General features: G+C 35.9%; 3 protein-coding genes across 15 annotated transcripts in view; 1 reads left to right on the forward strand and 2 right to left on the reverse strand.

Moving 5' to 3' along the window:
* Positions 1–20,829, reverse strand: part of Rdgb (retinal degeneration B) — a 30,164-nt gene extending 9,335 nt beyond the window's left edge. For 3 of the 10 annotated variants that reach the window (XR_011447457.1, XM_070302942.1, XM_070303016.1), the window contains exons 1-12: positions 20,654–20,829; positions 6,931–7,176; positions 5,978–6,314; positions 5,499–5,638; positions 5,253–5,370; positions 3,566–4,016; positions 2,754–2,917; positions 2,155–2,184; positions 1,441–1,545; positions 1,061–1,246; positions 621–783; positions 126–530 (exon numbers count right to left, since the gene is read on the reverse strand). Coding sequence is in view for 9 of the 10 variants with exons in the window: in XM_070302942.1 (XP_070159043.1) it covers positions 126–530; positions 621–783; positions 1,061–1,246; positions 1,441–1,545; positions 2,155–2,184; positions 2,754–2,917; positions 3,566–4,016; positions 5,253–5,370; positions 5,499–5,638; positions 5,978–6,314; positions 6,931–7,008 (2,177 nt within the window). In the remaining variant the exon portion in view is untranslated. Of the gene's footprint in view, positions 1–125; positions 531–620; positions 784–1,060; positions 1,247–1,440; positions 1,546–2,154; positions 2,185–2,753; positions 2,918–3,565; positions 4,017–5,252; positions 5,371–5,498; positions 5,639–5,977; positions 6,315–6,930; positions 7,177–8,523; positions 8,759–9,173; positions 9,277–13,190; positions 13,280–20,653 lie in introns of those variants that run through there. The other 7 variants (XM_070302950.1, XM_070302989.1, XM_070302958.1 and 4 more) reach the window with 7 other exon arrangements.
* A 1,278-nt stretch (positions 20,830–22,107) lies between these two features.
* Positions 22,108–57,072, forward strand: LOC138937106 (uncharacterized). Of its 4 annotated transcripts, none has more exons than XM_070303055.1 (25): positions 22,108–22,191; positions 36,970–37,102; positions 37,736–37,866; positions 37,991–38,117; positions 38,220–38,345; positions 38,744–38,887; positions 39,431–39,519; positions 40,361–40,565; positions 41,104–41,264; positions 43,358–43,463; positions 45,211–45,333; positions 46,413–46,639; positions 46,727–46,826; positions 46,982–47,316; positions 47,434–47,674; positions 47,805–47,942; positions 48,295–48,480; positions 48,861–49,144; positions 49,277–50,033; positions 50,380–50,714; positions 50,831–50,969; positions 51,079–51,985; positions 52,298–52,695; positions 52,802–53,486; positions 53,713–57,072. In XM_070303055.1, exons 2-25 carry the CDS (start codon positions 36,986–36,988, stop codon positions 53,847–53,849), a joined length of 6,198 nt encoding a protein of 2,065 aa, XP_070159156.1. In that variant the 5' UTR covers positions 22,108–22,191; positions 36,970–36,985; the 3' UTR covers positions 53,850–57,072. The 4 variants fall into 4 exon arrangements, with proteins under 4 accessions (XP_070159156.1, XP_070159149.1, XP_070159139.1 ...); XM_070303048.1 differs by having other exon boundaries at positions 22,111–22,544; XM_070303038.1 differs by lacking the exon at positions 22,108–22,191 and adding an exon at positions 31,435–31,967.
* A 14,034-nt stretch (positions 57,073–71,106) lies between these two features.
* LOC138937680 (protein charybde) overlaps positions 71,107–72,089 on the reverse strand; it is an 8,133-nt gene continuing 7,150 nt past the window's right edge. The window contains exon 4 of the mRNA XM_070304183.1: positions 71,107–72,089. This exon is cut by the window's right edge and continues 4,476 nt beyond it. The gene's annotated coding sequence lies outside the window, so the exon portion shown is untranslated.

The raw sequence follows: 72,089 nt of genomic DNA on the forward strand, positions 1-72,089 counted from the left end.
TTAGAATATTTTGACGTCAAATCGCGAGATATTATTAATTTCCGTTTTGTTTGATTTTTTAAAGCGTTATTCAAAGAAGTATATCAAAGAGGAATTTTGTCGTCGACATAATTATAGTCGCTCACCTCGTGCCGGAAGACCTTCTTCTAGGAGATGGCGCGGATAGATGCTTGGCATCTTCGGCATTACCGCCGTTGTCGTTACCCTGCTGGCCGCTACCACCTTCTAGGATACTGTTCTCGCTACTGTGCCTCGAGTGCTGCGTCGCTCTGCTCAAAGCGTCGTAGGTCAGGATAGAGCCTACCGAATCGCCCACGAAGCAGATCTGCCCGGTGAAGCCTCTACCCTCCTCGCTCTTGATGAAATCGTGATACACTTGATTGGCAGCCATCACTACGCGCGACACCGCGTCCTGATAGTCGGAACTCGAGCTCGCCAGCAAAGGAATCGCGCCGATCGGGATGGTGTCGTGTGTAACTTGCGGCGCATCCATACACGAAGGCGATACGTCAAAGCTGTACGGACTCAGACTGTACAACAAAATTATCATAGTTACATTATTATAATTATGATAACTGGTTCTAATAGAAACGGCATTCAAATGCCGTTCGATATATTACCTTGATAAAATTCCAAGACCCTCGGTACAAATGGAAGGACAGGCGACAAATTTAACGGATACGTGTCCGACCATGCTGGGATAATGCTGCCTCATCACGGATTCGAAAGCTCCGCGAAATGTTGTTATGTCTGACTTTTTCGCGGTTAAATCGACATTCGCGTCTGGAGTACAGAAGCATGTTTTTACACACGTTCAATATATGTACATATATATATAAATTCTATGCCATCAATATCATTTATATAATAAAAAATACATAAAGAATTAAGAATTTGCAAATATATATCTACATTTATAAATTTAAAAAAAAAAAATAATAATTTGCTTAAATTATACAAATTATATTTACATTTTCAATTAAATCTAAATATATAACCAAATCTAAATATAAAATAAATGTTCATCTTTCTATTAAAATAAAACAAGTACATTATTTACCTAAAACACTGCCACCATGCACTACAATAATTAAAACGGTAATTTTGCACGGTTGATGCGTAGGAGAATGCTGAGGGGATGTTGGACACGAGACGTCAATACTGGACGACGTGCGGATCTGCAATCTCTTACTATTTCTCTCGCTGGCGACGCGTTGCAGATACGAAGGCGAAAATATTGTGTCTTCTGCAAAATATAAAAGAAAAATGAAACAAGGCGATACTTCAATCGCCGTGTACATTACAAATACCATATATAAGAACGAATAAGAACAGCTGAAAAAAATCTTTCGCGCAATATTCCACCACTATCTTCGAAAAAAATTCAATAATAATAATCAGAATTATCACAAATGCTACATTTTGTTTTAATATATTAACCTTGCTCGCTTGCCGCAGGCGGTGTCCGTACGGTTGTGTCGTCCCCTTCTGCTAGAAGATCCAAAGAACTCCATTTAGCTAATGAAGAGCTATCTTCAAAGTCCTCTGTATAATCAGAAACGTTAACGCTGCTTATGCAATGCGTCTCTCCGATTAATCGCGAAATAAGACTTTCATAATAAAATATGGATTAATAATATTCAACACAATCTACTCAATGCAATATTTTAAAGAGCATAATGTCTATATTTTAAAAAATAATTTTATAATACGATAATATAAATTATCCAATATAGTAAATTTACGATACAGATCAAACTTTAATCGCGATCAAATTATTCGAATTCTAGATTATATAGAAGTCATATGTTATTCTATTTGGTGCAGTATGTGAAATTCTATCTAATGTATGCAAAAAGAATTGAATCGATTTGTTTTTGGCCGCTAGAATAATTTTTTTACTACGAGCAGAGTCATGCTTCGACATGCCATATGCGCGAATCTCTCGCCAATTCTAACTACATGCTCGATTCTAATTGTTAATCGAAAAATGCAAATTTCATATGTGCGCCAAACAACCCGATTTGTCACATTATGTCTATGTTTCTTGTATTTTAAGATCATTCACTCTGCAGATATATCCTCGATATATGGAGTGACGTCCCTTTCGCAATTTATCTCGCGTTTACTACTTAATCATTCTACGTGTCCTACCTTTGCGTATAACAGGTATAATGAAGCCAGCTGCGGTATGGGAAGCGACATAAAAAATAAAGAGGATAAACACATAAAAACGCAGCACATGCCGTTCCATCTAGCTTCAGTTATCTGTGTTTCTTATCTCGCAGAACACACTTCTTTCATATGAATTATTAACAAGCATCATATCATACACATAAGATTTATTAATATCACATTAATCATTTAAATCATATTTATAAAAGAAATATTTTCAAATGATGAATTATTTGATGAATTTACAATCGATATTTCACTTTATAAGAATTTTCTCAAGATTATTATTTATTTTCCATGTAAAATAATTTTGCATTGTCGATATATCGCGATTCCTGTTATCATAACATCTCTCTCTCTTTTTCGTATCGTTTTAGAATTTGTATCAATGTATTAAGACTCGTTATACAGTTTACGTGGAAAGCAGTATGCCGCGAAATTATTATCTAGCTATCATTCATTTATGATGAATCGTGTGTCAAATGCTTCTCTCTCTCTCTCTCTCTCTCTCTCTCTCTCTCTCTCTCTAGATTATCACAGCATGCTACACGCATGTGCGCATGGAATAATAATTTTACCTTGACAGTCGAAGAACTCGTCGTCGCTACCAGATTCAGATTCCCTGACGATGCTCTCCATCCTCCAGTTCGCGATCTGAATGTCAAAGTTCTTATTGGAGTTCGGTGAATGCAAGTGCACGTTGTTCTTTCTCCATTCCTTCTTCGCATCGCTGCTCACGGTTCTGCAACGTAGCTCGCTCTTAATTAATTTCTGCTTAATTTGTCATTCTAATAATATAAAATCTCCAGTATCATACATAACATCCGCGCGTATGTATTAATGACAAATAATAATCGTCTATGTTACTGTATTATCATTCAAAATACATTCATATTTATTGTTAGTTGCTGCAGTTGAGCTGATTACCTCAAACTATTAATAATAAAAGTATTGTATATTGGTGGATTCTGGCGAGATTATATCTTATCATTTCAAGAGAGCAATGAAAAACCGGCGATTACAAGTGCTTGATATATATAAAATAATCAGTATCATATAAATACAAAAGTTTTAAAATCACAACAAAAGACATAATTAAATTGATTTGCACCAAAATTATTTTTCTCAAAAACTCAATCATTTAACAATCAAAGAAAAGTTTTATTCAAACTTGCTTACTTTTTTCCATATAAATTTATCTCCTTGCTAATTGTACCGCCACACACATACGCTATTAGATTTATCACTGTTTGAAATAATCTAAAACAATTGTCTAAAATTTAAAAGATTCGCTGTTAAATTGACTATTTTAGAAATGAAATGCTGAAACGACCGCGGAAACGACAGCTATAATTTTATAAAACAAATACGCGAGACTAAACAATCTTACTTGATCTCTTTGAGATCGACCGGCGACGGCGAGTCTTCGGGACTGATCTCGTTTTCGGAGCTGGCCGCTGTGTTAATGATGGGAATATCAGACGGTTTCCTAATGGACAACGGACTCTGTGCCTCTTCCTTTTCAATGCTGCCCAGAGTAGCCGCCAATGTCTTGGCGATATCTGAATCCGGCGATGTCATCGAGGCGTTTGCCGTCACCGGAATTGCCGGTTGAATCGTCGTTGTCGTCGTCATCGTCGTTGTCGCCATTGCCATTCTCGTCTCCCGATTCTCGTTCTCCTCGAGCTCATCGTCCGTAGATTCGCCAAGTCCCATCTTGCGCTGCAACGCCAACTGCGTCTGCCGTTCGATCTCCCTGATATCCTCCATCGTCAAACCGTTCCACTCGTCCTGCCAGGCCCAGGCCTGTCTGTGCGCCCGCACCATCGTCTTCCGCAGAGCTGGAACCGACCTTAATACGTCTCACGCACGGACGCACGAATGCGCCGGTTAAAATTAACCCTTTCGATCACGACCTCCTCTGTTGCGGGGAAAAGTTGCCAACGGTAACGTTCGGTGCGCGTAAGCCGAGAGTAATAGCAAATCGATAAATAAATAACTCATCTTAAATTATCCTAATTCGAAAGTAAATCGTCAAATTATTGCAACAAATTTTTTAAATCTTTATTTTTCAAATGTGTTTAGACCAACAAACTGGCAGTCTACATCAGTAAATCTAAATTATCTAACAAATTAAAGCTTCCTGATGACGTCACGATTTAAGAAAATTAGAAATGCGGAAAATCAAGAATAGAATTGTAGCTCTAATAACATTGAATTATTCTTTCGATGAGTGTTTAAGTTATTGTTTATTTGATTTTTAGTTTAAAGTACTCTACATTTAAAAAGATTCTTTAACAGAGTCATGATCGAAAGATTTAATCCTTTAGTTGCCGGACTCTTTGCGTGACAAAATTTAGATCGAGTTAAATTTGCCAAACTTAATGCAACATTATTCATAAAAAAGGGAAAAAATGAATGAATACGTAAATTACAATATATAGAATGTATAAAAAATCGTGCATTTTTTTTAGCAAATTATGACATAACATTATTACTTAAATAATTTTTCACTTTATAATTTTAAATATTCTATTCTATAATTATATAAAACTGAAATCAAGATTCTAATATAATCCTCAAAATTAACTACAAAATAATATTTTTATCACTATATTGCTGCCTCAGTACAAAATAAAATTCTTCTTAATTAATCCATAATTTATGGAAACACAAAATGCACAATTTCTGAAACACATTGTATACGTTGCACGAGACTATACTTAATCCTTAATACAAAAAAAAAAAAAGTACTTATTTTGGCAAAGCTAAAGTTCTCTCAATTCTTTTATTAAAAAGAGAAGAGAACATGCAATATCTTTAAAATAATTTTATTTTTTGGGTGGAAATAATCCTTTCTAAACTGTAGGAGAGAGAGAGAGAGAGAGAGAGAGAGAGAGAGAGAGAGAGAGAGAAAGAAAGAGAGGAAGAGAGAGTGACAGGAAAAAAAAGATTTGACAAACAGATGATCTCTCTTTTATGAGAGATTAATTGTGTTAAAATGTAATTAAATTTTATATTGTCCGGCATCCAAAGGGCGAGAAAGGGCAAAGAGGTGAGCATATTACGGTACTAACCTACGTCGTGTATGAACTTTTCTAATTTCGTTTGCATGCCCCAATAACGGAACTCTACTCGGCATAGCTTGTACGCGCACATTAGTGACTTGCCCGATGGCGTTGGCTGTTGCTTTCCCTAAACGGCGAGAAAATCGCTAATGTATCAACGGTGAGACTACTTAAGCGGAGAAAGGTGTAAACTTTTTGAAAAAGATAAAAGAAAAAGAGAAAGAGAGACAAAAGAGAGAAAGGAGAGATTTATACTTCCACATCGGCCCAATAATCGTCCAGCCACGTATCCTCCAAAGGGCCTCTTCCCGTCTTTTCCGACACGTACAACTTGGGATCCTCTTCCTTCACGTAATCGGCCCCGTAGGGCTGATCCTTGACGATGTCGATCACATCTTATTAGGACGAATAAACGACGGATTCAATCGGGATAAGAATGATAAAATTGATAATCGTCACATATATAACTTTGTTAGAGATGACGTTAAATATTTGTTTGTAATGATCGGAAAATTATTGACACTAAAATTTTAGTATTCCAGTATTCTACCGATAGTAAGAAACGCAAACAATAAATATTATACCGATAAATAAGAAATATAAATAATAATTTATCTTATAATTGTCCAAGAATTTGAAAAATATCATAACGCTCTTTTTTAGGTTCAGCTTTTAGATGTAAAACTTAATTGACGATGTTGATCGATCTAATCTAATCTCCTCTCCTCCTTTACCTACGATCCTGTTTCTGTAATCACTGCCGCTAAGATTGAAGACATTCTCCTGATGGCCATTGTCCGGGAAGTAGTAGGTCTCTATCTCGACGGAGAACTTCTCCACGAATGGACACGTGTAGCGAGTCTTGGTATACGGGTAGGCATTCCATGCTTCTTCCTTGGCGATGAGCGCCGATTTGGGTAGCAGGCTCTTGAACCAGCCCGGCAGGTGACTGCCCACGTGATAGATCTTGTGCGTGTATTGGCCGTCACCGCCTGGACCGTTGCTGTACGGCTCGTTCTCGATTATCTCCACACCGCTGCCGGCACCTTTGCTCTCCTCCCGCGATTTTTTCTGCGTGAATTGTATCATACGGCCAACGGTTACATCGATTACTCAAGGAAATACATCCGCTCATACTCTCGGCCACGAATAAAAATCTTTATCCTTATCTTTATCGACGAGAAAAAAGCAACTCTGCCCTGCACGTTAAGAAAACGCGAATGGAGAAAAAAGTAGAATAGTAGAAACGTACAGAATATACTTGCAGAATGAAAATAATTTTTACGTTATTGAAAAGATGATGTATGAGAGAAAAGTTAAAGAAAAAGGCGCGCATTACGCAACAATGTATCGATACATTTGATGTCTAATTCTGTTCAATGTTTCTTTCTTCTTATCATAAATGACAAAATCAATCGCGTTTCGCACAGAAAAAATTTTTGCAAAAAATTATAAATTGAGGAAAATTAAAAAAAAAAGAAAGAAAGAAAGATTTACGACTTTATATGAGAAGAGAGACCCTATAGCGATTCTTTGTGGTTTATCCGTTTATCAGATCATTATCCGAATGATTTTGCTAGATTTATAAAAAAATGTAAACGTAAATGGACCCCGTAAATTGATTAAATTGTGAATTTTGTTTGAAAACACGAGTCAATGCAAAACTAATATTAATCCTGATAATTACCGCTATCATGTACAGCTGAGCGATTCGATATTCCTCTACCGTAAGAGGTAGCGGTATGCGATACTCCTTGATCAACATTTTATCGGAGCCTGTCCTGTATCACCCGTGCATCTTCGCAAAGTGCATCTTCCCTTCAAGGATACCAGACGCCGAAGTCGCGTTCGACGTCTTCGCGACATCTCGGGAGATTTTTCTCGACGGGAATCGCAAGTGATGTCTCCATTTTATGTCAACAAGTGAAATTTTCTGTAATAATAGAAAGAAAATATCTTTTCAATATAAGCGATTTAAATTCAAAATATTAAAGTTATACACGATTGTATTGTAGATGATAGCCTAATTTGTTGCTCTTTTCAAAATGAACGATATCTTGGTAAAATCTTAACAATAGCGATAACATTCGGAAAAGAGTAAAGAAAAATTGGATAAATAAGGAAAATAAAATATGATATAAGCATAGAAAAAAATAGTTTTTTCTCTCATTATATTTTCATCCAAAAATGTACCATCTAATGCATAATAAGTTGAAAAGTGAAATTATAATATTATTGAAACAATCGTTTTTTCATCTCTTCTCGATCGAATATCTTCGATCGATTTATTTTCTATTTTCAAATTTTTATATTTAATATTTTGTTAACAATACACAATGTGTGTGTGTGTGTGTGTGTGTGTGTGCGTGTATTCTTTCAACTAATAGAAAATTTTATAAGTCAATAATATGATAGAAATGTTTAATACTGAAAACTAAAAAAAAAGAAACATAGTAAAGAGAATTTTTTCATTATTATTCAAATTGTCATTATACAAGTTTTTTTCATCGATAATTTAGATTCTTCAACAGGAATTATTTGGTTACGGAATATTCGTCGTGGCATACAAACCGATTGTCGATTGTATCATAAACTATTGCTTATGCTCTTCCGCGCGATCTGCTATATCTCATCCTTCTCGATGCTTGCCATGCCGGAAATATTCCGGTGTTTATGTCATAATTAAAAGTAGCCGTTAATAGCTCGAAAAATAAATCATGATTGAAGAATAAAAGATTCTCCGACAAGCAATTGCAATTGATAAACAATATCCGTTTATCGAGATAAGTCTCTAGCTACAAACGAAACAATAACGAATGATACGTATGTAGCGTCGAAGGATAAAAAGTATTATTATTATTATTATGCGTAAAAGAGAGGAAACCGACATTTATATATTATCTACAATCATACAGATTTAACAAAATTGCAATATTTTTAACATTTTCTTATTTCCACCGCGAGAGATTGTTATATGTAAAAATATCATTCCGTAATAATTATCGACATTATCAGCTTCCGGATTGAAACAAGAACGTTACAAGCTCGGATGTTTATTTATAATCAGCCTCGAGAGAATCTAAACTTTACGTCGCGCCACACGAGGAAATCGACGACTGACGATTGTAAAATCTGCGCGAAATTCCACGAGATCGCTCTTATTCCGGACAGCGACTTACTCGGCAATTTTAATCGCCGCGTTCTAAATTTCGTGCACACCCAACATTCTTATTCACGTATAGTGTCAGAAACGGTACGAATGATAAAACATCGAACATACCATTCAACATGCTGCGTAGTTTCCGGAAGAAATATTTTCAAGTCTCTCGCGATGAACCCTTTCTTCGTATCCCAAATTATACGCGATACATATTTGCTTCTCAGAATATCCGCGAGAATATAATAGTATCTCACTCGCGAAAACTGTCGATCACTCTCACCGAACCAATAATTAATCCTTCAATCGATACCTTCAAGTTCGCTTCGTTCGTTGCTTCTCGCGCAGGGCGAGATCTCTAAAGTAAATAATCTCTCCTTAAACATCTCCAGAATCGATGACACGGTACAATAATATAGCTTTCGTCAATCAAATTCTCTGCTTCTTTCGTCAAAGAAAATTTGCTTCCACATTCGCAATAAATGGGCAATAGAAATAAATGCGCGATATTTATTACAATTCTTTTTCTCAAAACTGAGAAAAACGGATCTCTCTCTCTCTCTCTCTCTCAATAACGATATAACAAAAAAAATATACATACTCTATAGAATCCTTCAACTTCTTTTTTCACATAGCAAATTTATCTCGACTCGATAACGTAAAGAAAAATATCGCGTGTCACTTTCTCGAAAAAGAAATTTATTTAAATTTAATTTATAAATTATCGAATATGTAGGGAAAAGAAGACGAAAATAAGATCGAATGATACATACGAGCGATGTGACAACGGAGACGGCAGGAGCGCGAATTAAAGAGTATTAGCGGCACGACGACGGGACGGGATGAGAAATGACATTTCGAGGAATAGACACGCACCTAAATACGAACACAGCGACAGCGACGGCGAGTACACAAGTACAGCGACGCGCCGCCGCAAACTGACCTGATGCTGATGGGTGAGGGGGTGAGGGTGACATTCGCAGGCGCGAATCGCAACGCGCGATTCGTCGATCCTCGAACCCGCGAAATTGCCGCCGGCCAATCCGAGGAGCTCGTAGTATCCTCGCCCCCGCGACGAGCTCACACGGACAGGGCCGTAAATTACACGGCGCCGATCAACGAACGCGTGTCATTTTACGAGCGTGAGCTACGTGCGCCTTGTACGACACCTAATTTACGTACGTGATAGAAATTTGCATATTTTATTGGCATATATAGTTAAGTAAAGGGAAAAATTCTTCAGTTCTGTTAATCGCATTAAGATTTAAAGTGTCGCGTAATTGGATAAAATTTAAATACAAATATACGTATACGCAAGTTTTTTGTATCCTTTGGTAAAAGAAATATACGAATATACATATAAATCTCATATGAAAGGCGATTACATGATAGATACAGAACCAATTTTCTCCTTTTCCAAAGAATCCTCAACAATTCTTTACGATGACACAATTGCATTAAAAGGAATAACTGTAGGATTTACGTTAAAAAGTAAGTAGGTATAAAAACACGATCACATGTACATAAATACATATACGGATTTCGTACTCAAAATGCTGAAGAGGGTGAATCGTGAGGAGATTTGAACTTTTGGACGCGACAGTGCGCGAGATATTTCCGTTCGGACCTCTACGCCGTGCGCCGTGTATCGGAGATATATAGACGCGAGATCGCCAGATATGGGGAAGGGGGGATGTGGGGGGGGGGGGATCGCGTTCCTAGATGATAGAGATGCGATACAGGAGATTAGTTGTTAGATAATGGAAATGTGACGCCCTGGGGTGGTTTAACTCGCCACTGCCCGGACGCGGTCGCGGTCGCCTTCTCGGTTACCTCTTCTCCTACTCTATTGATCGTTCCCGAACAACCAAGGCGCGAGACCAGCTGCGTCCCACGTCCCACTCGCGATCTTCTCCCTCCAGTTAGCTAGCTAATAACCTCTCCTTCCCTCTGCCCCGCGAGAAAGAAGACGAGATCGAAAACGGTGCGCGCGATCTCCAACCTTACCCTTCCGGGAAAACGTCTGCTCGTCTTTTCGCCGCTCTTGTTCCGAAATATCTCCGAAGGAGATATTATATATATATATATATATACAGGGTCCCATAATTCGCGAATCACCCGTCATGTGCAGGTAGAGCAGATGAAACCGCGACGAAAAGTTCTTTACCATTCTTTTCTATAACACTTAATAAAAGAATTATCGTCGAATAAAGTTTGGCCAATCACCGAGCGCACGTCGGTAAGCCCGATTAAAGATCGGCGCTGATTGGCCAAACTTTATTCGATAATAACTCTTTTATTAAGTGTTATAGAAAAAAATGGTAAAGGACTTTTCGTCTCAGTTTCATCTGCTCTACCTGCACATGACGAGTGATCCGCGAATTATGGGACACCCTGTATATGTATATTTTTCGAAATCAAAAATCGAGAAACCATCGTTGCCCAATGATATTTATTGGTTTATAGAAAATAATAATCTATAAAATATCCAGAAAAATAAATGATGCTTCCATACAAGAATTTTTTTTTATTTTAAAACTTTTATGTAGCAGAGCTTCTCAAGCAACGAAAAATATTTTTTATAATAATTTCCAGCAATCTCAAATTACACGTTGAAAATCGCATCAACTACGACTCGAGAGACTCGCTTATATATGCATATTTAATATTTTACATATAATCTTTCTATTTTTTTCTCTCGTGGATGACGAAGGTTGATAAAAAATTAAAACGGCTACCGGCTATGTCGCCGTATTCGCAGTCACCGTGTTTGTCTCGCCCCTATTTCCATTTGTCATCGGCAGAATCATGCAGGATCACTTCGGCTAATTGCCCACTTTCTTATAGGGCGTTTCGTTCGGATCCTCGACTTCATAACCATGCGGTGGCACTGGATTTTTCACAGGATTATGGAAAAGCGAGTGATTGCCATCGCCCCAAGGAAATGGCTGTTAAAAGAAAAAAAAAGAAAAGAAAAAAAGAACAAAAATAAATTCGCATTTCTAACACACTACACATTCGCGGATCGAATATTTTAGGATAAAATAATATTTTGTCCAAAATCGATTTAACATCTATCGCGTAAAGCTTCCGGATAAGCCAAACATTAATAATTTTACATTAATTTTATCTGATTTTCCGAAAGAATAAATTAATTTTTCTCTCAGATTGATAAATTATAATTTTTAAAACGTTACACACTAAAAAGTCACAACGGTAGACACACGTGCGCGTGCCACGTGCGATAGATAATTAATAGAGGTAAAAAAAAAATAGATCTGCGTTTACATATTTAGAAGCAATAGATCGTATAAAACTTGTTTCTCCGTCGTTTTCTCATTTGAAAATTTCGCGAAATATCTAATATGCATGTAAGAAACGTAAAATTTAAAATATTATATACGAGCGAATTAGAATAAGGTCAATGAAATCGTGGGTCTTCATTAATCGATAACAGAGACGAGACTGGGAATAGGTTTAGCTGTTGAAAATGCGTAATAAACAAGTACAATATATAAACGCGAATGAACGAATGAAAAACTCGCGTCGAAAAAAATGCGAGAATTTAAGCTTCTTGCAAAATCTAAATTTTTATCCATTTCACATCAGCAAACATTAAGCAAACGAGAAGTAATAAATCACTTATCTCATATATCTCATATATACGATTCGTATAATATAATTTTTAGGAGTAACCTATGAAAAAAAGATGACCTAAACAAAACAAGTAATTTGATAAATGTATAAAAATATCTATCGTATCATTGGCAAACGCTACGGTATATTTATACGAGATCTCGCATATGTTTGCAACAGACAAATAACGGTATAAGCAGACTTTTCTCAAGTCCCGTTTTCACCGACAATGTTGATAAATGGTGTTGAAGAAAAACCTTAGTTCGACGATACATGTATGGGAGATTCAGAAATGGCTCTCTTGGCTGCTTCGCTTTCTCTTTCTGTCGTGCATAAGTAATGACCGACATGATCACGACCAGAGGTAACGCGACCAAGAGGGACATCATTCGCCAAAAAACGAGCTTGCGTGGATCTGTGATTCACAATTGGTATTGTTTATTGCATATTCATTAACGTCGCAATTTGCGCAAATCGCGCGATAAATTTTCCTCCTCTTGTCACATTTCTTTCGACAATAAATTGAATTCGTATTACCCATTACATTCTACAATATTACATTATTGATGATTTACACGAGATAACGAAATGTAAAGAATGCGCTAGAACAAATTTAATTTAGTTTCAAATTATTGCGTTACTAATAATTAGCTGCGTTAACTGTATTCCAAATTTTAAAAAAGTTTACATGAAATTGTAGGAGTATGAAGAAAATAAATTAAAAATAGAGTGATTAATTACATATTTTTTTCATTTAAAGTTTAATAACATTTTGCAATATTCGCGCGTCAATATATATTCAATTTATATGTTTCGAAAAAAAATATAATATTATTTCATTTTCCGTATTATATATACGTGTAATGAATAATTTACAATAATCTGCGATAAATTTAACAAGAGATTTTCTCCTTTCTTTCTCTATATCTGTAACTCTGCCTTCTTACCATATACTTTTTCGCGTTTATTTTCCATTTCGATATTAATTCATCGTTCGCAATTACTAATCTCGCTGCAACTAAATCTCGGCGCTGCGCGGCGTACCGCCAGATTCACGATTTCAAGAATATACAAATTTATCGCAAAAGTTTGAAATATGCAGAAGAGTTGAAAATATTTCGAGTATGTGAAAAAATTCGCAATAAAAAAATTACCGGCTCTGTCCTGGTCGCACATCGGTGGCTTGGGACAAAGAAATGGCGGATCCGATCTGGATGAAGGACACGGCGGACAAAGATCATCATTCTCGCCCATCGTCGAAGAAGAGCACGTCTCTCGTACGGTTCGCGATTCACAGTCCTTCGATTTTTCGTACGCGCCGAACTTTCGAAAAACTGTCAAACGCCACAAATCGGATAATCGCTTGATACGAGCGAACGACATCGTGTCCTGTTTCGTTTATCGGATGATATGTCGTTAGATATTCCTTTGAAGTCGTTTTCTCAAAGCAATTTCGAAAAATTTTAAGACACTAATAACTATAGGAAACTCGTCGTTGTCTGAAGTCAACGCCACAATTTTTGCGATAATCGATTGATGATACTTGCAATAATTTATACAGAAAACAGAAGAATGAATAACGAATTTTTCTGAAAAGTCCAGATACGATAATAGGTCTGCTTTTTTTTTATAGCTCAACTGGCTGCACTAGTTTAGAGCTTATCTTTCTCCTTCCAATGTAGAAAGAAAAAGATAAACTCTAAACTAGTCCAGCCAGTTCAGCTATAAAAACATACCTAATATATGATATGCCGATAAATAAACGTTAAATAAAGTTAAGCTTCCTTTATTTAGTATATTTTTCGTCTTCAAAATTTTCATTTTCTATATTACTCGATACGTAAGATAATAAATTAAATTTTTTTCCAAATTTTGTCGCAAATTATAGAGCATCTAAATGAGCAAGCTTTAATCTCGAATATCCTAGAATTGGAAGAATTTGTTTAAAATATATATATAACAATTTTATCACAAGGATACAGAGTCTAACTTGGAGATTTGCCGTACACTTAGGTTTGCCAAACATCCTCCAATGGGGAGGACAGTCCTCTAACTTGGTGAAATTTTTTCTGTCCTCCGGAGAACGCTATTTATCCTCCAATTTCGGCAAATGTTTTTCCCATTTTTTTTTTTCGTCAAGTGGTGCTATTTGAGAAGATACTACAGACCTCTCTGCTTCCTTCCTAGACGATATATATAATAGATATAATTTAAAATATATTAATTATATATATATATCATAAATATATAATTAGGACTGCAACATTTATTCATTTTCATCTATCTGTCCATTCCATGTTCTCTCTCTCTCTCTCTCTCTCCTCTCTTTTTTTTTTGTAAATTTGCTTCGTGTCCTCCATTCGGAATTTTCAAATGTGGCAACCCTACGTACATTATAATATTCGAGTGATAGTTGATACAATTGTACATAACTTTTCCGTCACAAAATTCTAAAAACAATGTGTCAATACGTTTCACTCAGTCGGCGCGGATCTAATTGTAAGAAAACGTCGAAGAGAACGCGGGTTCGTTTAGGTTTAGATTTAGATTTTCCGGTGAGATGAGATTAATGGCAGAGTACACTTAAGCGCGAAGAGACGACGCGCTTACGAACGAGTGCATCGCGTGATAACAGAGAAACATCGTTGAATCCGCGCTTTATCGACACGCCACTATGTCTATGTCTATGTCTGTCCATGTCTATGTCTATGTCTAATAAACAGTCGATTCCGTCACCTGCATATCCTGCAACTCTCGCCAAAGATATTTCTCTCTTGTGACCCATTCCTCTCAGATCGACTATTTTCTTGGAAACTTACTCGTGAAAATTTCCTTCCTCGAAAACTAATTTTTACCTGGATAACATTACATAATAACAATAACAATACGATTTATTATATATTATTCACTCGAGTCGAACCTAACTTGAGACAGACATGGAACGTATAACGTAATGTGTATGTAATTATGTTTCTGGAGACGATTTTTCTTTAGCGGAAATGTCAAGGTATCCATCATTTCTGAATTATTAATAATTGAGAAAGAAAGAAAGGAAATTTTTGCACAAACTTTATAGAATCATAAGATTAACAAAATTATATTTTCTATTAAATTCAGATGAAATTTACTTTCACCTAAACTTTCATTAAAAAAAAAATTAATTTAAAACTTGGTTCCAAAGATATATATATTAGACAAAAAATTAGGAACTTGCAACAAATATCTGAATTTTTTTCGCTAAAAAAAAACTAACTCTAAATTGAGAATTTGGTATTAAAATGATATTTGGCGGGTTTTTTTTTTTTTTTACATTTTATATATTATAATCAAATATAATATAATATAATAAAAAGAGACTTTATATTCTGGAAAAGATCAAAGAGGATAATTGGAAATATATAATATTTAATCCTAGTCGAAATATCCAGCGCCGCGCGTCAAGAGGCACACACTGTTTTGCTTTTAGAATTAAATGTTTCCACAGTGATTAACGAGAGAAAATAAGATTGTTCGCGAGTCGACGACAAAAAAGCCGCGTCTTTAATTTTCAAACGACATCTTTAATCGTATTACGTCTCTTTTGAAGATGTTGCGAATATCGGTTTCTTTGTTTCGTCGACCAAACCGGGATAGGAATTTCGGAATTCGATAGAACAACGCGCCGATAACGCTTGGCTGCTTCAACGTTTCATCTTTCATGAGACATGAAGAAAAAATGTACTTGTATATATGTGATCGGATATGTATTCCGGGCTACGTATTAATGCAATAATTGCGCGCGAAAATATCAAAAGGGTTCTCTGAACGCATCGATAACGGGACGGATTAAGATTATTATTATTAACTCCGACAGCATGGAAAAAAAGTTTCTTTTTCCGGATAAAGTAAGAAAATGCCCGCTCTCTTGACTTATGTATATTTGCACGATTCCATATTTTCAGTCTCTCCAATGCATTTGTTAGTATCGACTATACATATATGTATATCATATATACGGATATACGGATTTACGATCAATGTTTGACTGAACTTTATCGTAAACATGATTTTTGAATGGAAATTTTTATCATGGATTATGCATTTCTGCTTTATGTAGATAGAAATATTCGCCTTGTCATTGTTTATCCATTTCATTGATAAATATGCGTGAATATAGACGCATCCTTTCCCTCTCTCCACCCCACTCCCAGCAAATCAATTCTTAGAGCATACGATCGATCTTGACAATTTTGTGTTTCAACATTTTCTAAATAGATATAAAGTTCTTCAAATTTGTTTTGATTTCTCGCGCCGATGATAGAGAATTATCGTCCGCGAGCGAGGAAAAACAACGCCGTTGAATTCGCACGGGATTACTTCCAGGGATACGACGATGTGACTTGCGCGGTAACCTTTGACATTTCGAAAGGGCGGGTCGAAGTCTCCTTTCCACCCTCTGAGGGTAAACACCCATCCCCCTGTGACCCGACATCCGGCCGAAATGTGCACGGCGCATAAAAGATCCATGTTGTAATTTGCAAGTTGATAAATGAGTTTCGATCTCGTCTTCGTAAAAACTTTATGCGCGAGACTTTGTTAATCCTGCCTCTATTTCCTTCCTTCTGATTCTATTTCAAACTCGAGTGTAACACAATCCTCGGGCATCTTTGTCGTAGCAACGGACATTTGTGCTATCCGAAATAAAGGAATAAAAAATTAACAAAGCGCAGAATGAATGTTTAAAGTGTACGTTACGATCTCGTATAGCGCACGAAAAAAAAAAAAATATATATATATATAGAAAATTTTAAACAAAACTAAAATATACAAGTTAAAAATGTACTTTTCCTTTTCAAATTTTTTTTCCGAATATACAATAGAGAGTTTGAGAATTGGTAAATAGAACGACATTTTTACTTTTATTGCAAACTGAAGGCATTTTTCCACTAAACGTTAATTATTTTTTTATAATTTTAAAAATGTTATTGTTAAATGTCGTGAAACAAGAATGTTGCAAATTAAAATTCTATTAATATAGAATTCATTTAGTTTAAAATCACTTAGGATTTTGCTATTTATTTACATTATACATTCCTAAAGTTCGATTTGTGGTTTTTACTTTTGTCAGTTAATGAATAAATATATTGCAGTTAAAGTATTATCCATATCTTAATATTCATGTTAAAAAAAGATCGAATATTTTTTGCAAGAAAAGCGTGGCACTACAAATGTATGTGCGGAATGTACGCGCAGATATTACATCCTGTAACATCTCCTAGACCTAGAAACTAGAATAAATTGGCTAAATTGAAAACTATTGACAGAATCATAGATTAGTACAATCAACAATGCGCGGAATCAAGAGCCCGTGAAAATCGTATGATTCTTCAAGATAATGGATTCTGAGAATTTTCGCGAGAATGAGAAGCTCTTAGCTTTAAATGTAAAAGAAAAATTCAGACTATAGATTTAAATAATTACAGTACCGAAAAAAAAAAAAATCTGAAAATTGCAAAGAGTGTCTCAAGGATAAAAAAGTCTTTTGGAATAAAATAAAGATCTGGAATAGAAATAAAGATCTGCAAAATCAAGAATTTACGAGTCCGTAAGAGAATTTGCGAGAACGCAAGATTCATTATCAATCCTAAATCCGTGACATTTTATCACATATACATTAACCTTCGTCGCATTCAACCGTCAAGTTTTCGCTTCAGAGGCAAACGAAGACCGTTATTAACAAATAAACCCCGTTTCAATCGTCTTGCGTCGATCTCTAATTATCACCGACTGTAATTAGTAGCGGATATGTGCGGTTCACCTCCCGCCAGCCTAATTGCGTCACTATCATACGAGACTTTGCGATCGCTAGATATATACTCCCGTACCGATCATAATGCACAAAACCGTAACTATAATAGCTTGCTCCAATACATAATTAGATAAGCTGTATAAATAAAGCTATTAAATTAGCGCTTTTTTGTTGGCATTAAAACTCTCTTGACTAAAGATTTATGTGCGCAATCTTCTCTTCTGACATAAAATCTTGCATGACAATCGTATCTTTATTTATATTTTTCTCTTGATAAAAAACATAGCATACAATATTGTACGAGCCTATAGACCTTATAGTCCGTTTGGCATAACTTTCTGCTGCCATCTGTATTGCGCGCGCAGCGGTTGTCTCGTTGCTTGCCAACTCGACAACAGCGCCTTCATTTGCTAATCACTTGGCAACTTATGTTTATTTGTGTTGCGATGCAACCTTAAGCGGGGAGCACACATTTTTGCATAAGCGCGTAATCATAAGCATAAGGAAATTGATTGGTCAATTTCGTTATGCATAAGGAAATGGACCAATCAATTTCCTTATGCTTGTGATTATGCGCTTATGCAAAAGTGTGTGCTCCCCGCTATAGGTTGTTAAGGGTTCGAGATACGGAAGAACGAGTTGAGAGCTATGTAAAGTTTAATTTATGAAAATTCCTTTTTTCAATCGCTTATATCCCGGAAATAATTGCTGCTTCGATATTTTCGCCGAAGAAAAATTATCTCCAAATTGGCCAGAGAATCTGCTATTAAAAGAACGTCCGGTGATTTTGAGACATATCATGTATACAAATATAGAGATAAGAAAATAAATGCCATTATTCTCCTTACTCTGAAATAGGAAATCTCACATGTTTTCGCTAAGGAGTTTTTATCCGGTCGAAAATTGGGACGAGCCTATATACAAACTTGATCGATTTTCCAAATGTTTCAAATCACTCATGACGTCTCTTAAAGAGAGATGGCAAGAGAGAATTGAAGTTCGCCGTTGTTCAACCGACGTGATGTCAACAATATGTCAACATAATGATGTTCTCTACATTCGCCGACGTCAGTAACAGCGAAACAATAATGAGAGATATACGAGTGCGGTTATACATACATTGATATGAATACCACAGCAACGTGACATTTCCCACAAAAAGGAATATAATAATCGTAATCATAATCGTAATCGTAAATGTCAAAAAAAATGTCAAAAAAAATGTGTTCGTTCCGTCGAGAAAAGCGAAAAGCGAGAAACGTATGGTTGTATGTGATTCAACAGTGAACTATTTATTTTTAAAATAATAGCAGAGTAGATTAAATGTTCGATCAAAGTAATACTCTTCGACTAAATCGTTCAAATTTTATATTTTTTTAAATAAAATAGAAATTGCAACTAATAATCAAAAATAACAACAAATCCGTATTTGTAATAAAATTGTACAAATTGCATTTAACAAATGTCTTTATTAGAGAATAATTAATTTTTGTTGATAAAAATAAAAATATCGTATACGTGTATTATACAATATTCTTTAATAGGAAAATTGTTCAAATATAGACAAAATGATATAAGATACTATTTAATTACAATATCGAAAGCATTTGAATAACTTGTATAAATATATAAAATAACGCATAATTATATGCTAATTGCGTAAAACAAAATATTTTTAAAATAATTATTTTTAAAGATTGTTTATATAATCCACAAAATCTACTTTTGTTTCGATTTTTTTTATTCAGAAATTTCTAAATTTTACGGATTTGTTAAAAAAAGCAAAATTGTCAAACAAATAGTTTATGGATTCGAGAATTTAAATCCATATCATCTCTTAATATTAAAACTATTATTATTATAGGATAATTAAAAGACCAGAGATCCATATCCTCAAGAATATGCAAATACGCAATTCAGCAGATCCTATAAAATTCATAAAGTCAAATCAGTGAATCGATGAATATATGGAATCCGACTATCCATCCATGTACTAATCATCTAAAATATACGCAAAAACACTGTACAATAAATTATAATCTCTAAGGTACGCATATCAATTTTAATCTCATCAACGTTGTCTTCTCGTGTAAATAACGTATTATAATTGTTTTTTATTTAAATATGTTTTATAAAATGTCAGTAAAATCTACTCTCCCGTTTATCCGAAATTCTATTTGATCGAATATATAAAATAGCAAATATCAAACACAGACATATGCAAAAGTAAATTTTCAAACAATTGCAAAGATTTTTGTTAAATCTGCTGATTTGCAAAATACAGTATCAATTTAAGCATATCTTTCATTAAATTTGTATTTAAGATCTCAAACATTTCAAAATCTCTCCTTAATCAAATATAAATAGAATATAGAATATATCAAATAGAATATAATTTTAACTATAAAAAATTATTTTATCTTATTAATCCCCTTAGTTTATCAATAATATTATGAAAAGCCGTTTTTTTTTTCTTTTAGATTTATATTATATTATTATATATCACACGTCGCTGTGACAGAGAAAAAAAAATATATATATATATATCTAAAAAATAAAAATTATAACGTAATTATGTCAAGTTGTTCCATTAGTATAAAAAAAGTATCCTTTTTGACACGTTCTTTATACTTGTTCCTCCCCTTTCGTACATCATTGCCCGTTGTTCGTCATCGTCGAACATATCGAATCAAGACGGAGAAAACGAGCTATCAAATTGCTCGATTCGCGCCATTTCTTTCGTAATATCCGATTGACAATTTTGCGTCGCTCGCAACAGGAAAACACGCAGTAGATTTGTCAAAAGACGCCGATTAATCGCCGACTTACCGATTCACCAATTAGACTTTCCAAGTGACTCCGGCAATCCTTGGGAATCGCACTAGCACTCGCAGATTTACACGTTCGCACGATCGCACGCGACGACGTGATCGTTCATCCACAGGGTGTTTCCCGACATCTTTACGCGACGACTCCTCGGCGACAATGATGTCAGATGCCAGGCCAGACCAGAACACCACGAACGGCAAAACGAGGTCCCAGGTCCCGGCCCCGGCTTGGACTTTGGACTTATTGTTAGTCAAGACGAGAGACGAGCCGGAACGTCATCTCGATTGATAAGGCAACTCCTGCGGCGCATGCGCCGTTATGATTAGAATCGCATTGCCGTATCTAGCGCCTTTCCCTACGATTCGCACTTAGGAAGACGTCTCCGGGATATTCGGATTTCTTTTAATTCTCCGTTTGTAATAGCAGTTTGTAATTCCCAACGATCTTAAGATCCTTATTTTTGGATCTTTACAAATTTTACATCTTTATGAATTTTATAATTCTTGTATGTATTTTTCAAAATTATATATATATATATATATATATATATATCTTTTTATATACACACAATTTTGCGCGTGTGTATGTATATATTTGCTAGCAATGCGATAAATTGCTAATTTCTCGTCAAATTTGGAAATAAATTGGATATCATTGTTTCTTTGCAATTTTTTGCGGTATTCAGCTACGGATAATTTAATAAAATCGCTCCTCAAACTGAGATTTTGTAATATAAAGATGTAGAATTACATTACAATATACGTGCGCGTAACGCCGCGTTTTCATATCACGATTCGCGAACAACTTTTGGACCAATGATGATTCACCGCGTGCGCAGATCGCTCGGAAAGTCAATTGTTTTATTTAAAAGTCGCTATGACAAATCTTCGATCCAAAAGCGGAGAAATATAAAACGTTTGAAATATACAAATTATAAATATTCTTTCGGAGAGCGAGCATCTCGGAATAATTCGTAATAATTATTATTTCGTTGTATTTTACTCGTAAGAGCATATCACAAATCTTTTTTTTTCATTTCTTTATATTTGAATCATCCACGATTCGATGGACTTTTGAAAGATTTTGCGAAAAAAAAATTTCATTTATATCGTTATTTGTAAGTTAAAAATCATCAATTTTGCGGCATTTTTATCGAGAATCGAATTTAAATCCTTGATTGACTAAGAATGGTAATTATATATGTTGCTAATAAGCAACGAGTTTATGTATAAGAAGGCGAAAAATTATAACGGAAAAAGATGGACGCCAGTTGAGAACGCTTTTGCATTACTCTAGTTACGTCCATGATCGTCCGCGGTCTCGTAACGCACAATATATCGTACATGACGTTGGTAGTCGTGTCGTCATCGGTTGTCAGTAAAAATCCGCTAGTGGCGCCAGTGTGGCGCCAGTGTGGCGCCAGTTACGACAGAGTTAGCCGGGAGAGCGCGCGTCACGTTCATCGGTGATACAACGAGCCGGTACGAGATACGAGGGATCTTGGATTCGAAGCAGCGAAAAAAAGCCACCGGAAGAAGGTAGCGAACGTCTCTCGGAGAGAACGCGATTTGGCGATTTCTTCTTGGCTGCTTTTTGGCCCGCGAAAATCAAAGTGCGGCGCGGCGTGCGAAGGTAAAACGGAACACGGAGCACGGAACACGGAGCACGGAGCACGGAGCACGGAGCACGGAGCACGGAGGCACGGAGGCACGGAGCACGCGACAGCACGCGGCAGCACGCTCATAATCGATTCTCGACGACGTGACGCGGGTAAATCCAGGGCCCGGGACGTTCTTATTCTTGTAACGCGAGCGAATCGCGACACTTTACTCCCCTAACCCAAAACACGGAAAGATAAACAACCGGCCAAGAGATCGCGAAAACGAGAGAGGTAAGATATTTGGAAGGAAGGAGGGCTGCGGGTTTCCCTCGAGATTTTTTTTTTTCGGATTATTTCTCGCAAATATTATGGACAATATTATGACGGAAACAAGTTTTGTCGCATCCTTAGGCTCGTAATAGGGTACGCAAAATTGATTTATGATAATTTAATATCACACTCGAGACGGAAATCGGCAAAATAATCTATTCGAAATGCGGAAGACGAAAGATTCAAAATATAAGCCTCGAAGATTAGGTTTTTAAATCGATTTCTATGGATATGACGGAAAAACTCAAGTCTCTATCAATAATGAGTTTTTCGTTACAATGGACAGGCTCATCCGACCATTTCGTCACGCAGCATTATGACGCAGGCAGCGTCGTAAGGTTTGACATTTACCTTTGATATATGAATGTAATTTCCGACTTGTCCTTTCGATCGATTTTTACCGTCATTAAATATTAATACCATTTTTCAAGAGACTAGATTGGCGTAAAATGTCATTTGTGAATTTTCAATGGCAACGGAGAAAAGAGTAATCGTGTTAATTTCAAAAATTAAAAAACTGATATAGATCGGAGAGTGATTTCCCCATTTTGTAAATTGTACAATGCTTTCAACGTAAAACTTGCGGAATGAAAATTAAAAAATCGCAATTGTATATCTTTTACGCAATTTGTCTTCATTATCGGCAATCGATACAAGTCGGTTTAAAATATTTAATTATATCGTACACTTAAGCGGCGTCTACAATAAGATTTTACGCCCTAAGCCTTAAGAAATTGAGTATTCTTCTCATACTTGACTGTGATTGGTCAATTTCTTAAGGCTTAGGGCTTAAAATCTTTATTGTAGACGTCGCATAACAATGAGAAGGAAACGCGTGCATCGGGAAGAACATAATTTATCTCTATGTTACATAAAAGATTTGTAAGACCAACAACCGGGCGAATTATTGATTTTCGCTCAAAGAATAAATACTCATTCAAAGAGAATGAACGAAACTGAGTGCAGCTGACAATGAATGCAAGTTGCATCAATGTCAACGATAAGTTACGATTGTTAGAGGAGTAAAGGGAGGGGATTATCGAATCCTCTCGCAGGTCGTATCCCTGCCAGCTTATCCGCGCGCGTGTTAGAGATAAAAATTATTCGAATAGAAAAAAATTCAACCAGCTAGTTTTTACTATTTTGGATTTATCGGACAGTAACTGAAGTTTTACGACTGGTTAAAAAAATTCTGTTTAGATAAATCGCAAACATTTAGATGGCTAGCTACTATAATCAGTAGACGAATAATTTTACTTTATAATAAATGATGCGCTGTTAAAAAAGGATTTTCTGAAAGATTACCTAGAAATTAGTCAGGCCAGTAAACGAATCGATAAACGATAACTAGTTTGTGCCTAGCCCGAATTATTCTGGTTATTATTTTCGGGCCAATAACTAATCGAGAATTAGAAAAGACAAATCGTAAATCGGTAAATGTGGTATAACACGTGGTCTCTACGCTCATGCAAAACTCATTTATATTACTAATCAGAATGAATTAACCGATATATGTACGGCATGATTAAATACTAATCAGGATTTAATCGAGTTAATAAAAAGTTTGACAATTTTTAGTAGCTTGACAATAATTTTGTTCGATTTAATTTTTTTATTTTTCATCCTTACGTTTATTTTATAATTATTATAATTTCTAATGATAATAATTAATTAAACGTTAAATATAAAATTCAGAAAAGGAAGTTGAATAAAATTATTGTCGAGCAATTTTTTTACAGTCAAATGTTTACTCATTCAGCTGATACTCTCTAATTAATTTTTAAGTTAATCGATAATCGATCCCTCTATTATATATTTGTGCTCTTTCCACATGCGTATTTATCGCCAACGAGAAGTCAAGTTTTCTCTCGATTGGACACGGGCCAGTTCATCGGCCGACACACTCGCTTTATTCCGCAATATCGATTCATGCATTCCGCGCGATATCGTTCGCTCTCCTTTAAGTCTTACCGACCCGGTAGACCGGAATGGCACGAACCAGCCGTATGTCTGGTCGTATGAAAATTTTATTAATAGCGGTATGTGCATTTTAATAAGATTATATATGTACTTCTCGGCGCGTGTATCTAGTCGCGAGCCTAGAAACATTCCGTGAAAAAAAAAAAAAAAAAAAGCGAAATATACGAAAATAATCAAGTTGCCGATTTTAAAGGAGTGTTTGACGTTTTTAACGAAATATTTATATTCTCTCATAGAAAGTATAATAGAAATGTTTTTTGACTTTTAAGTTTATAAAAATCTGCATAACTCTTTTCGAACGCGTTTCATATACATTTCGACGCAATGTCGTCACGAATCGCGATTCGGTTCACGATCCTTCGCCTCTGTCTTTTCTTCTTTCCAACAGCTTCGTTTTACACGATAGTTAATTAATACGGCGCATTAAGAAAATTCTTTAGACGCGTTTTATAATTTCGCGCAATAGCATAATTAGGTAAAAAGATACCGATAATTATATCAAAGAATGCTGGTAGATAAAAAAAAAAAAGTAGACGCAACTGCGGAGCGAGACTGTCGACGGCGTTATCGATCATCTCGCAGAAATGTTTTGCTACGAAAGCGCGATAATCATTCGTAAACCTTTAATACAATGCGAATACAGAGAGCTTATCGTGCTATATAACCGTCATCCGAAACTACCTATCCTATTTCTGATGTCCGATGTATCAAAAGTGGAATGCTTAGCGGGTGATATTATTATATCGCGCCCGATATAACTTATTTATAAATAAATAATAAAAGATTCTGATCGTTGCCACTTTCAATTACATTTTTGACATTAAGTCATTTTAATGGCAGAGTAGAAACTGTGTGGTTAAATAATCTACACTCTTTTTCCGCTATCTAATATTTTTCCTCTTTATACATTATTAATATATCATCTATTGTGTGTAATCACACCACATACAATTTTTTAAATACGTTATATATACACGTTATATGTACCTTTTTTTTTTTTTTTTTTTTGGTGCAATTACTTTCCTTCTTATGGAGCGAAATATATATATATGTATCTTATTGTTAGTATTTTATTATATTTAACCCTTCAGGGGAAGTGACTGATATTTGTATAAAAATTAATTTAATTTTTTTCGATTATCCTAAAATTTATTCTATCGTATACGTCCGATAAAGTGCCGTCATCAAAAGAAAGCGAATCATTTTCGATGAGACGGCGATACTTGGAAGGAGAGAGACAAGAGGAAAGGAGATTGGCGGAATTTGTTATCGAACGCGCCAAGTTTATACATCTCTCGTGCGAATCATGCGCTCGCCGTATGTTTCTGTCGCCGATAACGGAAATACGCGAATCGCGACGCGATCTTAACTCGCGCGCGATAACGCGTGGAATCTTTCCTCTCCCAGAATCCGTCGATTGATATTCGAGACGCCGCCGACCTTGACGATAATGACTCCCTCGCTTCGCTTCTCAGACGCCGCACGAGATAACTCGAATAATATTTTCAAATACGATTGATGGGAGCGCGCGGAAGTTGACTCTCCCCTCGCACTTCCCGATACTCTCTATCTCCTCTATCTCCGTTATATCATTTACGTTTTACGTGTGTATTACGTATGTACATATCATTACGAAGAAATGATTAAAATGCGCTCCGTTTTCGTTTTCCCCGGTCCACGTCCTCGTCTTTAGTAAAGTGAAGAGCAAAGAGCTTCGTCGCTCCGAAATAAAGAAAGCTCCGGCCAAATGCCGAATTGCGTAAATCTCGTTACCATACGCATTACTTTGTATGGCACAATCCATCTTGCGACAAAATGACACGCAACTTTTCTGTAATTAAAGATGCGTGACATTGATGCGTCAAATGCAATTTCGTTCATTCATTCTAGGATTCTATCCGCGACAACGAGTCAATTATCCGAAGCTATCGCGCGGGGGACATTGATTTCGTAAAGCCAAAGGGACTTTACGACCCTTTTCTTTTTCGTACATACAACATAACGGAGTAATAAAATTTCTATATCAGCGCGATATAATCTTTCTCGTCTAAAAGTCTAAATTTTGAGCGTCCATGATAAATTTCAGTATTTTCTCCTTGTACGAGTCCCCGCAACATCAATTTCATTTTTTTTTATTCGTTTAATTATTTTTTATGCAGAAACATCGATAAATTGACAGCGATAAATTCCCGTTTCTCTAAACAAACTTAAATTTTCCACTATCGAGAAATACAATAATAAAATTTCCGCGAAACAATTTATATTCAAAACGCTCAAAATTATTTTCCCACATTATTTTTTACGTTAGAATGTACTACGTATAAAGGTGCTATTAATTAATTGAAATTAAAAATAAGTGATATTAAAATTATCACAAGTGATGGAAGAGATTAAAAGTGAAAATAATAGAATGGCCAAATGCAACTGAAATTCATATAATCATTTAGTCTTATTGGATTTCATAATTCTTTAATGACAATATTAGAACAAAGTATCAAATGTCATTGATCATGATTTCGAATATTTTGATCTTTTTATTGCGAATCGGATCTATTATTAATCTGGATCTTGTCGATATATTAGGTGTACAACTTTGCTTCCGCCGTTCTTTTTCCGAAATTCGAGGCTTTATTGTAAAAAACTGGTTACACATTTATGATTCAAAGTATTGTCCATCGCTGGCCACTACTTTCTCCCTCTTTTTGACTTTGACTCGAGTCTTCATTAAGTAATGCCTCCAATTCTGCATCTTCGAAAACCTTCTCTCTTCCACCGCTATGCCGGTCTTCGACGTGAAAATCACCGTTCTTGAAGCGTTGAAACCACTCACGACACGTTCTTTCACTAATAGCGGCTTCACCATAGGTATTTGAGAGCATTCGATGAGCCTCAGCCGCAGATTTCTTCATATTGAAGCAGAAAATTAAAACCTTCCGCAAATGACGAGAATTTGGCTCGTAAACTAACATTTTCAATCGAGAATAACTTTATGATGCAGACACAAATCGACTAATGTTTCTATGGGGTTACGTTGACAGATGCCCAAGTTTATTTCATGACGTCTATGATCTATTTATTTCGACCACTACTTATCGCTAAAGCCATCTATAGGAAAACGGCGGAAGCAAAGTTGTACACCTAATACACGATAAGTTCGTTAAAAATACGTAGTCGATAGACATTCCATGTACATTTGTACGTACATCTGAGATGGCTATGTTTTCCTTGCCCGTCATATTTCTATGCAAAGTAGTCGACATCATTTTATACGACGACTTGTCCTTATTTCGAATAGAATTCATAGCACATGCCGCATTTTTTTCAGGCACGCGCTATCTTTCTCTGCCTCTGCAATTTTCCTTTCGTCGTATGCGCGCAGTAATTCTAAATATAGAGTAATCGCGCATTTTTTCTAACTGTATTCGTTATCGATGCGCTTACACATCTTACGCATTTGCACAATCTTACTTACATAGTCGTTCGATAACTTATTTTTTCTTTTTTTTTTTTTCTATCGCAAACGTTAACGTGTCAATTACGCAGTAAAATCTAACGATCCGTCGCTTTCTTCTTCTCTCTCTCTCTCTCTCTATCTCTTTCGTTTCGTTTCGTTTCTCTTCGCTTCTTCATCCTCGTCTTCGTTAATCACATTATCGATCGTGCAAAGTTCGCGTATCACGTCTTGCGTCAAACGAAGCATGACGAAGCTGATTGCATTCTTCACATAGCTTGCGACGATATCCGATAGAAATAGGACACTCGATATCTTTGAGAAATAAAAATTACTTTTTCAAATATATCAATGTTTAGAAAAAAAACCGGATTGTGTACAATGATTATCAGTTTAACAAAAAAAAAAAAAAAAAAAAAAAAAAAATACTCTGTTTACCGAGAGAATTGAGCGAATCAAAAGTAGGTGAAGTAGAAAATGAAAGACAAAGTAAATTTCTTTATCATGAGATATTATCGAGAAATTATCGCTATTATTGAAAATCGTAGACAAATTATCACAAGTATATTTAGGACACACGTTGTACACGCATACATATTCTGTATATGTATAGACTTGCATCGATTCGTGACAGGCCGCGAGATTTACTTCGAATATACGAGCTCTGAGATATATAATTCTTTCATGACAGATAGTTTTTCTTGATAGCCGCGTTATATTATTAAACATCAGGTTTAATCATTTTCATTCTGACGAGTGTTGCGGGATAAATGCGAACGGCGTCCGATTTAATTAATCAATCACCGAATAATAACAAATCGATGTAACGTGTAATGCCTATTAATTATTACCGTCAACACTATTATATACTTTCTTTACACTTGAATACAAATACATTTCTTGCGGCTTTTTAAAATATTTCTGATAGGCTCGGAATTAATTATTAGCCTTCGTTCGCGCATTTACTTGGATAATTTTTTTTATATACTTAATAATAGGTGCATAATTTGATGTTATGGACGATATCTTCTTTAATTGAAAATAAAATAACTTTTTTCGAATGTCGTAATATTTTTCGAGTTTTTGAAAATTTCAGCATCAAATATCTTGATATGTAAACGCACAAGCATAGCTATAATTCAACTCAAATCTGTCCAAGTGAAATCAGTTGACAAATATTTATCATTTCTTGAAATTTACATTGCATAATTTGCATCATCAATCTCTTCTTTAATTAACAACGGCATAAAATTTACCATTTTACCATTTTACCAGACAGAGAGAGAGAGAGAGAGAGAGAGAGAGAGAGAGAGAGTAAATAAAAACAAAATTTCCCTTTCACACGGATTAGATGTTTCTTTTATCGCAATTATCGCAAAATGGATTGTATGCGATAATGTGAAAAATTCAGATTCACGATACGCGAGATCAGCGCCATTCGTTGAACGAGTGCAAAGAGATTGTCCAGAAAGTGTGATATTTCGCAATACGTGCAATTTTTATTGACAGAATGGAAAAGCGCAAAAACGACATACAGTTACGACAACGATAATATGGTATGGAGGGAGGGGGAGGGGCAACTTTGACAGTTGTCGATGCAATTCCAACCAAGCAGCGAGATACGCGATACTAAATGCCAGACACAAATAAACTTCAATATGGATTTATTATACACCCTATAGCGCTGTAAATTAGGATACAAACGAAAGCCTTGAAATAATTCTTAAGGAATAAACGCGTCGTATTCATCGATAAGACTGTTTCGAGATCTCGAGAAGAGAATTCACGCATTCTTTGATTCTGGTAAACGTAACGCGCTTGTGTCAGATGCCGATTATCAAAGTTATCGAACATGGTTTCTTATTTCTTTCACCTTCATTATCCGCGTATATCGGCATCTATACTATGTTCGTTGGAATATATCGATCGAACGCTCATGATGATCACGATATATTCAAAACATTACATAATACTCTCGATACATTATTGACATACATGGATTATCTAATTTTCCTATGACCTAAATTGATTAATTATAACGAACTGTAAATAAGGCATTGTATAATACAAGTTGCGAAATATTAAGTCATTGTTCGAAAACTGTGTATGCGTATTACGAATATTACAATTGAATTATTCGCATCCTAATAAAAAGAACGTAGTAGATCATTTAAATTAAAATGGTGTTTTTCGTATTTTCGTATTTACATAATCGCTATAGAATTATCAAGAATGACAGAGACTACAGCGTTGTGTTAAAAACGTAGAGGACATTCGCACACGATAAGTTTAATTCTGTTTAAAGATGCCATGTGTCGTGCTCCATTCGTGCGATGAACAAAACAATTAGCTTGAAAATAAAACGAAACCTTGAAACGACGTATCTGTAACGAAAAAAAACTTGACATGGAATTCTCGGAACGGTACGAAATAAAATTCTTAAAAATTAATCTCATTTCGGATATAACGTGGATATTCATTTCGAAGCAACTACAATAGAAAGGAGCGTAATTAATACGAACAATATGTTGAAAATTTTATTAGAGTGCGTTTAAAAATTATGCGTTCCAGATGAGATCAAATTCTTCAAATATTCGAAAGAGAGAGAGAGAGAGAGAGAGAGAGAATCCTTCCGAATCGTTTCAAGACATCTGGCGTTTCGCGACGCGTTTGCTCCAAAATTGATTCGCTTCGAATTTCGAAGCGAAACACGCTGGAAAGGTATAAAAATTCGGGATGAAGAAATAAATTCAATTAGCTTCGATTAACGCGATTAGGACTATCCGCCGCGAGTATTATAACGATTAGTCATACGTCGTTAGAAGAATCGTATCTGTAATGAATCGCTCGAAATTGTGCGCAATTTACAGCTAAATACTTTCAAGAATAATAAGGTCGTTTTGGAAAAAAATACAAGAGGGAGAGTAAAACGAGTCTCTCCGTGCGAGATTCGTTTGCGCTTCGCAAAAAGGCGTAAAAAACGTGCTTCGTTCGCGATTCGTATCGCGATCGCGGACACGGGCCTCGTGCTCTTCGATTCTCATGCGTCAAGAGTCGAGACGCGTCGGAATCGGAACATTCGGTACGCGGTGCGATGCGCGATACGGGTTATGGATGAGGGGTGTAGGCTGAGAGAGGCAAAGCGCCGCATCGACGACATCACGATCCCCCCCTCATCGTCAACACGAAGAGAGAGAAGGGAGAAAATAGGAGTGGAAGAGGTGAGGCGGCGGCGGCGCGCGACGCGCGACGCTCGTCGATGCCGTCGATGGTGGAACGAGGGACGTCGCGCGGAGAGGAAAGGAAAGAGAGAGAGAGAGAGAGAGAGAGAGAGAAACGCGTCTGGAAGGAGTAAGAGGAACGGTGAGAGGCGCGGAGGCGGAGGAGCTTTTAGGTTTTTAGCCGACATCCGAGTGTCGCCGTCTCAGTAGCCTCAGGTCTCAGTTCCTGTCCAACTCGCGCTCCCTATACGTCCGCGCGCGCGCGCGTTGGGTTTCTCCTCTTACTCTCTTACTCCACTCTACCGAATACCGAATCGAGATTATATCCGAGAGAGAATAGAGAGTCGCAGGATTCGGAGCACCTCCTTCTCCCGCTACCGGTCTTTCTCGGACAGGATCGATCGACGAAATGTGTATCGAATGAAATGAATTAAATTTATTCTCCGTTTAAGATCAAAAACTGTCACGGCGCATCGCGGGATATCGCGGGGATATCTGTGTATATCGTGTGAGAAACATTTTGCACGCAACTCGCTTCTTATTACGAGTGTAAACTCGAGTGGAAAGAAAACGCATCGATAAAAAGCTGCGATTGATCGATAATTGGCTAAATTGACGACGCGTATTTCATCAGCGTGCGAGAAACGCTCTTCTTTCCTAGCAGTGCTAATCGGCGATAAGGAGGACACGTGCAGTTTTCCGAACCATCTATCGATACGTTTCATTTTTACGGTAAGGACGAGCTTACACGCCACGTCGACTAATCGACTAATCGCAATAAATCGTCAAAGTTCGATAAAACATACATCGAGCTTTTCTTTCGAAGAAGTCGAATTGGGGGAAGAGAGGTAGAACATCTTCTTTCCGCGAAGAATTCATTTATAATCGGAATATATATATAATATATGATTGTTTTTAAATTTTCAAGGGCATCCCATTTACTACACAAATGACATCTTTGAAATAGGAAAAACATGCCTCTATTTTGAAGAGATTTATCAAAGGTTAAGGTAAAAATATCGATAACATAATTCGAGATATGGAAATGTCGTTTAAATTTCTCTTTTCGTGAAAATACTAACCGTGAAATAATATATAATCTTTGTATTTGTCCTTTCGAGCAAAATTTGTGTCAAAAATTTACAATATAAATGCAACTTTTTCTAAGATACGCAACGCCTAAGTTACGAATCAAGAATAAGTATATTCTTATCGTAAGTTACTTTTTTTCAATCGTTCAAAATAATATTCGATGGTTGAAAAAAATTTTTTTTATTCAAAATTTTTTCCAGCACCTCAGACACGAAGAATTTCGAAATTTTTATTTACCCACTGAGGACATTTTTGACGGAAAATATACCCATGATAAGAATTCAAAAAAAAAAAAGAACATTGATTCTCAAACGCATAATTACATAATTTCGAATTCGTATACGATAAATCGGGCTGATGGATATATATATATATATATATTTTTCAGACACCCTGTATACACAGACGCGCTGCTCGCCGAGTATTCAATGCTCTCATAAGTATAATCCAGTATAAATCCAGTCCTCGTGTATAACGCTCTTCCCCACACGCGTAGACTTTTTTTTCTCTTCTTTACTTCTTCCCCTCTCTTTTACGTCGACGTCGCTTCGGGACGAGAAACGAGTCTCGGAACAAAAACGAACGGGTTAAAGTACGAGGGATATGTTAACGTATGCATTCTTATGCATTTCACGTTTTTACTACCGTGACAGAATATACGAGAGCGAATCGTTTTTTTTTTTTTTTTTTTTTTTTTTAATTGCAAACTCTGAGATGATCGATACAATAAGTAAATATTTCTTTTGCAGAAAGCAATTGTTAGACATAATCAAAAAGAACCGTTTTCATTGATAACAAGCTCTTATTGAAGAAACACACAAGAAATACAAATAGTGTTTCTCTTCCTTTCCGGGAAAAAAAAAAAAATGTATGCACATTTTAAATAATATAATTTCAAAGTAAAAAGAATTGCATTACGGGATGTTTAAAACTTGCTCCGATTCGTACAACTGCAATTATGATAATTCGAAGATGCGATACGAAATATTAGGTGTACAACTTTGCTTCCGCCGTTTTCCTATAGATGGCTTTAGCGGTAAGGAGTGACCGAAATAAATAGATCATAGACGTCATGCAATAAACTTGGGCATCTGTCAACGTAACCCCATAGAAACATTAGTCGATTTGTGTCTGCATCATAAAGTTATTCTCGATTGAAAATGTCAGTTTACGAGCCAAATTCTCGTCATTTGCGGGAGGTTTTAATTTTCTGCTTCAATATGAAGAAATCTGCGGCTGGGGCTTATCGAATGCTCTCAAATACTTATGGTGAAGCCGCTATTAGTGAAAAAACGTGTCGTGAGTGGTTTCAACGCTTCAAGAACGGTGATTTTCACGTCGAAGACCGGCATAGCGGTGGAAGAGAGAAGGTTTTCGAAGATGCAGAATTGGAGGCATTACTTAACGAAGACTCGAGTCAAAGTCAAAAAGAATTGGCACGATCGTTGGGAGTGACTCAACAAGCAATTTCAAAACGAATCATAAATGTATAACCAGTTTTTACAATAAAGCCTCGAATTTCGGGAAAAAAACGGCGGAAGCAAAGTTGTACACCTAATACTTTTCGATTAAGTCTTTAGATTTGTCAAGAAATTTATGACCGATGCGAAGCGGACTATTTTCGTTGCTACAATATACGCGATATTTCTACGGAGCGAATAAATGCAATGCAAAAGCGAATGTATTTTTCTCGCGCGCGTGTGCGCGGTGAATACCCTATTCTAATTTCCTATGACGTAATTTCCAATGATAACAACACGCGAATATGCGAAAGTATGTTTCCTCCGGTCGCGAAATGGCCGGAATAGCTCGAGGATAATTTTGGAACATCGCACCATCATGGATTCCTTATCTTGACTAGCTCGCACGTAAACTAGAGGAAACGCTTTCAGCCCTCTAAGATCCACCACGAATCTATATTTTATAAATGCAATTATGTATTAGTTGTACTAATAGCTAATCGATTACAGTCAGAATATCGTAATTAAACGAAATGGATATTTAACACGCGCAGAACCTTCTATGGTAATTTATCAGAGGTGATATATATATATAATGATGTAATAATCCTAATTTTCATCCGTTAATATCGCGCATCACAATGTTATATCACGTGTTTGGCATACATTTATACAAACATCGTGAGATAAAGAGAAAATCAACACTTTGATTATCTTACTATTACATATCTCTTAATCCCGGAAAGAGATAATGTGATAATAATATTTTTTGTTTATACACCTGATACGAGCGTGTCGAGAGAAAGTGATATATATACGAAAGTGTATGTACAATATTTTCTCCAACTTGATCTACTTTTATCTTTTTATTATAAAGTAAAATCCGAAAAATAAATATTTAATATTATACTGCCTGCCTATGTCTAATTATCGATTTCCAAAAAAAAAGGGTAGGTTTGGCAGCTTTCCAAGCTCTCTAGCCCCTCCTTCTCGTTTTAAAGCGCCTAATACACATCCTCCGGTATCGATCCTTGGGAAACGTTCAGCATCCATCCTTCCAACGAGACCTCCCACGTATCGAAGCTTTCACACGACACACCCTATATGTATATCGTATCGATCGTTCGCTTCCTCCTATCGCGCACATCGCACGTGCTGGGCATCGCTCGCAACTCGCAACAGAGATGGTCAACCTTTACGAGAATTTGGCGATTTTTTCGGCCGCGGATTCGGCGGATTCACCGGCACGTGAATTCCTTAACGTCCGATCTCGTTCCAACGTTTGGCATTGAACGCGGCTTTCCTCGTTGAAAGCCTCGCAAAACACGCGAATCGCACGCGCTTATTTACTTATTTATTTATGATATTTGTATTTGTGCACTATCGAAAGTACCACCATTAATCGTACTCTTTTACTTTTCCAGTTATCGTTGAGAGCTGACGGTGAAGAATAAATTAAATAAAATACTTATACCTATTTATTGTAATGGCGACAAGTAAAGTCGAAATACTAATCTCGAATCGAAAATTATTTCTAGCAACTTTTCACTGCCGGAAGCATGATTTTGAAGACTTAAAAGAGAGATATGATTATGTTTTATTTTTAAAAAAATATCGTTTTAAATGATATATGGTATCTCGTCGTTGAAATTATCTCCATTTCTTTTTGCGTATTAATTTCAATTACTGACGACAGATTTAAACCGTTTATTATATCTCTTAATCGAGAGAGAGAGAGATAAGGTCTTAAGACATACGATAAGATCGCGTATGTCATAATATTTTGCCAGAATGAAAAATTTGAAGGTCAGTAAAATTAAATAGATACTTCTTCGGATTATAATAAATGAAATCGGAGAATTCTTTCCTAAATGAAAAATCGCGCAACGTAAATTTCTAGATACTGATTATTAAATTCTGATAATTTTTCCATTTTCACGTGACGACGCGAAAGAAAAATTTGAAAAAAAAATTAGAAAAAAAGAGCAGACATATTTACGTGAAAAACTGAATTCTGTTAATAATTATACATATATAGAATGTTGCAAAACCATCGAATGTCCTGTTATATAATAGCAGATCCATAGCAAAAGATGTCGAATCCCCGAGTTAACGATAAAAGAGATGCGCTTTTTACGAATTAAACTTTGTAGGGAGTTGAAAATTAATTTCCATTAACTTAATTAGTCGGTTAATTTCAGAAGGAATCTGCTCTTAAAGGGATGGTAATTTTCAGACACTCTATATGTTGTTATACTTTTTTTTAAGTTTTCCGTATTACACGAGGCATAGGAATATAAATAGATATCTATTCGAAATTTCGTGGAAGAAGAAATGTTCTTACATGAGGAATGTTATCGAGAAGCGGTTGACCACCCCTGTCCTCTCTGTTACATGCTCGATACATCGGACAAGCACGTGAACGCGTCGCAACATCGATTTCTTTAAAGCGTATTCTTCGTTTTGTTCGCACACATCGATCATTATTGCGATTCGTCACGACGACGACGACGACGACGACGACGACGACGACGAGAAAGTCACGCATTTGTTACGCTTACGTAACGCCGACAATACAATATCCTGGCGTTACCTTGACGGCTCTTCCCCTCCCCTCACCCCCAAATCATCCTTCACAATCTTGGCCCCCTAAAGACTATTAAGCCCGTATCAGACTACGCATTAAAAATGAAAGATTGAAGATTAAAGATTGGAATTTGACTAATCAAAACAAAAAGGATTAAAATTTCTTTGTTCTGATTGGTCAAATTTCAATCTTGAATCTTGAATCTCAATAATCTTCGAGTGCGTATCTTTTCACATGCGGCGTATATTTGTCCAACGATCAAATGTCATATCGAATCTGAACTAATCGTCCAGATTGCATCGTTCAAATATCGAATTTAAGAGTGCGCGCGTACTATATTAAATAAATAACTTTAACTATACTCTTTTATTTGTTCATACGTTTAATTACATCACTACAGTCGCAAATAATAAAACAATATACGTAAATATACTCGATTTCATCGAGAATTAATTCTGCGACGTCCGATACAACAAGCATACATTAATGAAATAGATGGCGAAAACTCTCTCTATTTTTACGATTCGTAAGTTAAGGAATATTTGTAAATCGTGATAAACAGTATCATGAGGATCCTTCTCTTCTCGTCTTTCAGATTACAATCGATTACGATGACCTCCGAGCCGTGGACCTTGCCTCCGAAGCAAGGTCTTTACGATCCTGGCCTCGAACGAGAGGCTTGCGGCGTTGGTTTTATCGTCGCCATTGATGGAAAACGGTCGCATAAGGTGAATTGATTTCGTTGAATTTCGTATAATTTAACTTTAAGTATAAAATTTGAAAAAAAAAGAAACAAACATCTTTTATATCTATCGACTATCTTCCAGTTGATCTTTACAACACCGTTATACAGACGCGCGCGCGCGTTCGTATATTGATATCGTCGTATTATCGTTTTATTAGATACATGTAGAAAGCTCTCGAATAAGCAATAAAGATGAGCTAATCGTATAGAAAACGTAACGATAATATATAATGTAGCAGTGAAATTATTAGACAAATATATCGAAGAATTCGTAATTATACAAACAATGGAAAGTTAAAACAAATTAGATTTCATACATTTATATTGTCTCTTTCAAAGAGATTTCTACTGTCAAAATTAAATTGTAAAATTGAAAACGCTAATTAAAACACGGAGAAAAGATTAGAAAAATCGGAAATGTAAATTTGAATGGGATATATTTATTTATAAAAGAGAAAGAGAAAAGAGAGAAAGATGAACGACTCGTTGATGCACGAATTACGTAATCTTTCGTTCACTCGTACGAAGATAAGGAAACTGTCGGACCGCTTCGCTCGCGCTCTGGATTTATTTATTTATTTATTTATTTATGTCGTTATCTGTGTGCGAATTTCAGATTATACGAGACGCTCAGACACTGTCGGCGCGTATGAATCACAGGGGAGCGTGTGCTTGCGATAACGACACTGGTGACGGGGCTGGTGTACTTTGCGCAATCCCGCACGATTACTATGCCAATGAAATTCGGTAAGAGAATTCCACATCGACATGCCGAAAAATTTCTAAATCCTTGATTCTGCAGAAATTTTTATAGTAATTAGGTATGCGAATTAGGTACATTAATATAATTCTATTTTTTCATGTTTTGCAGTGAACAGCAAAATATCATACTGCCCGAGTTCGGACGATACGCGACCGGTATTTTATTCCTCGATAAGAACACGCACAAGGAAGCAGAAACGGCGTTCGAGAAACTGGCCGAGGAGTGCAATTTGCGAGTACGCCTGTGTTACTTATTAATCCGTTTTAATATTCTAGTTACCGCGTTCTTTGCACGCTCTGTTCCTGGCATATTCTCGAGATTGTGTGATTTGTAATAGGTGCTGTGCTGGCGCAATGTTCCCACCGATAGGATCCAGATTGGTCAAGTGGCGAAGAAGTGCGAACCGTACATGCGTCAAGTATTCGTTACTGGCGATCAGGATACGGAAACGCTTAAACGGCAGGTAATTTGCTTTTTTCATTCTAATACTAATAATAATGATAATGATAAACATCATCGTCATTTTCATCGTTTTCATTATTGTTATTGTTATTATTATTATTATTACATTTTATATGTCGATTGTTAGTCGATTAATATTTTCGTATATCGTTTTCCATGTCTATTTTAAAAAAGTCCTCTTGTAATGCTTAATTAATTACAACTAATAAATCTAAAATTGCGTACATCAAGCTTCGTAAGCCAAATAATTTGTGGCGTTAAATGACTTTGCCAATTTATAAGAATAGAACTCGGATTCGTCGCGAAACAGTCGCCTTTTTTCAAGGTGAAAACGAACGCTCGTTTATAATCGATTCCTAGTTATTAAATTTTTACGTTTCGATCGTATCCGTTCCTCAGATATTCGTGCTAAGGAAGAGATCGTCGCATACAATACCGCGACCAGGATTGCGATACTACATTTGCTCATTGTCGCTAAAAACGGTCGTCTACAAAGGACAGCTGACCGCTGATCAGTTATGGTTGTATTTCACGGACTTTAAGGTAGAGCGCACGTTCTTTCATACATTATTTTCTTTGCTCCGGGGAAGGCACGGTTCCGATAAGCTTGAAGATTCGATTTAACAAATTTTTTTTTTCGCCATTTTTTTGCAACAAAACACAAAAAGTTTTACAGCGCAATAGCTTTTCGTTTTTTGAAATTACGGTATTATTATTTATATAGAAAATAAGCAGCTTGGTAGAAAAAGAAAAAAAAACATTAATCATTTGAGTTAAATTACAAAATTGAAAATAAATTGCGGAAAATTCAATAATCTAATTATTTTGATAAAAAAATTTAATTACAATAAAATTACTTTTAAATAACATACGGAGATCTTTGTCGAAAAGAAATAGTCGTGGTAAATTTTTTGTTTTTACCATCGATCTTAGCGTTCAAAATATCTTCCAAGAAATATTCTCATATCGTATCGCCAAAGTTATCGAAATCTTTCCCGGGAGAGCGTCACTCTTGTCTAAAGATATTATGTAAAATGTACGTATTATCAAAAGTAACGCAATGTCATAAATTTCTCTTCATATCAGTCTCCCAAGTTCGAGACTTATCTGGCGCTGGTGCATACACGATTCTCCACGAATACATTTCCGAGCTGGGAAAGGGCGCATCCTCTACGGTAAGTTACGTAACAGTCTGATTAAAAAAAAAAAAAAACGCTGCATAACAGCCGATAAAAAAAAACGCGGATAATATAATAGATTATTATTGTTTATCTTTTATTTCTCAGTCTCCATAATTATATAGAGTGTGCCATAATTAGTGGTGAATAAAGAGTTCGAGAGAAGACATATATGTATATGTTTATAACAAATTACTCGCATTTAAAAAAGCGTGACTATATTATTAGGTTTTCAAAATTTTAAGTCAATTTTTGTCAAAAATAAAGCTATATAAAAAATTTCTTCACATTTTTTTTTTTTTTTTTGCCCCCGTATCTTTACCTTTCCGATTGTATCATTAATTACGAAACAGTATAGTTTTCATAATTTATTTCAATATTACATTTCTTCTCTTAAGAAAAAACAGTTAAATTCCTATATATTAATCTGAATACAAGAAGGAAATGTTACTGAAATTTTTTTCGATTTTTTTTCCACATACCTGTGTGTTTTCTACGAAAATAAATTATTTTTTTACAAAGAATATTCCTAAATGACCATCGATAAAGACTACGTTCTTATCGAACGCGTTGGTATGACGTCAACTTTTTTAACTATTCCACTTCGTAATTTTCCTCCATTCGATTTTTCAGCTTCTAATATTTTCCTAATAGTATACAGAGGATCTATAACTCGCGGCGGTTTTATCAAATTTTGCGGACAATGTACTTTTCCATCGCGCCGTTCCATTATTGCGACAAATAACATTCTATCGTAGGTTGTAATCACACTTTCGCAGGATGTTTCGAAACCGCAAACGAACGAGTACCGATATAACAGGCGAATTTTTCTCCATAGATTGCTGGCTCATAACGGCGAAATTAACACTCTGCGCGGCAACGTGAATTTTATGAAGGCGCGAGAAGGCGTGATGAGCAGCCAGATATACGGCGATCAGCTGAAGTTGCTCTATCCGGTCGTTGAGCCAAATCTATCCGATTCTGGATCGGCGGATTGTGTGCTCGAATTCTTAGTAATGGCGGGACAACGTTCGTTGCCTGAGGTAAATATCTATCATTTTAAAAACACATCAAAGAAAAACATGGTCCATGCAGAAATATAATAAAATATTACGATATATAGAAAAAAAAAAAAAAAATAGAAAGATATCTCTCGGATATTCTAAATTTTGTAAATTCTTGATTATATATATCACAGAAATTTGATCTCCCTAATTTTAGATTCTTGATCGTTCTTGGATCGTTCATTTCGAAGATTATTCGCATGAATTGTTGATTCCGTGCAAACTTATAAGTTCGACGGATTTTCCTCGATATCATAATTTTTTCTCAATGATCCTTGATTTCGCATATTCTATCCTTTTTTGAATTCTATGAATTCTTGATAATCCCTTTGGAAATTAGAAGAAAAAAGAAAAACTTGTTATCCAAGATTTAGAACGCTACGGATCTTTAGATACGTATTCGTGTTTAAATGCCCATCACCGTTAAGTCTTTCCGGGTTATCGTGAATCTCACGCGTTACGAAAAGCTTCTCGGTCCACGAATAAACGCTCTGAAATCGTCGTTATTTGAATCCAGGCTGTCATGACGATGGTACCGGAGGCATGGCAGAACGACGTAACAATGGCCACCGAGAAGCGCGACTTCTACCACTGGGCGGCGTGCGTCATGGAACCTTGGGACGGTCCGGCACTGCTAACCTTCACCGACGGCCGCTATGTCGGCGCTATCTTGGACAGGTAGAAATTTGCCATCTCTCATTACCTATCGTTTACTACACTCGTTTCTACGTAGGCTCCACGGTTCCCTCTCGTTCGTGCTGTCTGGTAATTTCTTTTGCCACGTTATCCATATAGATCCTGCGATTCCTCGGATCACACAAATGATCCGCGATTGCGCAGACTCTTGGATCTTTGGTTCCATCGGACACTTTAACACTTTGAATCCAACCGCGGTGATGTGACCATGCCGTATTTTATTTTATTTTTTATTAATACAATAGAATGTGTTAAGTTTAAAATTACATAATATATAACAATTGGTTTATTGGTCAAAAGATATCTGATTCCGATATTTGCGTGCTGCGATAAATACGAAAAAGATGTAAATGTGTATGTTAATTCGTTGTTGCATAAAGTTCCCGATTAAAAAGAATTTGCATAAATTTGCTGCAAGCTGCACTGAGGTAAGCGAGTGAATTTTTTGCACTGAAATAATTTCATGCAAAGGCGAAGTAACATTACAAACAACATCGCTTGAAAAAAATGTGTATATATAAACATACATCGTGAATATATTTCTAAACATTTAATAGGAAAATATAAAGAATATATTGAAATATTTATATATATCGTTACAGAATTTACAAAGAAAAAATAGAATCTTTAACCATAAAATATTAAGATACATATTGATGATTAAGAATAAACATTAATTACATTACATTATATCAGAAATATTAAGTCTTTGTAATTGTGTGTGTGTATTTTTTTTTTATTTATTTTAGCGATATAAACTGCTATGAATGCACTTTTCTTTGTCATATGTATTTGTCATCAGAAAGCTCTTTGAAGTATATACATATATCGCTCGATAAAAATAAATACGGAGATGCGCAAAGAATTGAATTGAAACGGTATTCAAAGTGTTGAAAGGATCCTATTGAAAGAGAGAAACGAGCCGAACGAAGGGACTCTGCGGTGTCGTTTGTTAGGGGAGCCGCGAAGAAAGAATGCTAGGCCACGTGGGCTTATATTGCCTACACTTTGCAAGATGCATTCAGCAGGATTAACGGTGCTCACGAAATATATGAGAACGGTGCACACACGTGTGTAGAGACTCGGTTATACTCCAGGTAAACATGGATTTCCAAGACGGAGGGAAGTCGCGCAATCGAGCGCTCGAAATAAAAATGTGTTTCTTGCATAAATGAAATTCTTTATTTCATACAAAGTAAAGTTGTGAATAAAACGTACGCGATAAAAATATTCTTCGGAAGAAACAAATATTTCTTTCCAAATATGTTTTTGTTGAAGTTATTTTGAAGTATTTTTTTATTTAATCGAGGGATCACTTTAATTTTACAATCGATACAATTGGAAAAAAAAAAATTATCGACAAGAACAACCGTGAGAATTAACGAAAATTAACATAAGAGTTGATAATAGAACGTTATCTAAGCATATTCCGAGAGTATAGTTCCTAGAATATTTTAAGATTCAAGACGCAGACTTTTTTTGAAAAATTTAAAAGAGTGATTTTTAAAAGTTTATTTTCTCAGTTAATTATATATATATAATTAACTGAGAAAATTATATATATATATATCGAACTCAAAGTTTATTGACGTTTTTGTAATTAAACAATCTCTTTAGCTTATCTTGTAATATACATACCTATCTCCTAATCATTGAACTGATCATTTGAACCATTTGTAATAAAAATAAACTTGTAGAGATAAAGCAAATAGGACGAGATTAAGATAATTTACGCGCGACTTCCTTCTTGTCCCGTCTCTGTACAGCGAGAGAATCGATCCGTTTACGATTTGTTAAGTGTCCATCGTTGTCTCCCAACGTGCTGTTAACCCAGGTAAATAGGGCCTAGGTCAAGAGACTGAAAGAGAAAGAGAGAAAGAAAAAAAACAGAGATGAGAGAGAGAGAGAGAGAGAGAAAGAGTGAAAGAGAAAGTATACGCGAGTAAGCCAGCAGGAAGGCAGGCAAGCGAACGAACAAACAGCAATGCGTAGTTCACTCATGTCAGCTGATACCTAGCGCGCGGCACAGAGGTGGTGTGAAATACAAAAGACCTTTTTGAATTTTTGTTTGGCAGAAACGGCCTGCGCCCGTCGCGCTTCTACGTCACTAAGGATAACATGATGGTGATGGCGTCCGAAGTGGGCGTCTATGATACTCCGCCCAGCAATGTAGTCCTGAAGGTAAACGAAGGAAAATAAGCGCATCCCAAGCACATCGGCCGATCTTACCGAGAGGGGGGAGGAGAGCGCCTCTCTCTTTGTCTGAGGCGGAGACAGCTGACTCGCAGTGTTAAATAATTTATATACCGACGAGTCTCAGTCATCCCCCTCATACGCTCAATCTTTTTTCCCCCCGCCCCTATTCTCTCATCTCTCCGCGCCTTTTCTCTACATTTCACCCCGATATAGAACGATCTCGGCCGGTGGAAGAACGATCAGGGAGGCGCCGTACCCGGGGAAGTCGGACCTCTCTCTCTGTAGCCTTCAAGGATCCCCCAAGGAAACGAGGATAAAAGGATCTGCCGCTCGTGTACAAGAGCAATGCTTGCGCGTCTTTAATCACGCGATAAGCCGTTTTGTATTTTTGATCGACGCTTGAGAATTTTGTTACACGAGAATGACTCTCCACTATGATGCCGCGACGACATCGTTGATCGGCGAGTGTGACGGTCACATGTCGTTCGAGTTTTATTCTCGCGTCAGCGAAGCTCTCAAGCGCGCATCTCTAGCTTCCGATAACACGCCTTCTCGCCATCATTCTTCGACAGTTCGCATTTCGTCTTGTCGACCGATTATTATTGTGTCGCGAAACAAATTCGCTTTGATCTCCCGCTGATTTCTCATTAGAGGAAGAAGAGAGGAGGCGAGACACGCGGTAGAGCTTTCCTTATCGGAAAATTCTCGGCGGAAAGCTGCCAATCCGTGAGACGAGATCGGGAGCACGTAGCTTGTTGATTCCACGGAATAATGGTTTTGCAGATATTTATTGCTTGATAGGTTGCATGCTTACGCAAATTTTTAGTTCCAGAGGTCTTTGGTTATATAGAGATCGTTGATCATGTACGTCTCTTTGGTTATATACTCGGTTTACGATCCTCGGCTAGGTTGGTCTTGAATCTATGGCGTCTTCGTTCTCTGGGATACAAGCGTGCCATCGTGCGATTTATTAAATCATCTTATTTTTCATCTATGCTATGTCTAACCAATATATACGTTATTCATTACATCTTGTGTGGAATCTCTGTCTGGAAGCAACAAGCGTATCGTTTCCGTTCCTCGTAATAAGAATATATATTTCTCTCTATTATTAATATATTAAATCGTTACCATATGAAATAACCGTTCGATACAATGAAATAATAAGTCTATCCGATAAAAAGAGTTCTACCAGAATTTCGCGAACAAGTATAAAATATTTTGTCTTAATATCAATTTTGCGCGAATTCGTTACATTTAATATCGAATATTGCCGAAACAATGTAATGTACTGGCATTCTGCCTTTATGCGATGATGGTGATGATGATCGACCAATGCTCAGCTACTGGTTCATCACCATCGACTTCATCCACGATTCAAAATCTTTTCCCTTTTTGTTCGAACGCGAAAATTTCATATTTCAAAATTAAAGACGTATTTTAGGGGTATACCTAAAGAATCGATAAAAGGGCAGACTGTCATCATCGTTTGATCCGCAATACCTACTTCGCTGTACCGTTAATATTATACATATGTTTAATAGAGCTAATCACATATATCGTATTTTATTTATTTTTTGATCATGTATCATGTATAATGTATAATTTGTCATCTAGGGACTAGGTTTGTATAGAGCTGTAGGACCGTCATCCAGTGCTGTCATATGAATGTCGATCATCGACGTGTTAAATCCGTTCTATGGCGATTATCGGTGTACTCTTTTATTTGCAGAGCCGCTTGAAGCCCGGTCGAATGCTTCTCGTCGATACCGAAGAGAAGAGGATCATACAGGATGTCGAGCTAAAGCTGCAAATCGCTCGAAGCAGGCCTCATTCCAAGTGGCTCAAAGAACAGGTAGCTAAACGCGCGCTTTTCGCTTTTCGCTTTTCGTGACGTAATTATTCGCGATCACGATCGGATTCTCACATTACATATATCGTGATTATGAATATTGGTCTATTCCGAAAACGAAACGGCAAAAACTTCGAGCTCTCGATATTAAAAAAAAAAAAAAAATGTAAAAATTGTAAAAATTCTTATCAGTCTTACAGTTTTGTAAAAACTTTTTTTTCGTTATACCGTTATTTTTTGCGTTTTTGCGTTATTTTCATGTAACGCGGACACACTCCGTATACATATGTATAATTGGTATTTTTATACATAAGTGTACAACTTACGTACCTGCATGATTATCATATAATTATATTCGTCAGCGCGAAAAAAAAATAAATAGATTTTTTTGCTTTTTTCCATAAAAATCAATTGACTAATCCTTCTAATTAATCTCAATTAATAAAATCCCAAATAAAGATCCATAAGATAAAGAAAATATTTAATTGGCAATTGATCTTAACAATTAAAATCGCGTTAAAATTTATACCAAGATTATCCTTGTAAGAAAAAAGTGTTCTAATACAAAATTAACTTTTTTTCTCGTATCGCTGCACGTATGCCGTTACCATCGTATATGCAGAGGGTGAGTCGTTCATACCAATTTGAATGTGTTATTTTTATTTTAATGCATAATTATATAGATAGACGTAGTAGTATAATCGAACAATATAATAAATTGTTATACGTATACTAGGTAAGTAGCAATATATTGTAGTAAAAGGAATTATGAATAAATAGCACAGCTTTGATACACGGGAAAATCTTGGGCGATTCTTTTTCGCATGGAAAAATCAGTTTATCGCATTTGTCGACTAATCGTGTCCTTTTATTTTTATTTTGTCAACTAATTTACTAATCAATGAATTACTAATCAAATCTCTGATGCGTGATATATGGTTGAAAATTTTTCTATCATACAACTCAAAACATCTCTTTTTTTAATTACAGTGCCAAATCTATTCTTGAATCTTCGCGGAAAAAATATTTTTAACTTCGATTAAGTTAGATAGTCTTAATAGATGTCTTTTTTGTTAACGCAGATCACTATGGATGAATTGCGTGCCGCGCATGCTACTAATGACAATACGGGAGACGTAATCGGAAATGATCTATCCGCCGAGACGAATGTCGCGAAGAAAAATGTTCTCAACGGAGTAAATGAGGTCTCGGCGGTGAATAAAGTCTGGAGCGGCGATAAACGACTCTCTCTTTACGGTTACACTCTGGAGACCATCAACCTGCTGCTTTTACCCATGATGCAAACCAAGTACGCATATATTCTTTCGACGATATTATCGTCTTTTTCAATACGACGATAATGCTATTCCAACTATTTTAAAACGATCACTTTCAGGAAAGAGGCACTAGGATCCATGGGCAACGACGCTCCCCTGGCATGTTTGTCGGAATTCCAACCATTATTGTACGAATATTTCAAGCAATTATTTGCGCAGGTACGCGATAAAAATTTGATTCTCCATAACTCGACATATAGAGTAAAATTAAAGAAAATGATTTAAAAATATTTTACTAAGTACGATCAAATATATATCTAACGCATGTGCGTATATTAACGCATCCCACACAATTATGATTATTTCATTATCAGGTAACAAACCCACCGATCGATCCGTTTCGCGAAAAAATCGTAATGTCGATGTTGTGCCCGATCGGGCCCGAAAGCAACATTCTGGAAACGAGCGAGTTGCAAGTACATCGCTTGTTCCTGCCCCAACCGATACTGTCCCTGAGCGATCTCGAGGTTCTCAAGCGCACGACGCATCGCGGCTGGCGAACAAGAGTGATCGATATTACTTATCCCATTGAAGACGGTCCCGGCGGCTTGTTGAAGACGTTGAATCGTATTAATAATGAGGCTAACGCGGCTGCCAGAGATGGTTATCAGCTCCTCGTGTTGTCCGATCGACAAGGTGGTCCATCAAGGTGAGGAGCTCACGGAACCTATGGAACGAAATATTGAGTTTTATTAAAATTAAAAATAATCTTGTAAGAAAGGGGAAAATCTACAATTTTCAAATCATTACATATTGTTGACTTTAGAGTTCCGGTAAGCAGTCTGCTAGCTCTTGGTGCCGTTCATCATCATTTAATCGAAGAGAGACAACGAATGAAGGTCGGTCTTATTCCGGAAACCGCGGAGGCTCGAGAGATTCATCACATCTGCGTGCTACTTGGTTACGGAGCGGATGCCATATGTCCTTACCTAGTATTCGAAATGGCGAAAAACCTGAGGGCGGATCGCGTTTTCGACGAGACCTTCACCGATGATGTTATCTTTAAGGTAAAGACTTCCTTATGGAACGAAAATATTTGTTGGATGAACATGACGTAGCGCTAATTGTAAAAATTATTCTTTTATCTATATGTATATGAATAAAAAAAAGATAAAAATAATCGCTTAAATATCGTAGAATTATGCGGAGGCTATGGAACGAGGAATCGCGAAAGTGATGGCCAAGATGGGAATATCAACTCTGCAATCTTATAAAGGAGCCCAGATATTCGAGGCAGTTGGACTAGCCGATGAAGTTATCGACAAATGCTTCAAGGTACCTTCCTTCCTTTTCGTATTTCAGAGACTAAAATTAAAGATAAATTAAATTCTTATATCTGTATATCATTCTTTTATTATGAAAAAAAAAAAAACTTTGAATAAATGTAAAATATTTCCCGAATCTAGAATACAAAAGATAAACTCTCATCTAGATTTTAAAAAAAGAAAGTCATTTTCTTCAAATCTTTGGAGGGATGCAAATGATTAGTAATTGGATCCAATTAATGAACGTTTAATGATTCAAGTTTCTTAATGATACATCTCAGCCGACAATATTATTTATCTCATTATGTAATAAGCAGTAATAAATGATACTCTTATGTTAATTGCGAACTCCAATTTTTTAGGGCACTCAATCTCGTATCGGTGGCGTGACATTCGATATTCTGGGCAAGGAGGCGTTCGAGAGACATCGATTAACGTACTGGGAGAAACCCATGGATCTGCTGGTGATTCGTAATCCTGGAATTTATCATTGGCGATCTGGTGGTGAGAAGCATATCAATGATCCCGCCAGCATCGCTAGTTTACAGGTAACGAATTTTGAAAACCTATCGTAAATGTGTTTTTGCTAAAACATCGACGACTTACATCTATTATAAAAAGAACGTAGCTAAAAAGTCATTATCTAAAAAAAAAAATACAATTGTATATACAAGATTAAAACAAGAAAAACTTTTACGAAACAAATCCATTAATCATACAATACACCTTGAAAAAGCAAAAGTTGTTTACGCTATGAATATCTGTAAAATATTTATGTTATTAATATAAAAGTATTTTAACATGTTGGGATAATTATAACGATTTTGCTTCACAATTTTTCAATTTTCCTATAATGTTATATTTTCATTAAAAACTCTCTCTCTAACGTAAGGAATATTCTTTTGTACCATCATCTTTTCTTCGTCAGGAATATGTCGTCTCGAAGAGTAACTCGGCTTATGAGAATTATCGCAAAACCACGATGGACGTGGTGAAAGCTTGCACTCTGCGCGGCCAGCTCGAATTGAAGAAGTCGCGTGATCCGATTCCGATCACGGACGTGGAATCCGCGTCGGAGATTGTGAAGCGTTTTGCAACCGGTGCGATGAGCTTCGGCAGCATCTCCATGGAAGCTCATACCACTCTGGCGATCGCTATGAACCGCATCGGCGGCAAATCGAACACTGGCGAGGGCGGTGAAAACGCAGATAGGTATAAAAAAGAATAGAGGAAAGAAGATAAAGAAAAATCTAATTGATGAAAAATTTTAAATTTCTGTTATTAATTATTGTCATTAACGACACAAAAATTTCCAACTAATTTCCATTAACTAATATCCAACAGGTATCTAAATCAAGATCCAGAGTTTAGCAAGCGATCGTCCATTAAGCAGGTAGCGAGCGGCCGTTTCGGCGTGACCGCCAGCTACTTGGCGAATGCGGACGATCTGCAGATTAAGATGGCGCAGGGTGCCAAACCCGGCGAAGGCGGTGAGCTACCTGGTTACAAAGTCACCGCGGAGATTGCCGCCACTAGACACTCGGTACCCGGAGTAGGTCTGATCTCGCCGCCGCCGCATCACGACATCTACTCGATCGAGGATCTGGCTGAGCTAATCTACGACCTCAAATGCGCCAATCCGAACGCCCGCATCTCCGTCAAGCTCGTTTCCGAAGTCGGAGTTGGCGTAGTCGCCGCTGGCGTCGCCAAAGGCAAGGCTGAACATGTGGTGATATCTGGCCATGACGGCGGCACCGGCGCCAGCAGCTGGACCGGCATCAAGTCCGCCGGATTACCCTGGGAGCTAGGCATCGCCGAGACGCATCAAGTGCTCACCCTGAACAATTTGAGATCGCGTATAATCGTCCAGGCGGACGGTCAGTTGCGCACCGGTTTTGACATTGTGGTGGCTGCGCTGCTTGGCGCGGACGAGTTTGGCTTTAGCACTGCCCCGTTGATCGCTATGGGCTGCACCATGATGAGAAAGTGCCACTTGAACACCTGCCCGGTGGGAATCGCTACACAGGATCCGATACTAAGGAAAAAATTCGAGGGCAAGCCGGAACATATCATCAATTTCTTCTTCGCGCTCGCTGAAGAGGCATGATACTTTTATTTTTTATCATCTTGTTTATATCGTTTAGTCTGCTTCGTTTATCCGTTTATCTCTCGTCTTTTCTGATATTATGTTTATATATTTTAATTTGCATTTTTAAATCTCTTTTTGTTTCCGAAATTATAATTAAATATACTATACTGAAATGTTAATCAAATAAGTTTCTTACATTATAAAATTGCAGCAATAAAATATTAAACGTAATGTATGTATGTATGTATGTATGTATGCATGTATGTATATTTTAATTTATAAATATATAAATAAGTATTATTTCAACATATCGTGATTTATTTCTACTTAATCTCTTTAATCGTTGATATTTTCACAGGTACGTTCGCACATGGCCAATTTGGGCATCCGCAAATTCCAAGATCTGATTGGACGAACGGATCTCCTCAAGATACGCGATGATATTACCATGGAGAAAGCCAAGACCTTGAATCTCAGCAATATTCTGCGAAACGCGCTGGACTTGAGACCCGGCGTGAATATTAGGGGCGGCACTTTGAAACAGGACTTTCAACTGGAGAACAGACTCGATAATAAACTGATCCAACTGGCTGAACCCGTTTTGAATGGAGAACAGACTCGAGTCGACATCGAGATGAACATTAACAACGAGTGCAGGGCGTTCGGATCGACGTTGAGTTATCATGTGGCCAAGTAAGTTTCTTAATAATTTTTCTTTGCAAAATTTATTTAGCACTTTTTATCATTGACAAATCACATTTTACGATCCTATTATTCTTGCTCTTTCTTATCTTGCAATTACTTTACAGACGATTCGGAGAAGCTGGATTACCCGAACATAGTATCAACATCAAAATGCAAGGCTCTGCGGGCCAGAGTTTCTGCGCTTTCATGGCCAAGGGTATACACGTTACCCTTGAAGGTGATGCCAACGATTACGTCGGCAAGGTAAACATCGCGCGCGCGAACTTCTTCAATTTTCAAATTTATGAAAAACTCTATATAATAATGTAGTTTGATCCCATACATATATTCATCGTATTATATTTACTCGCAGGGTCTCTGCGGAGGTGAAATTGTCATATATCCACCGAAGGAATCCGAGTTCAACTCGGAAGCGAACGTGATCGTCGGGAATGTTTGTCTTTACGGTGCCACTTCTGGAAAGGCTTACTTCCGTGGCATCGCCGCTGAGAGATTCAGCGTACGTAATAGCGGGGCAATCGTCGTGGTGGAGGGTGTGGGCGATCATGGTTGCGAGTACATGACCGGCGGTTGCGCCCTGATTTTGGGTCTTACCGGTAGGAACTTTGCCGCCGGAATGTCCGGCGGAATCGCGTACGTTTTGGACGTGGATGGCTCCTTCAAGAGCAAGTGCAATCCTGAAATGGTAGAATTACTACCGCTCAACAAGCCTGAGGAAATCACTTACGTGAAGCAATTACTGGAAGAATTCATCGAAAAGACCGACTCGTTGATCGCGCAGGATTTGCTTGCCACATGGCCGGAACCGACCACGAGATTCGTCAAAGTTTTCCCGTACGAATATCAACGAGCCCTCAAACAGTTGGAGGAGGCCAAGCAACAAACGCCTAATGTGATTAACGGTGATGCGCAAGTGACAAATCATAAGATCAAAGACATAGAGGATGCGATAGAGGATGCGGAGATGGCACAGCGCAAGCTTGATAAGATCAAGGGCTTTATGAAGTATTCTAGGCAAAAGGTCATGTACAGACCAGCGGAGAGGCGCATAGAGGACTGGAACGAGATCTACAACTTCCAGGGCGTCAGGAAGACTCTGCGAGTGCAAGCGGCGAGATGCATGGAGTGCGGCGTTCCGTTCTGCCAAAGCAGTCACGGCTGTCCATTAGGCAACATTATTCCGAAGTGGAACGATCTCGTATTCCATCAAAACTGGAAGGAGGCCCTCAATCAACTATTGCAGACTAATAATTTTCCTGGTGAGATGATTTTACGAGAATTTTCTCGCTAAACGCAAATCTTGCCAGTTTTGTGAAGATAGATTCTTTTTTTTTTTTAAACATTCTATAAGGAATTTTGTCTATTCTTTACACGAACATGAGAACTTGATATATTCTTCCTTCATCATAAATATCAATTTTTTATTAAATTTATCATTATTTAACAAGATTTTTTTATTTACATATTTTTTAAACCTGATTCTCTCTTTTTCTTATATTCTATTCTCATTTATTACTTTAATTAATTCATTATATAGATAACTGTGTTTAACTGCTGATAAAATAATCTAGAGTTCACCGGAAGAGTCTGCCCTGCACCTTGCGAGGGCGCGTGCGTTCTAGGGATCTCCGAACCACCCGTGACAATCAAGAATATCGAGTGCGCAATAATCGATCACGCGTTCGAGCAGGGCTGGATCGTTCCTCATCTGCCAACCAGAAAAACCGGACGGAAAGTCGCAGTGGTGGGTTCCGGTCCCGCAGGATTAGCCGCCGCTCATCAACTAAACAAGGCGGGTCACACAGTGACCGTATTCGAGAGAAATGATAGAATCGGCGGTTTGCTACAATATGGCATACCGACAATGAAGCTTTCCAAAGAGGTCGTTCAAAGAAGAGTCTCTCTCCTAGCCGCGGAGGGAATTATTTTCAGGACGAACGTTGACGTTGGCAAAGATGTTACAACGCATGTGAGCAAACGCATATGATGACATTTTTTTTTCCCCACAGCATTATGCATATTATATAATACACACTCGACAAATAAATTTTTAATAATGATTTTACGTTTTGCAGACTCTTCAAGAGCAATACGACGTGGTATTGTTAACTACAGGAGCGACATGGCCGCGGGATTTGCCGATTCCCGGCCGGCAGCTGGAGGGAATTCATTTTGCCGTGAGTTTCTTAGAACATTGGCAGAAGAAACAGATGGGTAACGCGATGCCACTCGACATGCGGCTGATGGCCAAAGATAAGGATGTCGTCATCATAGGTGGCGGCGACACCGGATGCGATTGCATAGCAACCTCGCTGCGTCAGGGCGCAAAGACGATCACGACCTTCGAGATTCTGCCCGAGCCGCCAGCTCAGAGGGGCAATGATAATCCGTGGCCCCAGTTCCCGCGTGTATTTAAGGTTGATTACGGTCATGAGGAAGTATCCCTAAAATTCGGCCGAGATCCGCGTAGATATAGCACGTTAAGCAAGGAATTTTTGAATGACGGAAAGGGCCACGTATGCGGCATCAGGACGGTGTCTGTCGAGTGGCGAAAGGACGAGAACGGCCGATGGAAGATGGACGAGGTGTCGAATTCGGAGAAGGTATACAAGTGCGATCTGGTATTGCTCGCTATGGGCTTCCTCGGTCCCGAAAAATATATCGCCACGGAACTGAACGCCCAATTGGACGAAAGGGGAAATTATAAAACTCCGGCTGGGAAATATCGTACTAGTTTACCCGGAATATACGCGGCAGGCGGTTAGTAAAAAATATTTGCATACGTGCTAGATATATAATTTTGTATAAAATTATAAATTACACAATAGAGGAGAAGGAGAAAAAAAATTATGTGCACCAAAAGAATTCTTATAAAAATCATTATTAATTATGACTGATAAATATTAATTTTCATAATAGTTGTAAAAATTGAAGTTTTGGTAAAAAAAAATTTTTTTTTTTTCGTTATAAATATTTTTTTAAATAGATTGCAGACGTGGACAGTCCCTCGTGGTATGGGCAATCACGGAAGGGCGATTGGCCGCGAAGGAAATCGATTTGGCCTTGATGGGAGAAACTGGTCTTCCTGGAAGCGGAGGTGTTATAACCGGCGTTAGCGCTTAAGGATCTTCGCGACAGATATTGGTCTTCCAGTTAGAAAACGAATCCAGATCCACCGTGTGTATGTACCACGAGGAAAGGATCGTATCGACTATTAGGAGGCAGGAGGAGAGTCTTTGGAGATCTAAGGATGCAAGATCCAAGATCTAAAGATTCGAAAATTCCAAGAATCCAAGAAGATACGAATCTAGAATTATAGAGTTCAGAAATCTAGGAATCCGAGAGATGTAAATCAGAAATAAAAATCCAAACTTTTAATAATCCAATAATCTATAGCTCCTAGCATGCGGAGATCAAAGAAATTTCTCTTAGAACAAATAATTATAAATTTTTAAGAGATTTTTAAATATTCCAAAAAAATTTTTCTCTCTTTTAAGAGATCGGGGAACTCTTGTATTCAATTTTCCGACATCTAAAGATCTATAGATTTTAGGATTCAAAAGTCTGACAACGAAAATATTAGAGAAGCTGAAAGAAAAAAAGTTCCAGGGGTTCCAAAAATATAAAAATTGAAGAATTCAACGAGTTAAAGATTCTAACACACACTTGCAGATGCAAGAAACATAATATCTAAGTTCAAGAATTCAAAAACTTTTAGTAAGAATCGAAAATCAAGAATCAAGAAGATTATGGAGATTGAAAAATCCTATAATTAAAAAAAAACTCACCTGTTTGGCATAACGAATATTGATCCAACATTGATCAAATGGAAAATTATATATGTAAGAGATTTTAGATGGCTAAAATTTAATAAATCATAATATTTGCAGATTCGGAAATCCAAAAGGTCTGTAATATTTGAGGGCACATCAAACTGAAAATTCAAACGACTAAAAAGATTCCTCGAAACATTCGAAGATCCAAGAATCGAAAGATTCTAAAACCTCAATCTGAGAATGTGATAATTAAATGAGAAACGAGAAATAAAGTAAGATAATTTTGTGGCACGAATCTCTTCGTACCGGTAGCGGGAAGTAAATGTAATTCCTTCATAACGTAGTGAAATCATCTAATGTAAGCGTCTCGTTCGTTCAATTAAAATTAATCACATAGGAAAAAAAAATAGAACTTCAAATACGGCGAAAGATATCGAAAAGAGTTGTAGCAGGATTTACGTAAATACACGCGCGAATCTATATTAGAAGGTATACTTTGTCAATTGAACGATTCTATTTAACACACACAATTGCGAGTCTCTATTAAAAGTAAAAATAAAGATAGAAATCTATTTCATTAAATATTATTTATAAAGTACACCTATACGCAATTTTTTAATGTTTTAATTCTTTAAATATTTTTAGCTTTCTAAAGTAAATATCGAAAAAAAAGCAGGTAATATTCTCAATTAATCTAGTATGCATATTTAATTATAATTATTTAAAAATTCACAATTGTAAATTTATTCTTTTATGCAACGAGAAACGATTGTAATTATGAATTAATGAAGCTTAATACGTAAATACAAAAAAAAGTATTCGTATACAATATCGCTATTTTTTATTTTCTACATTATTATTAGTAAATTTTTATAGGGGATATAAGAACAGAAAGAATCCATATAAATATATATAAAGCATTATTCAATAAAAACATTTACGCATCACTATTTTTGTTTTTGTGAATCTCGTTTTATCTCAGTTATACATAATAATACATGTACTTATCAATTAATACTAATTAAACTGTTGTATCGATGCATTATTTATAAATTAATAATTTTGGCTGGCTACAAACAATGTATTTGCAACATTTATTATTTAGCAACATAGAAAAACTATTTCTTATGATTAAAAAAAATATATAATTCTTTTTCAGCACATTTTATCATACCATTATCATCGACTATCAACGAATGTTTTATAGAAAAAAATCTGAAAGTTTATATATTTCATCAACTATTTACTTTAAACAAAAAGAGTTTTATTAAAAATTTGTATGTTTTTGATTTATTATTTAAAGATAAAAGAGATATAAAAGGTTGAAGAAATTTATATATATTTTTTTTCTCTTAATATAGGATGCAAAGTTGATTGCTATATAGAAAATTATGGTATACGAATACTTTTATTAATATGCCTATTTTTCATTCGTTGTTAATATACATATAACGTGTATTAATATTTTTGGCGTTTGGCTTCGAACTTGGATATTCGCTTAGGTTGCCTAGCATATCATGAATCCACTCGTATTATCGATGAAAAAAGTTTACACAAGTTATCAAAAAAGATGATAGAATAGCGTAAATAATAAGACAATGTAGCACATGTATTATATATATATATATATATATATATATATATATATATATATATATATATATATATATGTCATTCACTGTAATTCTACTGATGATTCTATCAATTAATTCACTGCTGAGCTGCTTATAAGTAGAGAGGAAACGATCGTTTAATCCGTTAACCGGTTTAAGTTTTAAGCATCTTAATAAATCGATTGCTCCTTAACTGAATAAATTATAGAATATCTAAAGTATACTTGCGACCGTAAGATATATTTGTGTACGTATTAAAGACAGATACAGTAAATATGCAGAAAACGAATAAAAAAGGAAATTAAAAAAGAGAAATTAATTTTGTAAAATAAAAATTAAATATGATCTATATAAATGTAAACAATGCTATTATAATTTATCATTTTATTATATAATTAGGTAACGAACAATCTAAACTTTTAATTAAACATTACATCGGGTTATGAGGTCAGTTTTAATTTAAAATAGTTATTACAAAAATAATATTCAGAATAATATTCAAAATAATAAACAGTGAATTCATATTTAGACTTCGAATGGCATAAAGTAAATTGGCAGCATCGAAAGAAAGAAAGGATTAATATCGATGAATAGTGATTTAATCGAGCGAATAATGATTTAACGTTTTTTTTTTCGAGTTTGACAAAATATTGTGTTAATTAAGTTACATCTAATTGCATTTTTAAGTGCGTCGTTTTAAGAAAAGATTTTATTAGCGCTTTTAATTGCCATCATTTTTGTAAGATTCATAGTTTTGGAAAAAAATACATAATCAACAGCTAGGCCTTAAATTAGAAATTTAAATCACTAAAAGGTAATGTATTATCAATGAAAGATAGAGTCGACGATTTATATTTAGACGCGGCTTATTTCTATAACGCGCGCTAAATTTATCTTATTTATACCATTGTAAATTTCAATACACACAATATCTCGAGACAATAAATCTATATTGAATGTTACGAGCAACATCGTCTTTGACTTTTCATTACGAATTTCACTTTTCAGTTAATTTTTTCTCACCCATTTTCTCGATTTATACAAAATATTCCATCGTGCATAATTTAAATTAAAAACAACGACGAGAGAATAACATCTTTATCGACAATCAAAATCCAAATGCGAATTAACTCTGTTGTCGGATAATCTTTGAAGAATCGCAAGCTTTCGCTTCAATGCGTAATCGTAAAATGGAAACGCATAAATAACTCGCTAGAGGACGCAATATTTTCAAAATAAATTTCACATTTAAAAGGTTTCCCGCGTTTTCCTTTCCTATTTCGGAGATTCTCTTATATTTTAACAAGTCAATTTTTTATAACATGTTTCATGCCACGCGGCCATTGAAAAAATTTAAAACACAATACAATTTTATTAGCACAATGCTAATTTTTTGCCTTTATTAACGTTAAAAAGCGAAAACTATTCTAGAAACGTATGGAAAAATGCCAAAAATTTCGCGACGCAACAACGATGCGAATTCGTTGTCCGTCTCACACGTGTCTGGTGGAGATCCTGGAGAATTTTTACCTCCACCCTCTCGAATCCCAAGGATGAAATGGCAAGAGATAATAGAAGAAGAACGTGTCAGCCATATCGTAGGCTCCATACGCGAGGAAATAGTCCGATCGGTCGAGGACGCGATTCGCGAAGGTTATTTGCGAAGAAGGATCTATGGCTTTGTTGTTGATTGCGCCCACGAAGCTTGGATGCGCGTATTTCGGGTAAATAAAAAAAAGAAAACAACAAATTAAATAGCGTGTTATTTTTACGCGACTGTTTTAGTGGGCGCATCTGCGATACGATGACGAAGGGATATACGACGATTGGACACCGGATGATGACGAGACACCCTCACCGATTGTTAAGGGTCCTCGATTATCCAGAGGCGTTCCAACGATATACGGACGACTCGAAAGATTAATTACAACTCAAAAATCGTCGAGTTATTGCAAGGCTCCTTGCGCGAAAGGTGCATCGCATCGTAAAAACGAACGATTAAATAGTATAAAGATCCGTACGGATCCATAATTACGAAATAACTCTACGATATTTTAATTAAGAGAGAAAATAGATTTACATAGAGATTTGTCGGCGCTGTGAAACGATTTTTTTCTAATCACAGTATATATATATATATATATACTCTGTTCTGCTAAAAAAAAAAGATAAATTCAAAATCCAGAGAATCGATTATATTTTTTCATATAATTTCATATAATTTCATATAATTTCATATAATTTCATATAATTTGCAGAAAATCAGTTTTAATCGATAAGACAAAAATAATGTAAAGTAATGGAAATGCCAATAAACTCATTGCGATTACTCATGCAAATGTAAGGGTAACAACTTCACTTACACATCATTTCGTCGGCATTAATAAAAGAGAGAACTGATTGTCACGACGTCGCTCGATTAACTCACTCGCGACGGTTATTCGACACTTTTCACGGGCACTTTGCGAGCGAAACACATCAACGACACACGTAACGATCAAACTGACGATGACCGACGACTTCGCTCAAGTTGAAAACTGTTAACGCGCTCAAATATGGCGGACGCGCATGCGCGCGGTGTCTGTCGCACGCGCGATTAGAGTATCACGGAGAAAGACGATTAAATACCGTCGCGATACCTCAATTAATGCATCACCAACGATTGTCCCAGACTCTCGATCAGCGTTCGCAATACGCAGTTTGCTTCGACGAGGAAAACGCGAAAAATACGGCGCGATCGAACCACGAGTCCGAACGAACGTGTTGCAAATTGGCACGTTTGCAACACGGCGCTCTACGCTCTACGCAGAATCATGGATACCGCGCATGCGCGTATCCGATCTGCACCGCTATATCTATCTTTTGTATTTCGCAGGAGTTAGCGGTCTAGTATATATATGGTAAAAGTCTGTGTTCTTGTGAAACGAGGTGAAAATTACAAAAGTGGACAGATATGATTTACTAAATTTTGACAAATGAAATTGTAGATACTCTAGTGAATTTTCTTACTTTTGTAATTTTCACTTTGTTTCAAAAACCGTAATAGGCCCCCTTTTTGAGTATCACGTGTCCCGAATGAAATGTCGTACCGTTATAACAGAAATTCCAAATGTTTCACGATAAGTATATTACTTAGTTACTTTTTGACGATATCGAGATCGCGTTTAGTGGGCAAATATGGCTGTGTTTCAATATCCCCCGCTAGTATGGTACTGCCAGTACTACTATACTATGTAGTATATCTTTACCCCCACTCCTTAAATGAAGGCAAACGGTCTAGATATACTATGATCGCGTTCGGGAAACACGCTTACGCGCTAAAAGCATCACATTCTATTTTTATTATTTACTGAAAGTTGAACAAGGATAGGCATATTCTCCGAACGCGTCCTATGGACAATATTGAAAATCTATAGTATACGTGACATAAACTATAAATTTTCAGTACTGGCAGTGAATATCGGAACACAGCCTATATGTCACATAGGTAGCGTGCAGATCGGACACGCGCATGCGCGGTGCATGATTCCGCACAGCGCCGCGTTGCAAGTTGCAACGCAAACACGTTTATTTAGACCCGCGGTTCGAAACGAACCATGTGCGTCGCGCGAATGCGGATTGGAAATTGCAAGCGATTGTTAGCGTCACGCTTTAATTAAGATTTAAATCGGGAGTGTGATTGATGTGATCATCTTTTCGATATTCTGATCGCGCATATGAGGGATACCGCCTCGCGGAGTGAATCACACGTGCGTTCGCCGTTCGCCCTGTTGAAGTGCGCTACAAGGTTAGATCGAGCGCACGCGCGTCCGTCCGTCCGTCATATGTTTAAGCGCGCCACAGCGCGGAGTGAATCGTGCCCATAAAATCGCATCACAGAGCCACAGACTTCTATTGTATTATACTTGTATACGATAGTATGGTGTAATTAGGGCCAGAGCACACGCTTTTGCATAAAGAAGTTGATTGGTCCATTTCCTTATGCTTATGGTTTTACGCATTTATGCGAAAGTCTGCGCTCCCGCCTTTATGATGCACAGAAGCTATGGATCGCGCAGGCGCGCGTCCGCCATGCATTGCCTACTATATTTTCAAACGCACTTGAGACCGATTTAGAGAGGTTTGCGAAGAGACCTACATTTTCATCTTAATATCGTTTGGATTTGGTAAAGTGTAATTTTACAAAATCTTCTTCCCATTGGAAAACGAACAAGTAAATAATTTACATATACATATATGTAACAGCGATATTTTATAATAAAAAATAAAACGGGCGTATATGATTAACACAGTTTCAATTTTTATAAATTTACATTAAGAAATTTCTTGCATTCTCTTTTTACACTTGTAATATCAGACTTACGAAATTTTATTGAATATAATATTAATATGTATCGCTTTTTTACGTAGTAAAACTTGCAACAGTATGATGGTTTTCTAAATCTAAATTATTATTTCGCTTTAAACTTTATTATCTTTATTTCATTCACGCATATTACCTACATGTATACACATATACATATATACAATAATATTCTTTATCCGTTTAAATAGTTAAAATTTGACAAGTCAGAAATGAATCAAATTGCCGTCGACATTATCAACAAAACCAGTTACTTAGTCAACCATGACTACTTTTACACGTCACCCTTAATCGGGTTCAATAACATCTGTAGTTCTAAAACTGGCCAATCACAGTCGTTCCATTCTCAGAGGAATAATCGCGATTGGTCAATTTTAAAACGACGAATGTCGTTAAACCCGATTAAGGGTGACGCGTAAATATAGTCCACGATCAGAGATTGAAATCGGTGTGATTTCGATGAATCTGATATCATATAGATAATCTGATTTTTATGTCACGCCAATTATCTCGTTTTCTTATTTTCGCAAATAAAAAATAAATGTATATAAATAATTTTTGTATCATATATATAATCATATATATGACACATCAATATAGAATCTATCGAAAAATATATGCGCTCTTAAATCTTTAAATCAAAATTATTATTAACCGATATTTTTTTTAAACACTTTTTACATTTTTTTATAATTCTCGTGCAAGAAGAGAAAGCGTTTCCACAAAATACGGATTCGTGTCTCTCTTACTGGATTTAGTAGCAGTTCCGTGTGGAACATTAACTCTCGGGGTTTTTCTTTCTCCCCCTCCTCCGCCCCCTCTTTCCTCTTGCCCCCCCCCCCTCTCTCTCTCTCTCTCTCTCGCTCTTTGCCAATTCTGCATGATCCCGCTCCGGAGTTCAGTGGAATATTCCGCGGGCGAATAGCGGCGTCCTTGTCTCGTGTGTCGAGATCATGTATATCCATCCTTATTGTTCCTGCGGTGGACTGTTCCACCGTGTTACTACCACTCGTTCCCTACCATCTCGTTTCCCTTCGCCCCTGTCGCTTCCCGTGCGTCCATATTGTCGATCACAGCGGGACCTAGATATTTCGGCACCCTAATCGTAGAGAAAGGACTATACCGATTGGTGTGAAAAATTTTCTTTTTTTTATTCTTTTACATAGATAAAATATCGTGCGAGAAAGACTTGTTTGTACGTTTCTTACTATAGCAAACAAAATAATACTAATGAAATTTAAAATTCTTTTTACGTACCTCAAACATTCTTTATCGATCTATGTAACAATTTTACTAATTCAACACATATTATAAAATAATTTTTATAAATATATCTTTGTAAAAAAAAACAAAAAATCAAATCTTCCTGATTATGGAACACAAATGAATAAAATTTTACATCTCTTGATATTTATTACACATGTAGAAACAAAATAGTAATGAAAATTATGTATAAAACGATATTTTACAAATTTTCTCACGTGTAATATGTGTGTATAACTGACGACTATATATAAAAGTTTGTAATAGTAAAAAACTGTTTATATATATATATATATGTGTGTAGAATAAATTCATATATATAATTTCATTTGAAATTGTCTTCTCCGGGCAGTCGCAAACTCGTGGTTTCTACGTACGTTATCAAAATCGCCGGTATTGTATTTTAATTCCTATTGCGAAAATCTTTGCAACTCTCATCATAATCTTTATCATTTTTTGAAACTTGTTCGTGGTTTCGGTCGAATACCCAAGTGTATATATCGAAGATTGCTCTTATTTCTGGACTACGTCAGAGATTCCTTTTTTTAATCTATCGTCTCTGTCAGTTTTTGTAGCGCTTTTATTTTTGCTGCTAATTTTGTTCATCATTGTATTCCGTAATCAGGAAAATTTTTTTTTCACGGAGATATATTTATAAAAATTATTTTATAGTATGTTTTGAAATAGTGAAATTGTTACATAGATCGATAAAAAATGTTTGAGGAGCATATATTGAGTTATATTGTTATCACAATTATCACAAAACTCGTACAAATTCTTCGCCTGCGATTAATATATTTTATAAAACTTTTAGATATATTTAGTTACAAATTATTGTGTATGTATACTTATATGTATATCAATAGAAAATAGAAAATAAATTTAAATGTTGCATACGAAAACTAAAGAAATTATTAGCTAATTAAATTTATCCGTGAGATATAATCCAAGTAAAACTCTTAAAAGTTCATTCACATAACACGAGAGATACATATATCTGTATTGTATCTCATTTTATGAAGAGTATTCCGAGATCGAATTAATCTCTCGTTCGTCTCAATCTGCTGTAATAGAAATTTACATCTCGTTTACGTTTGCCGAATGTGCAAATAAATAGGCGTATTTGACGCTGTATGACCGGCCGTAAAAAGTACAGGTTCAAGTGTCAATATCGATCTATCTGTTTATAGCAGGATCGTCTCAACAAACGACTACCGTTTCGGTTCTTCGCCTTCGCGATGTTCTCTTTCTCTCGTCGTTCCCTCTACCCCCTCGTTGCCTTCCTTGTCCTTCTCTTTCTTTGCTCACTTCAATCTCTCTCTTTTGCTGTACATCTCCTTTCTCGTATCCCCCTCCTCATCCCCCCATTTTCCACGACTCTGGTTTTCTCCCTCCTCCTCCCCCCTCTCTCTCTCTCACTCTCTCCCTCTCTCCAACCCGTCTTTCGTTCCTTTGCCGCTTTACGACTCCTCCCTTTTCTCTCTCACCCCTACCGCTACTCTCTCATGTTGCTGCCTCTCGCACCTCTTATCCGGTTATTCTTTTTCTTTTTTCTTTCTCATGTTGCCCTTCTTTCTCTCTCTCTCTTGGCCAGAGTCGGATTCGCAGATGTCAGATGTCAGTGTTGTCAGAACGATCAAGATGTAGACGATTTTACTAAAAATAAGCAACTATTGGATTTATCATACGCGATAACTGTCTTGAAAAAGTAGCTGGTAATGAAAGCACGTGTATAATTTACCGGAGTAAAATTTTATTTATTCGTGCTTTTATTCTACGGTCGTTATCGATATTGTAAATACATTATACATTATACAATTAATTTTTCTCGAAACAAAGAATATTTTTAAACAATATATATTCGATGCAACAAATTCTTCCTCGCGCGAATGAATAACCGATAATACACAGATACCAAAAGAACACAACTTATCTTACGATGATCTCTAACAAAATTTGTTTCTTATCGATGTTTATTTTGGAAAAATGATATATGTATAGTTCTTTGATATACATCTCAATATTTTTTGGTGCAAAATATATATTGTATTTTGTGACCGACATTAGGCAGAGAGAAAAATCTGAGAATTTTATGAAAACAACTCGCTTATATCCTAAATCCGCGCCTGCTCTTAGCTTTATCTTCCGTAAAGCCCTCTTCTTCTCTTTGCCTCCCGTATACTCTCTCTCTTCTACCGCTCTTGATGTGGGCGAAAATAACAGGCCAAACGGGCAAGGAAGAGAAAGAAGGAAAGAGAGAGTAAGAGAGGAAGACGCTGATATCATGCGCTCAGCGGGGTAGCAAAAGAGACGTCTTTGTGCCGCGCTATCTTCGTCCAGGCGATCTTTCCTGTTTTCTTCCACTCGTATACCGCTCTCTCCTTCACGGCCTGCTCCCTCGCGTCGTCGCATACTCCTATATAAGAAACACTTCTTTGTTCTACCTTTCTTACACGTCGCGTAATACAGGTAGCTCCCGAAAACCGTATTAAATCCGCTCTTATATATCGTAATCGGCGGCTTAGAATACAAACTTGCTTCGATTATTCGTTTGTCCGTGAATCCGTTTTTTTTTTGTTTTTTTCCCCCCCAAAAACCGGTATGCCGAAGATTCAGCTTTTCTCCGCGGTGAAAATAAAGAGATAGATTTAGATTCTTTCAAAGCGTTAAATTTTTCGACGAATGCGTTCAGAAAAAACGCCCGTTCTTGATAATTTTGCCCAGTACACGTTTACATATTATTTACCATAATTGTCTAATTACAAAAACTGAAAACAAAGATTACAGATAATCAGCCGTTTCGACAAACAATATGTTGTTTTTTTTTTTTAATTTCATATTTTTCTTTTTCCTAAACATATATTTTTATCACATAATCACATAATCTCTTTTAGTCGATTGTCCTTCTTTCTATAGCAACTTTATGCTATTGAATTAATAGCCTCTCAAAAATATTATATTGTAGTAAAGCGATATGAGAAAAGATCAATTTTTCGATCTCGCCGTTGTTGATCCAATCCCCTGTCAGTCCAATTTACGATGAACAGATTTACCGTCACAGCAACATATTCTCGTCATTGTCACGATATTTCGCAAATCCTTGGCCCGTAGGGTATATGCACATATACGTATACGTTGACATTGATCGATCGTCGCGAAAGATCATTATCTTCTTGGCTAAAAATAATTCGCGCCAAAATCCGGTGTTGGCCCAATCTCTAACACGGTACGCAAATTTTTGTACGTAATACGCCTTTGCTAAAATGAAAATAGAGCGACTGGTCACAGATTATGGGCAGATTGCCCATTTATTACGCAAACGTAAACTCGGAAAAGGGTTCAATGGTTGAAGATGTGTTCCAAGTTTGGATGCGTGGATTATGGCGTTATGTACAGTATAATAGGGGAACCCAAGTGAATAGAGGGAGAGAGAAATGGATTTATTATTATCCTAGGGCGAGTCACGTCAATGTGAACAAAGAAATGTCACGTGTATCAGTGAAAAATATAAAAAGTTTGCACATATATAAACATAAGAGAATGGTAGAAAAATATAATACAATCGAAAAGCAGATATGGTAATTGCTCGTGTAAAAATATAGAATCAAATTTTTTTCGTTATGCGTTTGCTTGCGAAAATTGATTTTGAAATTTAGAAAATTAATAATATCATTTAAGCTCTTTTAAGTGTAACGAATAACCACCAATTACATGCCTATGTAATTATAATCGCATTGAATTTACCTCGACAGCGATTATTAATATATACACACACACACACACACACACACACATATATATATATAAAGTATAAAAATACAATATATTCCATTTAGTAAAAAAATTTAAAATAATTTAGGTTTCTAAAAAAATTGGATATGAAGAAAGCATTAAGAAAAACTTCATTTTTTTTTAATATACAAAGAACATTGTATCTTTTTCTACTTTTGATTTATTTTTAAACGAGAAATAATCTTCTTTTCTATTGTACTAGATATTTCCGCTATTTATCTTGTATAAATCATTAATCGCAATTAAATTATACACTAGAGTTTTACATATATATATATAGCATACTTTATATAATTTTCATATATATATATATATATATATACACATGATATCTTTTCTTATTTTTCCATTTGTACAGTAAAAAGACAGAAGCTTGTATAATTATTTCTCTGTTTTTTTGAAATTAGCTACTCCTAGTTTCTATTTTTCTATTATCTCAATCGGGGACAAAAATATCATGTAATCTTTTTGCCATAGAAGCGGAGGATTAGAATATCTTTATCGGTGCGGCACGCTGCGATCGAAACGCGAAAGCGAGAGCACTGCGGGAAACCGCGAGATAAGGGATGGCGATTATTACATCGGCATCGGGGTAAACGAACTTGCGTGCAAACGATAAACACTCTTACGCGTTCTACGAACGTGTGTTACATGCGTGCGTGAAATTAGCCAAAGTAACTGCAAATCGAGCCTCGAATAAGGAAGAGAGTCATCACGTTTTCGAGAAAAAAGAGAAAGAGAGAGAGAGAGAGAGAGAGAAATGGTTATTCTGATAATAAAAATTAATAAAGAGTTTATACTTTATATAATATATTTTTTGTTTAACGCTTTATATGTATATTAAACTTGATATTTTTTGATATTTAGCTTTATCCTTTATTTAATTTTATTTAATTATTCTTTTATTTTTTAATTTTATTTAATTTGATATATCTTTCTCTCCTTTCTCTCTTATTTATCTTTAATTGACCAAATTTTTTCCCTATTATATTATTATTAGCGGTACACACGCGAAAAGATATAGTCGTCTATTGTATTTAGAACGGCAAACAGTGAGGACCATCGTTGATACTCATCTTGATTTTACGTATCAATAACTTGGAACTAGAATATCCAGTGTCATTTCGCGGATAACGGAAAATAAAAGTAAATAATAGGTATATTATATACATGTATCACCTATATATTTTCCATCGCGTTGCTAAATTACAAGACTACACTTGACATTGATCCTAATAATCTGAATAATAAAACAAAATATATGTTACAGCTTTCTCTCTCTCCTTTTTTTTTTTTTTTTTTTTTTTTTAAATACTTCTAACGTAGGATATTTGCAGAAAATGTGAAGAAAAGGAGATAGTATTTCTCTCTCTTTGGTTATTCTTTAATAATTATAAAGAGAGGAGATGACTATAAATAATGAGTAAAAAATGATAAAAATTATAGCGTGTTAAATCGGATTGAATTAATCATCTGTTGGTGTGCCATTCGATTTATAAAAAGAAATTTTGCCACTCGAAGGAAAACATTGCGCGAGAGATAGAACGAAGAGAAACTGTTCTTTCTGATGTCACGAAAAAAAAAGAAAAAAAAAAGAAAAACAGCCTTGTTATTAATTCTGCGGTTTTTGCTAAACATAACACTTGACGTCAACACGAATAATATTGAAATATCGACAATCGCCGCGATTTCTTATATCTACAATACATTTAGTATCCGAGTGACCGACGAATTCCTATGCAAACGACGATGAGCTCTATTCAAATAACTTGACATCCGACAAGATTCTCCATTTCCTTGACCATTACGTTTTCGAAAAAAGTTTCACCAAGGTCCTCCTACACGTTCTAGCTAGAAAAATAACGTTACCTTTTTTAAACGCATCACGAAAGATTTATTTTACACTTTGCTCTTTTTTTTCAATCGTAACATTTTTCTCGAAGCTGCGAGTCGTCTACCAGCACCGAGTCTCATTAACGAGAAAACGGTAGGCGGATACGCGCGTGTGCCTGAATGTGCGCGCGCGCGCAAGCGCATCGGGTATACCGGCCATCAGCTGATTGTGAGCGCACGAGTTATCTAGTTGCCAGCCCGTTATCGCGCCCGACTCGAAAGTTACCCTTTACGCATTATTGATATTCCAGATCTCAGAAAGAGGACGCGCGTCCGGACGCTCTCGATCGTTCGCGGATACACGCCAGACCAGAAGCCAAAACTCTTTTGCCAGCAAATTGGACACAGATGTCCCGAGAAGCGCGTTCTCATTAATTTTAGCTCATTGAACATATTCAAGCTATTAACACCAGGTCGCACATATATGTGTGTATAAATATACTATGTATATACTATGTACGTAGGATACGTTAAAAGAGAGAAAGAGAGAGAGAGAGGAAAAGATTGCGCGACAATACATTTAGAACGCACGCGTTTAACGTTTCTATTAAATATCCCAAAACTACCGTATCCGTAGATGCTAGAGACCAGAAAAACGTCGTTTGTATAAGTAGTTTTTTAAGTTATAAGCTTAAATATTTAAAGAGAGAGAGCGAGAGAGAGAGAGAGAGAGAGAGAGAGGTTCTCATATTATTAAAAGTTATTTTTAATATTATTTACTAAAGTTGTATTCTTTATTATTTACTTAAACTTCAAACAGACTTTACTTTAACGGAATCGCAGTTTAAAGCTTATAATCGCAAAAATATTTAACTTTAAACATGACGAAAAAGTATACTTTTTTATACGCTACCATTAAATAACTCTCTCGTCGTTAAAACCAACTCCTTCCTCCTTCTATAAAAAATTAAAAGCATGGAGAAAAAAATCACGAGGCTGTTGGAGAAATCCTTATCTACGATATTATTCTAGTACCGAGGCGATGCATTCTCCTTCTGTATATAAAAGAGAATTTCGTATAAATAAAATATATAGAAGAAAAAAAATATATATATACGCGCGTAATAGTTTGCAAAATGTCGAATGAGAAACGCTCCAAGATCGACAAAACTTGCGCAATCTTACTTGCGATCCGGTTTACACTTTATTATGCGGTAGAGAATTTTTCACGAGAGAGAGAGAGAGAGAGAGAGAGGTTGGAGAGAATACGGTTGGTAGCGATAATACGAGTTTTCAAGATGGAAATACGGACAAACGGGTCGTGTTCGCGCGCGCAAAACCGGTTTCTTCTATCCAGTCTTGTATGCCGTGATAATTGCGGGAACTAGTTGAAACAATACGCGGCTCTCCCGCCTCAACCTCGACACATCGCCCTTCGAGTTTCAGTCCGGGCTTCACACACTCCTTCACGTTTTATGAGCATCTCTATACGCATCGCTCTTGTATTCTTTGTTTGTTCGATATTTATTAATTCATCCAAAATACGCTGATTATATCGGTGCGTCGTGTATGCACGCACACCTTACAAATATATTTTTGTTATTCATGATTTAATTATCGCCAATTTATCCGATCGATATTCCGATTAAATTTTATGCATATTTTATTTCCAAACTGTGCAAATATCGATGTCGAAAACATTTCTCGCGAGCGATAACAGCTCCTTTCTCGCTACGTCGACAACATATTTATACGTTGTTGTTTGCGCATCGTACACCTCGTACAATTCGGATGTATTGTTCTTTAATAATAAATTCTGACAAATTTGAAGTCAATTATGATCGATTCCAACAATTTGAAAAATATTCTCAAACATGTATATTTTTTCAAACAGGTATTTTTTTATAGAATTGTGTATTTCTCAAATTTTTTTTCTTTTGTTTTTAAATAAACTCATTATAGACCTTTTTTTTTGTGTACAAATAGAGTAATTAATTTAACTCTAATCAAGTTTATATTTTGCATTCAATTATTCTTTTATACACAAATCCGAGATTTGCATCTCTGTTTTATTTTTAAAATAGTTTAGGTAAATTTTCATCTTATTTAAAGGAGGCAGCTTCAATATAACCTTATTCTTCATAATAATATATTATAAAAATTATCCTCTTGAGCAACAATCCAAAGGTTAGCCATCTCTCATCGTTTATTAAAAAGTTATTAACGAAAAAAATTCATAAATAAACCATTGTCTTTCCGACACCTTGTTTATACCATAGAGTGAGTTTACCATAGTTTAGTTTATATTATCTTCGGGGAATATACAATTTTGTTTGACAAAAGAACAATATTTACTCGTCAATTTCATATATTATTTATCTTTATCCTATTTTTAAATCGAAAAATATCCTTCGTCGTGCAATAGATAATAGATAAAAATAATTTAATTTATCCCGTGCGCTCATTTTTCTGTAAAACACAACATAAAGATAAAAATTTTACAATATTTATATAAAAAAAAAACTCAAAACGATATAAAAGGAATAAATAATTATGGGAGGGAGCAAATAAAATCAACACGCCATTCTCCGATTTATACATCTTTCTTTTTTTTTTTTTATTATTTGCGTATCCCTTGAACGCAGATAAATTGTCATAGATATTATAAATAATTAGAAATAACATCACATAGCGGTCCTTAATACGAGAAATATGTTCGCAAAGGATTATTCACATATTGAAAAAATTGCGACATTAATCGCGCGAAAACTACGTATAATCGGACTTCCATATATATCGCTCAAGGTACAAAAATATTCAAAGCACAGCGAGCGTCACGCAAATCATTGCTGTGCAACATTACACGAAATCTCTCTCTCTCTGTCCTCGAGATACGAGAAACTGTCATTCTCACATCTTTTACATCTTTCCTTTTTTCCTGTGAAAAATGCGCTTCCATCGATCATTCGACTTCACGGTGACCTAACGTTTAACTCTGAACAATATAAAAAAAAGAAGCCTTTCTAAATCCGAAACCTTAAGAGAAGAGAGAAAAAGATTATCATCGATTGATAGATTCTTGAACAAGTTTTTGCAACCTGCGGGTCTTCAATTGTTCAATAACTGAATCTTTCAGGAAGATTCTCTCTCTCTCTCTCTCTCTCTCTCTCTCTCTCTCTCTCTCTATAAAGCCACGTATATTGTATAATAATATTGAAAATATATTTCATGCTGTTTAAGATTAAACATTTCACTTGGCCATTATCGCATTGCGATTATGCAATATTTGAAGAATCTTTCGTGCACTTTACAGTCATATGCGGATGATAAACCACTTCGCTTTGCTTATGAGATCAGGAAATTCTTTCGTGAGACAGTTCGTAAAAAAAAAATTTACTTTTATTACTATTATTACTTCGCATGGAAGCGAGACGAGAGCGCGTCTTCCTGTAACACAATTTGCAACACCGACGTGCGTAATATGTGTTGTTTCGCAGATTGAGCCACGAGCCAACGTTTATCTTGTCAACAAACAATCGCTACAAACGATAAACCGCAGATACAATCAATCAAGCATGTTCGTTATTGTAACTTATCATCTCGGTAATCAAATTATTGTTATTGTTATCATTTGGACTTCTTTCAGTTCTATAACATGTTCCTCGCACAGAATCACCAAAGATACGTTTCAAAAAATATCATTATATATATATATATATATATATATATGTGCGTGTGTGTGTGTTTCATAATGCTGTCTTTTTTCCTTTAGAAAAAAAATTTGCATTTTTTTAATGCTTTGTAAGAGTAATTCTATAAAAAAAGAAAAGAGATAAATTTTTGCATTTGTAATAAAATTTTTGCACATCGTAAAAACGCAATTAATGAAGATCTTTATATCATATTCTACATTATCGTGATGTGATATATTATTTCAGAAAGTATATAAATTATTCCCCATACATATTTAATCCTTGACAGTATAGTACTCGTATAAACGACCGTCTCTCTCTTTAATAAGTTTTCAAAATTCTATAGAGTTGTTTTTTTTTCAATACATACACACTACATATAACGAATATAAAATTGCATATATAAATAAAGTAAATCACAAAGATTGCGTTTCACTTGGACAATTCGTTTTGTAAAATATATCATTATATATTATACGACATTTACGGCAATATAATATATATATATATATATACACATCATTCACATCGGTTTTGCATTTTCATATAAAAAAAGAACTATTTTAAATGATTAATATTCTATACAAAGTGTATGCACATTTGTATGACTCATCCACACGCATTCGTAACGAACTGATAATAACAATTGAACAAAACCGCGAGTATTGTTTTCCGTTGCTCTACAACGCAAAACAATTAATCCACTTGCGGACGTCGTTGTTTGTAGCGTTTGTTATTATTGTAACAAATAATTGCCGATTACTGTGATTTACACGTTAATATATACAGCATCCGTCAAATATCATTTCCCGGAAAGATTATCGATTTTCTTTTACATCGATATTTATACGTGGATAATTACAATAATAAAAGAAAAACTTTTTCTTTATATCATGTATCATGTATCTTATCGTGAAATAATTTTTATCATCTTTCTAGATAGTGCGTGTCTCCTTTCGGGAAATAATTTTCTATCAGTCACACTGTATTACAATAAAGAGCCGATTTGTTTGAAACGGCCAACATTTCTG

The sequence above is a fragment of the Polyergus mexicanus genome, unplaced genomic scaffold (genome assembly GCF_030449975.1).
Source record: "Polyergus mexicanus isolate NDT 795.1 unplaced genomic scaffold, iyPolMexi1.0 SCAF_1, whole genome shotgun sequence".
NCBI lineage: Eukaryota > Metazoa > Arthropoda > Insecta > Hymenoptera > Formicidae > Polyergus > Polyergus mexicanus.

What these genes read in the sequence shown, in the direction of transcription:
- LOC138937106 (XM_070303055.1), top strand. Translation starts at nt 36,986, where the DNA reads ATGACCTCCGAGCCGTGGACCTTGCCTCCGAAGCAAGGTCTTTACGAT. An exon ending in CCAGCATCGCTAGTTTACAG is followed by an intron (nt 48,481 to 48,860) that starts GTAACGAATTTT and finishes TTTCTTCGTCAG; the next exon opens with GAATATGTCGTCTCGAAGAG. An exon ending in CGGAATATACGCGGCAGGCG is followed by an intron (nt 53,487 to 53,712) that starts GTTAGTAAAAAA and finishes TTTTTTAAATAG; the next exon opens with ATTGCAGACGTGGACAGTCC.